This window comes from Lissotriton vulgaris, chromosome 5, assembly GCF_964263255.1.
Source record: "Lissotriton vulgaris chromosome 5, aLisVul1.2, whole genome shotgun sequence".
In the NCBI taxonomy this organism is placed as follows: Eukaryota; Metazoa; Chordata; class Amphibia; order Caudata; family Salamandridae; genus Lissotriton; species Lissotriton vulgaris.
The window spans coordinates 1,501,942,817-1,502,014,905 of NC_141693.1; the positions used below are offsets into that span (position 1 = coordinate 1,501,942,817).

Below are 72,089 nucleotides of genomic sequence, written 5' to 3' on the forward strand. Positions count from 1 at the left end.
GAGTGCAGTTGGAGTTGAACCAACCTCCCTTCTTTCTGTTATTTTTGCACTGTCGCGTAAGAGAATTACTAATTTCATTAGAGATGGTCAAGAAGGAGGCAAGGAGAATTTCAGTGGTAGAATCTTCCCCCAAACAAATTGCTAGGTCAGACGTGCATTTACTAATTACTGCATTAAGTGTTTTTGTTTGGTCGACCATAGCCCATCTTAACGAGTAGCCATTCAAACTACCCATAAAAAAATGCACTTTATGCTGTAAAGTGCTCCTAACCACACAGGGGTGGTCAAATAGCAAAGAATGACTATGCAAACATTTTGTGCATCTGTGTTTATACTTGGACCTTCGCGAGAGGCTGCGAAAGTAGTCTCTACAGAGAAGAGCAGATTATCCAGAACAATTACTAAACACAAAGAAAGGCAGCGCGCTCACTCGCCCTTCAGTCACTGTACAGTCATTGTACTTGCATTAAATAAAATAAATCTTCAGTCACACTTTAAGTTTGGGCTCAGATCGCTTTAACCACCTGCTGGCAAGCCTTACTGCTTCCAAAAACGAGGGCTTTGGGCCAGCCTCTCGCTCATGATTGGATTGCTTTGCGATCTCCCTTCCCTGTTCCCAATTCAAGTGCTTTCCTCCCTATCCATGTGTTTGCTCCGCTGGAAGCATTTCCATCGGTGTTCTGGCTAGTTGGCAGGCAGCCTTCCACTGCGGAATTTGCTTTGCATTCAGCAAACTTTTCTTATTCTGCAAAATCAGCATAAGCCATGATTCACTTTGCCACCAACCTATGATACAGCACTGCCAATAGATAATCAAATGTCTAGGTGCCAGGCGGCCAAACAAAACCTTTTTAAAGTCAAAGTAAACCAAAACTTGCAAAGTCATCCAAATTCAAGAGGGAAGAATCACGAACCTACATAGAAGCACTGTGTGAGACCTTTTAATCACAGATAAGCAAAACTAGTAGAGTCTGTAAACTAGTTACCACCAGCAGTCCTGCTTGATGAGAGCAAGTAAATTATGGCAGACTAAAACAAGGCTCTGAAAACCTGATCTGCGAGTCCGCCTGCATAACAAAAACGAAACAAAATAAATGAAATGAACGTAACACCAGGATAGCACTGCGGTGCACCGCAGGTGAGAATCATGGTTCAAACCCACAACGGAAGTAAAACCGCACTCCCTTGCAAAAACTGAGGGCAGGATAGAAGAATTACTAGACAGATGAAAATCCGCACACTACAGGAACACGAATCTGCTGTCAATTTGAGCACTAGTGAAGATTAACGCGTGACGTTTTCAAGCATAGGAAAGTTTATATGACCCGCAGATGACAGCGGCGCATGATGGCTTCTGGGAAACAAAACCAGAGACGGGAGATCAAAGAGATCGGCACAAAAGAAGGCAATCAGATCGCCTCAGTGCATGACAAATCAGAAATGTGCCCAAGGTCCGACAACCCAAACCACTCCCTCACGAGGGGCGTGGGCGATGAACTGCACAGGCCAAGAGGCTTCAAAGAGCCCATCACTGGGAATGTTTGGGTGAATTGCCCTTTCCGTTTAGCCAGAGATACGATATTTAGCAGGGGGTGCAAACCCAACATATGCAGGCTGCAAGTAATTTGTAAGTGCTTGCCACAAGGACTGAAAGGTGGCTAAAAAGATCAGACTATTAGAATAGAAAAATAAAAGGCGGTGGTAGGTTTTAGCACACTCTTAAATATACCTTCAATTTCATTCTGTATTAGCAACTAAAAATTAACTTCCTGGAGGAAATGCAGCCTTCGGTCGAGCCCTGCTCTTCCCAGCGCCTAATGTCCAGAAATCAACAATCCCCTTTACAGCCTTCCTTGAAGTGAGCAGCCGGGGATTCCCAGCACAGTTAGAAGATTTTGTATTCCACACTCTGACAAGGGGTTTCCAAAAAAGTGATTTTAAGACCGTCTAGGGGTGCGCATGGTCCAGGATGTTTTTAAGTTGCAGAGAAATGCTAGAGAGGGCTTGAGTCACAAGTTCACATCAGAAAAAATAAGTTTGCCCTTTAAGGTAGGCGGGGAATGAATGCCCAGCCAACCTCGAAAGGACATAACAAGCTCTTGGCATTGCTGAGGGGAGGGGGGGTGGGGGGGGGAGAAGAAATGCACGGCCTGGGCCGTCAAAGTGAAGTGAATAATTAGGGGAGGAGAAATTCCTACATGAGGCCGAGCGCACGCTGGGGAAGCTTCAGATGCCAGTGGGAGGGAGGCTGGGAGGGAGGCTGATTGCTTTGATGTGGACATACAGATGGTGCCTGTGGGGGAAAAGCGTGAGCTTGTTCACGTGAACTGTTGAAAATCCTTGAAAATCCACCTCGTTGGTTTGACAATTATTTTGCCCACTAAAATTCGATCCTATCCATTCCTTGCGGAATGGTATAGGCTCGACCTAAAAACCTCAGTTGATGGACAGAATGCAGAACAATGTCATACATTCATCCCAGTACAGAGAAGCCCACAATTCTGAATGTACCACACAGTCAAAAGCGGCCAAGAGGTCAACGAAGGCCAGGAACAAACTCCCCTTTTTGGCCCTCGTATATTTCCCGACCAGCAATGAAAGGTTTAAACCTTGCTCCACTGTACCTAGGCCGGCACGAAAACCGTATTGTAGGTCCGATACGATGGAGTTATCATTAGCCCAATCTAAAAGACGGTCAAGAATTATCCGCCCAGCTATTTTCGTAAATGAGTTCAACAAGAAGAGGGGTCTATAGCAGCCCGGGTCGTGTCTATCCCCCTTTTTAAAGATGGGCACGATTACTGACTTCACCCAGGAGGGCAAAAAATCTGCGAGGCAACTAGCATTAAGCACTTGGACTTTCATTAGAGATGGTCAAGAAGGAGGCAATAGCCCATCTTAACGAGTAGCCATTCAAACTACCCATAAAAAAATGTTCACATCCTCCTGCTTTTTCGTGGTTACTCCATGGAAGGGGCACCTTAGACATCAAAAGGGTAATACAAAGCGGAAAATGGTCGCTTAATGCTACATCTGAAACCTTGAAAGAATACATTTTGTCACCATGATTATTGGTTACGAAAGCATAATCAATAGGAGGAACATCCCCACCCACTAAATTTCAGGCGTAAAAGGGAGGGTAACACACAAACTTCATTTGTGAAACCCAAGTCAAACTTGCTAATTAGTTCATTTAGCTGTTCACCCAAAAGGGTGTGAATAAAATGAGATTGAGGCAATACCTACTCCCATACTATTCCATATCTGTTATCATCTGATACACTGCATAAATTACAATTAAAATCTCCAACCATCATATCTTGCCTAGCACCTTTAGCCTGTAAAGATAGTGCTTTGGACAATTTATTAAGGACATTTGACACTTCAGCCGAAGCAATGTTATTATGTAAGTTCACAAGAACAATTGAGATATCAAGTTCTAATTCCAATTTCAAAAGCTGGAAATGGGTATTTTTAATGGGCTCAGTGACCCTTGTTAGGTTAAGTTTATTTGACAAGTAAACACTCAACCCTCCCTTGGCTTTACCATGCATAACTTCAACAGCTGAGGTATGGAAAGTCTTGTACCCATTAAGGTGGACCAGATCCGTGCTCCAGGTTTCCTGGAGGCAGATCAAATCTTGTGAATAAATAAAGTCCTGCCAAACTGGGTTGTCAATTTTAGACCTAATTCCAGCAACATTCTGAGAAGTAATGTTACATAAAGAGGGTACGACGGAGGTGAGGCACATAGGGAGGGGAACTAACACCTTCTATTAATGGTCCCGTCCCATTTGGGAGTACTAACTCACTACCAGATTCCAAAACCTCCCAACCCACATTATTATCCTTGTACCCCAAACTGCTAACATTTTCCGACCGCTTATTCCCTATTTGCTTGTGATTCGGGACGGGCATTGAGTATGCTACTCTGCTAGAAGTGTTTGCAAGGCTGTCTAATTGCAGTCAATCATTGTTCTCCAAGCCACTCAGAATCTCAAAGGGGTTTGAAGTCGGAATACAGTATCTTCCTTGGTTAGTACCCAGTTTATTCATTGTCTGACAGTGGGAACCTGGAAACCTTCCATGCTGCATGGGAAAATAGAAGAAACCGAGGAGAAGAATGTTAATACCCCGAGTATTAAGAGCCCCCGTAGATCCTCTCTCAATTATGTTATGCACCAATAGCGGTGACCGGAATGTTAAAATTACGCAGTCGCCGCTCAGAAATTTACCAGATGAGCCTATCCATCTAACCCTTCTGACCATCTTAAATTCAGAAAACAGGGATGGGTTATCAAAACCATAACTCGTGGATAGAAAGTGTAGGGATTTATTCTTCAGTGTTGACCAATGTTCAAAAGTATTAGGATGCAAGACTGGAACGTTAGCTAAAACAACCATATACAGTGTAGCTTCAGGGGGCAAGTTTAGAGTTGGTAAGGGTAGATTTGCACTATCCTCTAGGCAAGACCGATCTCTTCCTAGATCGTTTGTAGTATTGTTATTATCACTACCTCCCCGAGTTGGGCCTATAGGGACTGCTACTCCCCTAGTGTTATTACCCCCAATGCTTTTGGGTGCCATTCTGATCTAGACTCCCCATTTTAATGCTGGACTTGCGTGACGGGCTTCCAGGATATGGTTTGCAAATTCTCACCTACATTAGCTACCTTTGGTTTTGATATAATCTTGGGAGGTTCTAGCTGTGAGCGGTGTAGATTGTTAGCCATTTTATCCTCTATGCTAGTTACCCGGGCGTCAATAGTAGTAACTTTTACATAGATAGGCTCAAGGAGAGTTGTTAGCAAAGTCTCCATTCTACCCCAAAAATTCTCGTCAGCTTCTAGCCTGCCTGTGATGTTTATAGCAGGCACATTATCTGTCAAACCATATCCACCATTTCCTTTTAGTCCAACTGAGTTTGCATTGACTTTACGTTGTTTAGAAGGACCCTTCCCTTTATCATTTTTTACCGGTAATTCGTTTTGGGCTTCCTTGAGGGGAAGAACCTGAAACCTGCATATTAGATATGTTTTCACTGAGAGTAATTGAAATTGAAATTGAGTGGTATTTATATAGTGCATGGCTACCCGGAGGCATCCCAGCGCTAAGGTAGACAGAGGTGGATGACCAGAGCGCGTTAAGTGAACAGCAGTGTCTTTAGGGATCTGCCGAAGGAGAGATGGTTGGGTTCGGCACGGAGGTAGGGCGGGAGGGAGTTCCAGAGTTTGGCAGTGTGCTGGGATAATTGATGACCTCCACTTCTGTTTTTTTTAATTTTAGGAATGGATGCCAGGTTAAGAAATTTGGATCAGAGGGCCCTGTTGTGCTGATAGCGCTGGATGACGTTCTTGAGGATGGAGTGGCCTAAGTTGTGGTATGATTTATGAGCGATACAAAGTGATTTGAATTTGATTCTTTCGTCAACGGGAAGCCAATGGAGGGATTTCAGCGCTGGTCTGGCAGATTGCATTTTGGGTATGTTAAGCAGCAATCTAGCATCCCCATTCTGGACGGTCTGAAGCCTGGAGACAGTAGCCATCGGGGCTCCCAGATAAAGCGCGTTCGTGTAGTCCAGTCTGGACAAAACAAGGGCCTGCAAGAGATTTGAAGGAGACCGTAGCAGGTAGCGGCAGTCTTCCGAGCCTGAGACTTGAAGGATAGGTCCTGGTCCAGCCAAATGCCCAGACTCTTTACCTGGGTTTTGGGGATGGGGGCCAGGCCCAGGACAGTGGGCCAGATTTCTCTCATGTCAAGTGGGGAACGATTTCCCAGGACCATAATTTCGCTCTTGTCCCCATTTAATTTCAGGAAGGAGTCCTTCATCCAGGAGGCTATCTCTTGAAGACAGAAATTTAGGCCTGGGGGGATACTGTCCTTTTTGTTGAATCCAATCACCAGCTGAGTGTCCTCAGCATAGGTGATAATGTTGACTCCGAAGGAGAGAACTGCTTCGGCCAGGGTGTGGGTATATACATTGAAAAGAGTAGGACTTAGGGAGGAGTCCTGAGGTACTCCGCAGTGGAGGTTTTTTTTTGGAGGATACTTCATTGTGGAACACTTGAAATTATCGTTTGTCAAGAAACAACTGGAGCTAAGCCGGTGCGGTACCGGGGATGCCTATGTTGCTCAGCCTCTGGATTAGAATGTGGTGATTGACGGTATCGAAAGCCGCGCTGAGATCGAGAGGCAGGACTACCGCTGTGCCACCCGAGTCAATTATCTTTCTGGTTTCCTCTACTACCGAGATCAGGGCTGTTTCTGTTCCCTGACGTGGGTGGAAACCCGTCTGTGTGTGGTGGATAAGCTAATACGTTTCTGACACATGATCATGCTGCTTTGACTTGTATTAAGAGAAAATGTATATATACTGTGGGTGCAGGAAACACCAGAATGCCTTACACCCCAAAATGTTACCTCAACAGAATACCCACTAGTTGATGAAATTGTGTTAAACCTTAATTTCTCAACGCAATGTGTCACAGAGGAAAGGCACCATCAACACATCATAATAAAGTTAATTCAGCGAAAGGGCCATCATCATAACTGAGTTCTCGATCACTTGAAATATATTTAAAAGTTTTATTTTAAAAATTCACAAACGGTACACAATCATAGAGCCATTGTTGTGAACACTTCCAGGTACTAGGGCATACAGATGAGTGCAAAATCGAAATAATTATAAGTCCCAAATGACCAGCAAATGGATTGGTTGAACAGGCGTTATGTCTAGCAGCATTCAGGAAAGGTCCGCCTCACCACCACAATCAAGAGTTTATATAGGAAATCTTCTCATAGAACAGAATAAAAAGTGTTCATTCATCATGGTGTGAGCAAACATATCAAAACTTCAGCAAATCAGAGCACAGTGTTATGAAACATTGAATTGCTTTAGCACCTAAATACTATCCCACTTTATGAATATTGATTCTGCCCACTCTAGGCTAATGCCATCCGGAGATAGTAGGGCAAACTAGATAGATACATGAACAACAGCAGACTATTGTGAATGAATAACTAGTGAGCTAACAGAAGATCCTTGGATACAGTAGTAGAATCCTGCTAGAAAGATGTCATTGTGACCAGCAAGAACTACACAAAAGGAAATAAACAAACAAGAGTCTGCTTGACTGTGTGCTGCTGAAATAATAGACAGTGAAATGTGCAAGTGAAAGACATCCATTTGCAAAAACATGGTTATCATGCCCAAATTGAGGCCTAGTTATTAAGGGTCAGGAAAAACACTTTTACGTATTATATATAATGTTTTTCAAAGGTATTAGCACAATACAAGTCTATTTCTGTAAAATCAAGAACAATTCCACATTTTGCATATAGTTTATAATGCACAAAATATAAATACACAAAATCTTTACCAACACTGGGTCGATTTTATATTAATTTTAGCTCTTACCTCCAAATGACTGTTTTGAAATGGCAATTGTATTTGATACCATTTCTTTGCTCCCTGCTATCTTGCATTAAACTCTAGTTGGACTTTACACTTCCAGATGTGTTGTGTTTTATTAGAACAGTGGATCAGTAAATCCACCCTTTTCTTAGAGCATGCACTGATGTTGATGTTTGCACCTCCAGAGATACTGGCAAATATGTATATTTCCCCACTGATATGATCTGATCACTTTTTCATTACCTTTAACCTTCTCATGAACATCCCTGGGCCAATACCCCCTCTAGAAATGTTTTAAAATATAACTGGCCTAAGACCTCCATTGGTGCAACCATAGTTGGCTGCTGGAATTCCTATTCTGACACAGTTTTAAGATTTTGATAATATACCAACTGGATCAATGACACCTTACACAAACTTGAACCCGTCAATCCTATGTGGATTACTTGTAGAGCCAAAAAGTGCCCTTGGTTTTAGCCTGCATTAGCGGCTCTTAGAGCTCAGGGCTGAGCAGCCATGGGTGGATGACAACTTAATTACTCTTCATTCACCATTACACTTAGAAGATCCTCATAAAGTCTTCTACTCAACATCTGTACTGGAGGCTGAAAATATCCAAAAAGATATCTTTTGTACTGTAAAAGAACTTTCTAATCCTTGCTGTAAGGACAGTTTAGTCCTCTTTCTCAATCCTGAATTATTTTTCATGTATGAAGACTTCGCTACTGAAGACTTCCCTACCACCCAGCTCTAAAATGTTTTCTGATCTGGTTATCTTGTCTTCCTCTTACTCACTGTCACTCGAAAGGGGACAGTGTTGCAGATTTAAAATCTGGCTCCAGTTTAGATTTGTGCTCTATTCTTGCCCCGTGCTCCTTAGATAAGGGTATTGATCTCCAGCTTGGTATATCATGTCAGCTCATTCTTCAAATGTAAGCCTCTCCTCAGTTGAAGATAATTTGTGATTGTTGTTCCTGTTTTAAATAAGCCTGGCCTTCGATCACTTGTATCAGTCAGATTACAGACCCACCTCCAGTCATTTCCTCCTATGGCAGTGTAACACGTCCCTGGACAAATCAGGTCCTTCATAGAGGAGCAAAATATCCCCAACAATGCCCAAGTAAGTTTTGAACATAAAAGTGAACAATACTAAGTTGAAATATACATTTGTGTTTATATTGTTGAAAACACTATAGTCCGGCTATGATGGGTTTTCCTGAATTTGTTAATTTACAGTGACCCCTGACGAAGGGCTGATGTCACAGCCCGAAATGCATTGGGTTTGTAATAAAGAAATGCTACTTCGAACTACTTGTTGCATTTGGATCGTTTTTTCGAAGAAGTCCGATGGGCACAAGCAAATATGAGAAGCTTCCAAAAATGCATTTTGTTGAGCATGTGGACATGAAAATGAGAGGAAGAATATTTTGAATATTAAATTGGATTAATTGAAAAGGTGACTAGTTGGTTGGATCTAGGATCCAGTAATGCAGTGCGTCTGGGAGTGGAGCGTGGATTCTGCGCTCCCCACTACAAGTACGTTTTCCGCCATATTGTAAATCAGTCCTATAAATATCTTTGATGGCTTATGAGTGGTCATAGATGGAGGCATTGTTAGTGCCCTCATCCTTGTAGGTCTGTCAGCAGCATTTACATTGTCAACCTCAGAATTCGCTTGTAGGTTACAATGGGACATTGCGATAGACCACACACAAAGTGAAGCAAAGGACTGGCCTGCAAGAATAAATGTTGTGTAGGAAATGCACCTTTGGTTCAACATTTCACAGAAAAACATCACCTAGTGATGGATTTTAAATGAACAATAATTGATGAAGTAACTGTCATGGTTGCGGATAAGGTTAAAGAGTAATACAGAGATACAGAGGCTGGCTCACAGGCAGTGATAAAATGAAATTGAATCTTACTGCAAATTCCTTAACACACTTCTGTTGCCGGAATTTGTTTTCAGTGATGCCTCAATCAAGATGGCAGCCACTGTAGACAAGAATGTCATAAAGTGAAACTAAGATGAAATATCAAAAGACTTGGAAGTCTCATCTCATGAGATTTTGTGGTGGTTACCATCTTGAATCCCAAGAATAAGAGGAGGCAGCATAGTGAATCAAAGAACTTCTCAAACTTGCTGCTAGAGTATTGAAAATCCTGGAGTTTTTTGGAGCCATGCTTTGTTTTTCCTGTTGGCTTGGATGTCTGCATCTCTTGCTATTGCTAATGGTCTTGAGAGTCTGGTAGGAGGGTGTACTATCACCCATGACTGTCATTTCCTGAACTTTCATATTATCTTGTAAGGAGTTGCTTTTACACAAGCAACTCCTTGCAAAACATTGCCCCATGGAATGAACATTACTGAACTAGGAATCATTTTATAAGCCAAAGGTTAAAATTCCTATATATTTGTAAACTTTACTGGCTTGAGAGTGCTGTTCTCTTGTATGATTCTGCAACATTTCATTTGCTTTTTCTGGAGACTGTTAGAAGTAAGGTGAATTCTTTAACACATAAGGCCTCATAACTGTGAAACCGTCACCGATAGGCTGACCGTGGTGGTCTCACCACCACCTTAAGGCCATTTTCTGCCCGCCAAAATACAATGGCAGGCGGGCGGTTCTGTGGCGGTCGGGTCCCGCCAGTGCGCCGGATGCCTTCCTATCCCTAAAATGGTGGCAGTGCCTACCGCGACTGCCGTGGGGATTTGGATGACCCCTCCCTGCCAACCTTTCCATGGCGGTTTTAAATACACTCTTCCTTTCAATTAATTGAGAAATGCACCCATTATTAGTTGATTCTTTTGTTAAGGAAAACCTTTTGCCACTTACTCGAAATGACATCTTAATCTTCTTTGTGATTAGCATTTGTCTTCTTTAGCTCCATTAGTAACAACGTACTTTTCTTTGCGACAATTATAGGAGTATGCTTTGGTACTAACCACTGTAAATACACTGAGGCAGATTTACGTTGCCTGACGCATCTCTGCAAATCGGCAGAGATGCGCCAGGAAAGATACGGCACGCAAGTTCATCCTTGCGCCACCCATGATGCGCCGCATTTACAATGCGGCGCACCATGGCGCAGGAATGAACAGATGCGTGTCGCATCTTGGGCGTAAAGTTGGCGCAGTGCTGAAGTTGTGTTGCGTGCGGCACGCAACTCCAGCACTTTTCTAACTTGCCCTATCTTTAACGTGGTGCGTCAAGCCTTACGCCTGCTCCAAGCAGGCGCAGGGTTTTTACGCATCAACGTTGGGAAAGTGACTCAGTGAAATCTTGTGGATTTCACTGGGTCACTTTTCAGGGGCGTTCCTGCGACGGAACGCCCCCCCCCCCCTGCACAGGAACGCCTACATGAAACCTGACGCAGGTTTCATGTGGCGCAGGGCCTTACACCGTGACGCATCTCCATAGACGCTTCACGTTGTAAATGCCTCGTAGGGATGCGCCACGTTTACGCTGCCTTGCGTGACGCAACAGCAGCGTAAACATGGCACAAGGGGCTTGTAAATCTACCCCACTATATATAGGCTCTCTATTTAGCAGTATGCAGTTCCACATGTATGTAGGTCACTTAGTCCATTGACCTGCATTGTAATTTCTTTTATGTTTGCACATTTCAGTAGATTGTGGTATTTCTTGTTTGACTTGATTATTATTCATGATGACATTCTATGCAGCATTGGTCCTTTCACGACTTTCTAGAGCTGGGATGATACCAATAGATAACTATGCTATTGCATGCACTCCTCGTTACATGCCAGTCCATTGTTTCTATCTTATCTCCTGCACAATGACAAACCTTCAAAACAAACGTGCAATAGCTCTTCTTTTGCTTTGGATGCTGACATCTTAGCCTCTCGTCTGTAGCCACCTCAAACCACTCCTGCGTTTGCTTCACAGTGTTATTGATTAATGCATATTGTAAATTATATAACGTCCAACCACCCTTGTTAATGGTTACTTCCCTTTGGGTAACTGCAATCCCAAGAGAGGTTGGTGTTGAAATCCTCCTAAGTCTAAGTGTACCCACATTGAATTTCAGGCATGGAAATGGCGTAGAAGCATTTGCCTCACCGAGCTCCATGGTAGGACCTTTCTCATGCACTCATTGCCATTTCACATGCACCAATATGCCCACCTCGCACATGCCACACAGGCCTTGCCCCATCTGTTATGATTGTTCCTCAACACCAGATTTGTCAGAAAGCAAGCCACCGAGATCTGGGACACCATCAATACTCACTCCCTGGACATTCTCATACTGACAGAGACCAGGCTAAAGCTCACATCGCCACCCACCATCGTCACAGCCATAGCCAGGAAGAGGACTTGCCATCATCCACAAGGATTCCATCTCCTTCACCGCCTCCACCAATGAGCACACAACCTTCATGGAACATATGCACTTTCCACTACAGACTGGCAACCACACCACCATCAAAGGCATTCTAGTTTACCGACCCCTGGACTACGCGCCATCTTTAGCAATCTCCTCAAAGAATGTATCATCCCCGCTGCCATCAGCTTGAACAACTTCATCTTACTAGGTGACCTCACCTTCCATTGACTGAAAAGATCCCAACTCCAATGCCCTACTTAAGAGCCGTGCGATCCTGGGACTCACAAAAATCATCCAAAGCCCTACCCACAATGCAGGTCACACCCTCGCCCTCATCTTCACAGCCAGCAACAAGGTCAAGTTCAGCCACCTCGATTCACTCACTTGGACAGAGCATTCCTTATATCCACTTCTTCATCAACGCACCCCATCCCCCAAACTAATAACAACCTCAGGAGTACCTGGAACAAGATAAAGAACACAGACTGGACCAACACCCTAAATGTCCACCAACCAAACCTCATCAGTGACTTGCATGACGACATCAAAGCCTCAACAACTGGATCACTTCTGGTGCAGACACCCTAGCCCCCCTGAAAAACATCAGACACTCAAGAACCCACACACAAGCCAGCTGGTACACATAAGACCTTAAAAAAGCCAAACGCCACAGCAAACTGCTAGAGAAAAAATGGAGAGCCAGTCGAGACACCACCACAAGAAGCAGTTACTAGTCCACGCTCAGGAAATATCACACCCAACTTAACGAGACAAGAAAAGAATCCCTAGCTCTCAGACTAGAAAACAGCTCCATCATCTGCAAAGAGCTCTGTCAACATTGTCAAAGACTTCTCCAACTCCTCAGGTGTCACCAGCTCCACCACCCCTTCGCAAGATCTCTCTGACTACCTCTCTAATTTCTTTTGCAACAAAATCCTCAAGATCTACAGCAACTTTGACCCCAATGTAAGACACAACAACTCATCAACCACCTGCCCACCACCACAACATGGAACCACCAGATGACAAACTGGAAAACCCTCACCTCAGAAGACACAGCTGAAATCATGAGAACAATCCACTCCAGGCCCCCACAACTCTTGCCCCCACAATATCTACTACCAAGTAGAAACTCTGATAGTTCCCACCTCACTACCATCATCAACACCTCCATGCAGAAACCACAGCACTCCAGACACAAAAGAGCTCAGCAACTCCAGACCCATCTCACTCCAGCCCTTCCCATCCAAAGTCATGGAGAAAGCTATCCACAAACAACTCTCTAACAACTTAGAACAACACCACCTATTAGACAAGTCATAGTCCGGATTCTGTCGCAACCAGAGCATGGAAACCGATATCATTGCAATAACTGACGACATCCGGATCATTGTGGACAAAGGGGATCCACAGCACTCATAGTACTAGAGCTCTCCACAACCTTCAACACCGTCTTGTAAGTTATTTTTTTCTGTTAGCTGAGTGACATTCAGATCTTTTTTTGAGCACATTTAATGGTTCAGTGCTGCTTGGCTGCCTCGGTTCTTACGCTTGTCTTCAACACTGAATGGACATGCGCAGCTTCCAGTTTGCATTATTATGAGTAGGAGAGATCTCTAATCTTCACACACACCACACAACAACTCTCAACAAACATTTACAATGCAATGGTCTTGGCATCATTAAAGGTAGAGCAATTAGCATTGCTCATGACATTTCTTTTTTTTTTTTAAATCATCAATAAATGGCATTGTCATTTACAATGCCAATAGCTACACCCTACACAGAGCCACCCTCACACAGACAGAGCCACCCACACATAGAGCCACCTACAAAAAAAAATGGCATTGTCGTTTACATTGCCAATAGCACAATCAGGGGGGCAGAGGCAAGAAAAATGGCACAATCAGTGCCGAAAGCGGGTCTGACACCCCAGACTGAGGGTGCTGGGGCAGTCAGTGGGGTGAAGGTAGGGTACGGGGTAGTGGCAGCCGGGGTTGATGAAAGAGGAAGGGCTAGGCAGTGACGGGGGTGTGTGATAGCAGGCGATGGCTTTGAGTGTTATGGGTGAAAGTTAAAGGCAGAGAATACTGACAGAAGATAAGAGGTTAGAGTGACAAAACAGAGGGAAAAGGCTAACAGATGCTGCTAGAAACGCCCTCAGTAGAATCCTCCTGTGCGCTTACGAGGCAATTGAGTCACAAAAGTAGCTCAAGCAGTGGACACAGCTGAGAAATCTCCGATGCCCACTGTGGCGACTCCCTCCCTGGGCGGATTGCTCTGCCGACTCAAGTGAGGACGCAGCCCGCGGCAGGCGGCGCCCATGCCAAAGGGTAACAGAGCAAAGTTGGAGGGACGCCCGTGCTATGAAGGGCAGGCGACTCCGAGTCACCACGTACACAGGTAACCAACCCTGGGCGATTTCGTTTTTTAAATCAAACCCTTTAGTTTGCAATGTAATCCAAACGTCATGCGGGCACGGAATTGAGACTACATTTAATAGAATGCATGAGCTAATAAAAACAAGTGCTCTGTGGTGGAGCACTGCGTTCTTGCTGAGATGTTGGGATTCGAGTCTCGGCGTCGGCTCAAATATCCTGTGATTCTAGACAAATCATGTAATCTAGCCGTGCCTACCCAAAAAATGAATGTGCCCTTGTGTAAAGTAATTGGTGCTCAGGTAATGCTCTCCAATACCTTCGGGTCAAGTCCGTGCTACCTAAAAACTGCCAAAACCAGCCCTACAACCATCTGCCATGGACCGGCGTGTTCTGCGCATGCCCCGGCCCTTTGTAGGAAGAGGGCCAATTAGATGAACAGCCTAGAGAGAAAGAATGACCAATCGGGAAAAGTATGGCGGGCGTTAAGTAACCCGGCACGATCCATCTTCAGGGGCTTCACTTCTCAAGGGCGGAGCGGGGGACGGCGGTGACCTGCGGCGAGCAGCACGCCCTGCACTTGCCATGTACAGAATGACGCCCAGGCAGCTCCTCTCTGCCCCCTGGCGCCCGGCGTCATTTTAGATTGGGCAAACTGCTCCCCAGGCGCCATCTAACGATTCCAGCAACAGTCACTTTGTGCTGCCATTCTGTTGCTCGCACCAAAAACAAATGGCGGCCGCAAGCTTATGAAATTTTCGGAATCGGGGGCGTGTTTTGGCGTTGTGAGTGACGGATGACGTCACAGGTGGAAAGAACGCCAAAAACACGCCCCCGAATCTGAAAGAGACGGGGCTTGATTGGAGTGATGCCCCTCTCCTCCAATGGATGGCCTCTGTTTAGGAAGCCAGCCAATGGAGGAGAGATAGAGGACAGAGGCGGGTTCAAGCCCCGTCTAAAAGACATTAAATCTCCTACCAAAGACTGCGCAAGCGCAGCCTTTAAGTCCTCGACCTAAAAAGGACTCACGTTTCATCAAGCATGCACTCTGAAAGGGCACCCACGAACTCAATGTCGAATAGTGTGCTGAATGGACTCGTCATCTGTAATATAATGCTTAATGCTGCTTGGTTGACACAGTCTACCATTATTGAACATATGGCATCACTCATCGTACTACACATAGAGTGAAGATGACGTAATTTATTGCTCTGGTGGCACTTTTATAATGAAGAGCTCTTAATGCCATGGTACTGACATTCTTTCTGTACATCACCATGGATATTGTGCAGGTGTTGATATTGTAGTCCTGAAGAGTGAACAGCAATTTTCATGCTCTGTTACTTTATAATGTGGAAATCTTGAAAATATGCGGTTGCATAGAGATCACCTTGTGAATGGTGACTGTATAGTTGACCTCAAAAGAAAAAAACCATGCTTCAAGCACACGTGAGGTGGCATGATTGTTCCTCTACACCAGATCTGTCAGAAAGCAAGCCACCGAGATCTGGGACACCATCAATACTCACTCCCTGGACATTCTCATACTGACAGAGACCAGGCTAAAGCTCACATCACCACCCACCATCGTCACAGCCATAGCCAGGAAGAGGATTTGCCATCATACACAAGGATTCCATAACCTTCACCACCTCCACCGATGAGCACACAACCTTCATGGAACATATGCACTTTCCACTACAGACTGGCAACCACACCACCATCAAAGGCATTCTAGTTTACCGACCCCTGGACTACGCGTCATCTTTAGCAATCTCCTCAAAGAATGTATCATCCCCGCTGCCATCAGCTTGAACGACTTCATCTTACTAGGTGACCTCACCTTCCATTGACTGAAAAGATCCCAACTCCAATGCCCTACTTAAGAGCCATGCGATCCTGGGACTCACAAAAATCATCCAAAGCCCTACCCACAATGCAGGTCACACCCTCGCCCTCATCTTCACAGCCAGCAACAAGGTCAAGTTCAGCCACCTCGATTCACTCACTTGGACAGAGCATTCCTTATATCCACTTCTTCATCAACACACCCCATCCCCCACAGCCAAAACTAATAACAACCTCAGGAGTAGCTGGAACAAGATAAAGAACACAGACTGGACCAACACCCTAAATGTCCACCAACCAAACCTCATCAGTGACTTGCATGACGACATCAAAGCCTCAACAACCGGATCACTACTGGTGCAGACACCCTAGCCCCCCTGAAAAACATCAGACACTCAAGAACCCACACACAAGCCAGCTGGTACACATAAGACCTTAAAAAAGCCAAACGCCACAGCAAACTGCTAGAGAAAAAATGGAGAGCCAGTCGAGACACCACCACAAGAAGCAGTTACTAGTCCACGCTCAGGAAATATCACACCCAACTTAACGAGACAAGAAAAGAATCCCTAGCTCTCAGACTAGAAAACAGCTCCATCATCTGCAAAGAGCTCTGTCAACATTGTCAAAGACTTCTCCAACTCCTCAGGTGTCACCAGCTCCACCACCCCTTCGCAAGATCTCTCTGACTACCTCTCTAATTTCTTTTGCAACAAAATCCTCAAGATCTACAGCAACTTTGACCCCAATGTAAGACACAACAACTCATCAACCACCTGCCCACCACCACAACATGGAACCACCAGATGACAAACTGGAAAACCCTCACCTCAGAAGACACAGCTGAAATCATGAGAACAATCCACTCCAGGCCCCCACAACTCTTGCCCCACAATATCTACTACCAAGTAGAAACTCTGATAGTTCCGACCTCACTACCATCATCAACACCTCCATGCAGAAACCACAGCACTCCAGACACAAAAGAGCTCAGCAACTCCAGACCCATCTCACTCCAGCCCTTCCCATCCAAAGTCATGGAGAAAGCTATCCACAAACAACTCTCTAACAACTTAGAACAACACCACCTATTAGACAAGTCATAGTCCGGATTCTGTCGCAACCAGAGCATGGAAACCGATATCATTGCAATAACTGACGACATCCGGATCATTGTGGACAACGGGGATCCACAGCACTCATAGTACTAGAGCTCTCCACAACCTTCAACACCGTCTTGTAAGTTATTTTTTTCTGTTAGCTGAGTGACATTCAGATCTTTTTTTGAGCACATTTAATGGTTCAGTGCTGCTTGGCTGCCTCGGTTCTTACGCTTGTCTTCAACACTGAATGGACATGCGCAGCTTCCAGTTTGCATTATTATGAGTAGGAGAGATCTCTAATCTTCACACACCCCACACAACAACTCTCAACAAACATTTACAATGCAATGGTCTTGGCATCATTAAAGGTAGAGCAATTAGCATTGCTCATGACATTTCTTTTTTTTTTTTAAATCATCAATAAATGGCATTGTCATTTACAATGCCAATAGCTACACCCTACACAGAGCCACCCTCACACAGACAGAGCCACCCACACATAGAGCCACCTACGAAAAAAAAAATGGCATTGTCGTTTACATTGCCAATAGCACAATCAGGGGGGCAGAGGCAAGAAAAATGGCACAATCAGTGGAGCAGAGGCAAGAAAAATTAGTGCAATCAGGGGGCAGAAGGCAAGAAAAACTAGCGCAATCAGGGGGAAGAAGGCAAGAAAAACAAGTGTAATCGGGGCAGAAGGCAAGAAAACGAGCACAATCAAGGGGGCAGAGGCAAGAAAAATGGCACAATTAGGGGAGCAGAGGCAAGAAAAAACGAGTGCAATCAGGGGGCAGAAGGCAAGAAAACGAGCGCAATCAGGGGGGCAGAGGCAAGAAAAAAATTAGCGCAATCAGGATAACATCTGAGGGTAATTAGACCTTGGATCAGTGAGAGGCAACTCACATTCAAGCATGCGTACTCCCTAAGATGATCATTATACCAAAGAGCAGTCCCTGCAGCATTCAGCCCCTCATCCTCCTTAGTATCTCAGGGTTATTGCACCACATGGTAGTAAGAGCAATAATAAACTATTTATCCTACCTGACATGGTATCTTGTTTCACCACAGAGCTGCGACAGCCGCCAGTCACTCTACCAAAGATCGCCTGGGGCTTTTCGAGGTGCTGATTAACTTGGTAAAGGCATTTTGAATCCTATGCCCACTGACTACCATAACAGGCCACTCAAACCATACCCAAGGTTAAAACAGGGCTGCGGGGTGCGAGGGTTAGGGGCTCTGCTCGGAGGGAGGGGCGCCTTGGTCCTTTGGCAGTACGCCTCGCACCAGCCTGCAGTGACCGGAGTACACGTCTCATGCGGGATTCGTGAGACTCGGTATGGGCCTCAACGCACAGCGCACCCAAGTGCAAGAGAGTGCTCTCGAGCCCCCAGAGATGGGGGGGGGGATATTGGCCTACGAGTGAATAAAGTAGAGGGTGATTAGCAGGGAGAAGTGAAGGTGGCGGCAGTGGGAGTGACGAAAGCGGGTCTGACACCCCAGACTGAGGGTGCTGGGGCAGTCAGTGGGGTGAAGGTAGGGTACGGGGTAGTGGCAGCCGGGGTTGATGAAAGAGGAAGGGCTAGGCAGTGACGGGGGTGTGTGATAGCAGGCGATGGCTTTGAGTGTTATGGGTGAAAGTTAAAGGCAGAGAATACTGACAGAAGATAAGAGGTTAGAGTGACAAAACAGAGGGAAAAGGCTAACAGATGCTGCTAGAAACGCCCTCAGTAGAATCCTCCTGTGCGCTTACTAGGCAATTGAGTCACAAAAGTAGCTTAAGCAGTGGACACAGCTGAGAAATCTCCGATGCCCACTGTGGCGACTCCCTCCCTGGGCGGATTGCTCTGCCGACTCAAGTGAGGACGCAGCCCGCGGCAGGCGGCGCCCATGCCAAAGGGTAACGGAGCAAAGTTGGAGGGACGCCCGTGCTTTGAAGGGCAGGCGACTCCGAGTCACCACGTACACAGGTAACCAACCCTGGGCGATTTCGTTTTTTAAATCAAACCCTTTAGTTTGCAATGTAATCCAAACGTCATGCGGGCACGGAATTGAGACTACATTTAATAGAATGCATGAGCTAATAAAAACAAGTGCTCTGTGGTGGAGCACTGCGTTCTTGCTGAGATGTTGGGATGCGAGTCTCGGCGTCGGCTCAAATATCCTGTGATTCTAGACAAATCACGTAATCTAGCCGTGCCTACCCAAAAAATGAATGTGCCCTTGTGTAAAGTAATTGGTGCTCAGGTAATGCTCTCCAATACCTTCGGGTCAAGTCCGCGCTACCTAAAAACCGCCAAAACCAGCCCTACAACCATCTGCCATGGACCGGCGTGTTCTGCGCATGCCCCGGCCCTTTGTAGGAAGAGGGCCAATTAGATGAACAGCCTAGAGAGAAAGAATGACCAATCGGGAAAAGTATGGCGGGCGTTAAGTAACCCGGCGCGATCCATCTTCAGGGGCTTCACTTCTCAAGGGCGGAGCGGGGGACGGCGGTGACCTGCGGCGAGCAGCACGCCCTGCACTTGCCATGAACAGAATGACGCCCAGGCAGCTCCTCTCTGCCCCCTGGCGCCCGGCGTCATTTTAGATTGGGCAAACTGCTCCCCAGGCGCCATCTAACGATTCCAGCTACAGTCACTTTGTGCTGCCATTCTGTTGCTCGCACCAAAAAAAAATGGCGGCCGCAAGCTTATGAAATTTTCGGAATCGGGGCGTGTTTTGGCGTTGTGAGTGACGGATGACGTCACAGGTGGAAAGAACGCCAAAAACACGCCCCCGAATCTGAAAGAGACGGGGCTTGATTGGAGTGATGCCCCTCTCCTCCAATGGATGGCCTCTGTTTAGGAAGCCAGCCAATGGAGGAGAGATAGAGGACAGAGGCGGGTTCAAGCCCCGTCTAAAAGACATTAAATCTCCTACCAAAGACTGCGCAAGCGCAGCCTTTAAGTCCTCGACCTAAAAAGGACTCACGTTTCATCAAGCATGCACTCTGAAAGGGCACCCACGAACTCAATGTCGAATAGTGTGCTGAATGGACTCGTCGTCTGTAATATAATGCTTAATGCTGCTTGGTTGACACAGTCTACCATTATTGAACATATGGCATCACTCATCGTACTACACATAGAGTGAAGATGACGTAATTCATTGCTCTGGTGGCACTTTTATAATGAAGAGCTCTTAATGCCATGGTACTGACATTCTTTCCGTACATCACCATGGATATTGTGCAGGTGTTGATATTGTAGTCCTGAAGAGTGAACAGCAATTTTCATGCTCTGTTACTTTATAATGTGGAAATCTTTGAAAGTATGAGGTTGCATAGAGATCACCTTGTGAATGGTGACTGTATAGTCGACCTCAAATGAAAAAACCATGCTTCAAGCACACGAGATGTGGTGGTGGTGTTTATATTTCAATTCCCCAGTTTATAATTTCACAAACAAGCATAGCATTTGAAACGTTGTTGATAGTTTTGTAATCTTGGATCCCTAAGTGTAAGTCCTTGAGGATATTAATTTTCAGCTGAATGGGTAAGGTCCAAGGATATAGCTCTAAATCCAGAAGCAAAGGCAGTGTGAACGCTGGATGGACCACATAAATCTTCGTTTCCTGCTGCACAGAACGTTCAAAGCAAGAGAAGGGCAGGAGTCAGATGACACACATTGTCTATTGTTATCTTGGAGAGAAAGACCTGAAAAGAAAATAATCCACATATCCCATGTCCCCAAGAGAAAACAAACAAAAAATACTAAAGCAAATAGTTTGGCTGGACATTGATTTATTCGTTCAGTTGTGAATCAAGCCATTCTTTATTTCACAAAGCTCCAACAGGGCTTCTCATGTGGTTATTTCATGGAAAGTCACAGCAATTGCAGCTTGTCTTAAACACTAATCCTGCAGCACATGACATAGGATATGTTATGTTGTTAGCACACTGGTAAAACTTATTGGCGTTGGTTGGGTTGACGTAGAAACCATTTGCCTTGCCAGCACAGAAATTCAGGTCAACATCTGCGCTCTGCGTTGTGGTTGTGATTGGTGGAGAAGGGGTTATCGGTGGTGGAGTTGTTATCGGTGGTGGTGGTGTCGGACCACATGATGGGCAGCTGCTTTCAGAACCTAAAAAGAAATAGCCATAGATGTGCAATTTAAAAAACGTTGTGTACCAGTACCACCAGTTGTCTGATGACTGCTAAAAATGAGACCACTGAAGAATAAAACCAGCCTTTTCTAAAGAAGTCAAATGATCATGAAATATGAATTATGCCTAATGACAGTATTTTTAGGCCACCTTTATATATGAGATTGATGCTTGCTGGTCGTGTACACAATGTCCAAAGCATGAAATACTGCAGAACAGATTGTAATATCCATGCAGTTCCTGGGATATAGTACAGGAATATTGAGTGTTAAATACCATGCTATCATAGCGAATATATTGACAAAATATTAACAAGGTAAGTATGTAGTGGTAAGTACTGATTTATTAGATAGATGTGGAGTTAAGAATCTTAGATTTAAATCTTAGATTTATACTCACCTATATATACTGAAGTCCACAATATTTTGGTAGCCTATATTTTTGTTTCCAATATTTTGAAGCACCATATTACTGTAGTTGATATTGTCTGACATAAAACTGCTCCAAATATTAGCTTGTGTTAAGGTCTATTACAGCTCACTCTAACTCATCCTTAGATTATACCCCTTCCACCTCTCACGAAGGCTTTCAAAGTCTATAACAACTGTCTCCAAACAAAACTGATGAAAAAAAGAGTGTACTATTTTAAAGTAAATTAACTCTATCTATTTTTTATTTTTAAGTCCTATTTTTCCAAACCCTATGGAATGGCACATTTCAAAGAACTTTGTCATAAAACATAAATGTTTTGTCAAAAATGTGATACTTTTTCATTTAATTTTGTTAAACTCCATGATTTTGCTCATAAGCACTTTTACTTATCAAATTTGGAGTTCAAGGCAGCAATTCAAACTCCATGTTCTATCTGTGAACCGAACAATTAAACAAGAAGTCTATGAACCTTCATAATTATTCCTTATCGTCAAAGTCCAATAAAAAATAGGAAAACTTGGAGGGATTTATGAGAGGCGGTAGTGGCAAATGGTGACATTTGAAAGTGGCCGGATATGTAGTAGCCGACGTGAGCAAGCTTAAAAGACAAACATTTTGGTCCAGCGTGGGTCCTCCTCCCGAGAAAAAAATTGAAAAAAGATTGGCAAATGGTGCATTTTAAAGCAAACAAATTTAGTGATGAAGAAAGGCTTAAAAAGCAGTGGGAACATATAGCCTTGAAATATTAAACACATTAAAAACTGTCCCTTATCCTACTGCATTAATAGGTTCAACAGTTACTGTAATCTGTAAATTGTACAGCACAACAACTCCAGCCCTTAAAAGTGTGTGCTTGTCCACTGTCTTGCACTGCATGGGGCATCAACTTTGGATGAAAAAGCTCTAACCAAGCTCCGGGAAGCATGCACAGCTGCTGGCTGCAATCAATCATATAGAAAGATGTGCAGACAGGTCTTTAAGTGGGATGAAAAAAGGGGCTCTCTAAAAGGGAACATGTAAATTAAATTTCCATGATTGATTCCCATAGTGTACCACCCAACCGGTATGTTGGTATCTCTCTGAGATGTAATGCATCCAGAGATATAACACAATAACTGACATACACCTAAAACACGTCAGTACGATTGGCTTAGTCAATGGTTGTTAGCTATTTAAGATATGTGAGTAACAACAATGATTTGTTATAAATAATTAACATTGGAAATGTTTCAATTCTGAAATTGTGAGTATGTGAGTTAAATTGCATTGAGGCCTGTGAAAGGAGTTTTGGCCTTCAGTTATGTGCACTTTATGTTAGAGATGTATGCTCTGTTTCTCTACACATCTCATCCATCTGCAAATCTTCAACCACCTCTCTTTCCTCTTCTGCGCCCTCTTTTTACTTTTCCCTGAAAGCCCTTCCATGCATCTCCTTCACTTCACCACATAAACTGTACTCACTCACAATTAAGCAATTTATTTCCTTTTGGGTTGCCCCGTAAATATTTTGACAGCTGTGTAACCCCTTCACACACATTTCCACAGAATTTCAATTGCAACTGGAATACATGACCATTGCTCAATGTGCTTTCGGACATGCCACTTTGCTTTGGCTTTCACCTCAGAGCTCTCAGTCGAAGCCCCTTATAAACACCTGGCACAGTTCAGAAAGTTGGTTTACTGCCTGACTTCAGACTCCTGCTTCAGAGCGAGGTGGGACAGGCAGCCTGGGACAGATAGCCCAGACTTAAATACATCAATCTGTTTAGAGATATCATTGTATCTCTAAACAAATCGATCTATTTAATATGTTGCAGGAAATTGTAGGAATGTCAGTGGGGCTCAGCCATGAGGCAATTACAATAGGTGCTTTTGGGCTTAGACTCAATTGTTGATAAATACGAGCAAGACTTAAAGCATATCTACCTGCCAGGAGATTCTTTAGCATGGTGATGAGAGGGTACTTCCCTTGACCACAGAAAGATCCACCAAAATCGTCCAGGTCAATAGCCCAAACCATGGCACCTCCAAAGTTATTCTCCTTCAAGAACTTAACCTAAGGAAAAAAGATATGAGAAAGCAGCTAGAATCTTTCCTGATGAAAAAATCATTAGTTCAAAAAGTTCTAAAGTGGGAACCACCAGAGAAATATGTTTAAGTATACAGGTTAATGTTAATATTAAACCAATTCACTAATTGTTACTATTCAGAGAAAATCTTCTCAGTCAAAGATGATCAACAATTTGTTCTCCCAATCTCTGATGTGGTGACCCCCAAAGGACATGCTGGTCAAACACAATTCCGCTTTGCAGGGGCACCTGTGAAGGAAATTAGGGGATAGTCTTTTTTCAAAAAAGTATATAGCAAATTCAGTATTCTTTATTTCGAACAGGAGAGCTTGTAAAAGATAAAATGTGAATCTGCAGAATCATGTTATAAAATATTAAAGGTGGGGGCGGAGCTAGTCGGCGTAGATGGTGGACGCGTGAGCCTTCGGTTTCTCGCCTAAGCCCCTGTAAAATCCTGCTAACTCATCCTGCACAGTGTCCAGACTTCTGCATTTAGCTCTATTCCTCCACCTGAGACCCCTGTTCACTAACGGTAGGGTCGGTGGCCCCGGGAAGCTACGATCTCCGGGCGGAGAGCAGTGACGCCTCGGCGGTCGCGGACTGGGCCTGAAGCCGCGGACTATCCTGGAGAGCGGGCCGAGCGACGTCACCCGACGTTCGGCTGCAGCAAACCCTCGTGACCGGAGTCTCGGTCCAGCGGGAGAGACCCGATACTTGAGCGGACCGGCGCTGGTACACCCTCTTCTCCTTGGCCGCTGCCCCCCATCATGGACCCTCGTCCCTGCAAGGAGTGGCTCCTCGGCAGTGCAGTAGCTGTTTTGGATGTCGCCGAACGGCGGCCAGAGTGAGTACGCAGCCGGACCAGCGTACTCCGACGGACCTGCGGGCCTCCCCCCCCCCCCCCCCCTTCGTGCTGTGTGTTAAGGGACGGCGCGGATGCAGCGGCGACGGCGAGTGTAAGAAGAGTTCCCGCTGGAGCTGTGTGAAAACGGAGTGATTCTCCTCCAGGCGCCATTTTGGGACCCTCGTGATGGTGAACCGGGCCTAGCGGTCCTTGCGACTGGCGGTAGCAGTGCGCCTCCTCTGAGTTCATCGGCCACTGCCTCTGCCCCCTGGAGAGGAGCGAGGAGCCCCCTGCTCCCCTGTCTGTCCCCCAACCAGGACTGCCATGGGGAAGAACGACTCTACGCAGGCTAAACTCTCCTTTGACCGGCGGCGGCCTAAGGGGACGGAGACGCCGGCAACCGAGGCGTCCCCAAAGGGTGCCACAGCGACTGGCCCGGCGGGCACAGAACTGCGAGACATGCTTATGTCCATGGAGAAAGGGATACAGGACAGTATTGCGTCTGTTGGCACCAAAATTGACGCCTTGTCATATCGTATGGACCGCATGGCGGAGCGCGTCGACAAACACGCTGAGCGCCTGGACATGGCGGAACGGCGGCTCACTGAGGCGGAGGAGGCACAATCTGAATGGGACAAAGATAGGAAGCAATTCGGCAGGCTCCTCCAGGTCATACAGGACAAGTCGGAAGACTTAGAGGCGAGGTCGCGCAGATCTAACATCCGCATCACGGGTGTGGCGGAAACCACCCAAACCGGCAAATGGAACTCTTTGTCGAGAAACTTTTGAAAGTTTTGTTGGGAGAGGAGGCCTTTTCGCCCATGTTCATTGTCGAAAGGGCGCACCGCCCTCTGGGTCCTCAGCCGAAGCCAGGCGCGCCTCCTCGCCCTATCATAGCGAAGCTTCTCAACTACCGAGACAGGGACACGGCGCTGCGCTAAGCATGAGCGAATTTTGCGGATCTCGCGTTCGCGAATTTTGCGGATTTGCGGATTCGCAATCCGCAAAATCCGCGAATTCCCGCGAATTTGCGGATTTTTTTTTTTTTGTGTTCGCCCGTGTTTCTGCCAGTTCGCGAGGGTTTTGTACACTTTCGCAAATTGCGAACTTACCTGTCGGGTCGCAAGTTTCGCAAACTTGTTGTTTCTACGTGTCCAGCCTGTTTGGGACACTCTTCTTCATCACTGCCACTCTCTGTCACCACTGCCACTCTCTGACTACTCATGCCACCCTCTGGCCCACCCATGCCACCCTCTGTTTCATCACCACACCCTCTGGTTGTCCAGTGTACATTATTTTCGGCAAAGCAAAGCACACCTTCCCTGCCTCAAGTGACCTGAATTAATTTGGGGCTGATTCATGTGTCACAGAATATTTTTTTAGCTGGCACCTGCTTCCTTAGTGCGCCCTGATTAGTGATCTTTTGCACTTGCTAAGTGCTTTCATTGTTGCAAAATTAGTTACAACACCTGCCCTGCCCCAACTGACAATAATGAATTAGGGGCTGATTAATGGATTTTAACTTCCAGCCTGGCTCCTGCTTGTCTCCCTTAGCTGTAATTCAGGACCTTTGTGGCATATGTGTAACTATTCTGAGGTTCAGAGCAGGGTCACATAATAGTTTCAACTGGCAACTGAACTCTGGAGGGGCCCCTCAGGAAGCACTCCAGGAAATGGCTACTAATGATGAGCCTGAACTTTTGAACCTGGTAAGTAGTTACTTTCAGTTTTGCTAAGATCGTATTTCTGCAATTTTGCACTTATTCGCGGGGCGCGAACTCACGCGAACAGTGCGAGCAGTGCGAGCAAAATCCGCTGCTCGCGGATTTGCGGATTTTGCGGGAAATTCGCAAATCTCGCGGATTGCGGATTTCCCGAAAATCCGCAAAATCCGCGAGCGGAACGGATTTTCCGCCCACGCCTACGCTGCGCCTGCCGAGAGACAAAGGCAAGCTGCAACACGAGGGCATGGACATCTCCCTCTACCCGGATTTCACTGCCAAGGTCCAGGAGGAAAGGAGACAATTCGCACCGTACAAGAAGCAGCTGCGTGCCCTTGGCCTAGATTACGCTATGTTATATCCTGCCAAGCTCCGAATTAACAAACAGGGGCATTCTCACTTCTTTACAGACCCCAGAGACCTCCAGAAGTCCCTGAAAGAATGTACTAGAGAACGCAAGGAAGCCCAGAAGCACCACGATGATGATTCCGGCTCCGCTTCTCACATGGATGAGCAGGACTGATTGGGAGTCCGTAGGGTACTCTATCTTACTTCCTACGGAGTGGGGTTGCCCCTCACTCGGAGATGCTGGGGCCCCCCAAGGGGGCGGTAAGTGACGGATTGAATGATATTGGCAGTCCCAATGGTGTGGTACGATGGTCGAGTTCTACGGACACTCGGCTGGGTGCCGCCTGACAGTTTTGTTTCTTGTGGATGGGCACTGCCGGGGGGAGGGGGGCACAACCTAATGCTGAGCCGGTACTAGCTGGCGGTATGCTTTGAGGGGGTAGGTGGGGTGGAGGGGCATTTCGGTTTGATTTGCTAACGACACTGAGTTACCCGCTGGGGCAGGCCTGTGGGACGAACTTGATTTGTGTAGCTGAGCTGTAGGAGGTACTGCTCCTGACAGGCGTTCTCTGCCCCGGCGCTTTTGGCTGTTTGGCTTCACTGCGAGCCAGTTTCAAGACTACCTTGATTTTGTTAAATTTGGGTTGATGGGGGGTGGTATTGGGGCCTGTCTGACCTGGTTGGGGGTGGTCGGCTGTGGGTGGGTAGGGAGGTGGGAGACCAAATTGGGGGGGGGCAGCTGAGGGATGTTCTTGTTTCCTTGTTTGCGGGGGGTTGCATGCTACATCAAGTGAGATGCTGCTTGAGGTTGTGCTTGGATCGAAATGCTCTTTTGTAGACGCGGCGACTGGCTGCCTGTGCATTTTAATGACTTGGAACCGATATAATGTGTTGCCGGTAGTTGTACCCAGCTCTGGAACTCGAGCTGCCGATATTGCGGACTGCTCCCTAGATAACCCGTTGCTGATATGTCTAATAATGCTGTGAGTAACACTACACATACCCCTCATACTCTGAAGATGATGTCTTGGAATGTGCGGGCCTGAACGACTACCGTAAACTGCGGAAGGTCCTTAGCTACTTACATAGACATCATGTCGATCTGGCCCTTCTGCAGGAAACGCACTTGCCCATTAACAGCAGGATGTTGCAGGCTCGTGGGCTTGTGGGTAACGCAGTGGCAGCAGGATTTACGACACACTCCCGGGGGAGCCCAACCTCACAACTAAAATTGGTCCCTGTGGTAGCAGACGCTGAGGGTCGGTTTGTTCTCGCTAGGTGTGTGGGTAAGGGGATTGACCTGCTGATTGTCAACGTTTATGGCCCTAACTACGATAACCCAGACTTCTATGCCACTCTATCGGCACACTGTAGGTCACACGCCAACACCGGGGTACTGTGGGGAGGTGATTTTAACTTTGTTTTTGACCCTGTCCTGGACCGCTCCGCCGGCCCCGCAGGCCGGTAGCCTCGGCCGCTTATATGAAAGCAGAACTGATTAACCTAGATTTGGTCGCTGTGTGGAGAAGTAAGCATCCCACGAAAGGTGGTTTCACACACTATTCCGCATACCACAATATCCATACCAGAATCGACTATTGGCTGGCATCACAATCTGTAATGAGTAGTATTCGCGTCTGTGAGGTGCTCCCACGCACCCTCTCGGATCACTCTCCCATTCTGCTGCATGTGGCCACCGCTAGGAGGGGTATCCCCCCCCTTTACCTGGAGGTTCCCTCCCTACTCCCTGCTGGACGACGCATTTCGGGGCGAATTGGCTGAAGACATTGACATTGACCAATTTAGGCACGGTAGACAACTTTTCCACACTGTGGGAGGCGTTCAAGGCCTACATAAGAGGCATGGCCATGTCCAAACACTCAAGTGTACTGCGGACTATCAGACGGGAACTTGCGACGCTGGAGTCTCAACTGGCAGATCTGGAGGACCGGCAGCTGCATGACCCGGGGCCTGACATTCCCTCTCGACTTAATCCCTTGCTGTCTGAGTATCAGAAACTGGCTGACAGGGAGATCCTTCACATGGGGAAATGCGCGACGGCTTGAGCCTACGGGGAGGGGGAAAGACCGGGTGCCCTTCTGGCCCGATTGGTATGTGGCTCTAGGCGACCACTCGTGGTCGATGAGCTGCACACGCCGGAGGGTGAAGTGGTCACAGACGAGGAGCAGATCCTCCATACTTTCCGGCGTTACTACGCCGAGCTCTATAAGTCAAGATCGCTATGCGTTGAAGACGAAATGGATGATTACCTCGACCACATTGCCATGCCCTATCTGGCGAACTCGGACAGGGAATTTCTGATGTCCCCCATACAGGAGGACGAGATACTGGAAGCCCTCGCCGGCATGCGATCGGGCAGTGCACCGGGCTCCGATGGTCTGACTGTGAGCTTTTACAAAGCCTTTAAGGACAAACTGGTTCCGCATCTGATCTCCCTCTTCGATGTTATATGCGAGGACGGGGTGATGCCCCTCACTATGAGGGAGGCTTTGCTGGTCACCATTTTGAAACCAGGGAAGTCCCCGGAATCCTGCAGCTCATACAGGCCCCTCAGTCTACTGAACGTTGACGCCAAAATCTACGCCAAGGTGTTGGCCAATCGGCTGGCCCTCTTGGTTCCCGAACTCGTCGCGCCTGAGCAGTCCGGCTTTGTCCCCAACAGAAACCTAACGTACAATATTCGTACTGTGCTGGGGACGATGCAACATGTCCGCCAAGAAAATACTGCGCTAACGGTTTTCCTCGACATGGAAAAAGCCTTTGACTCGGTGGAGTGGCCTTTTATGATCAGGGTGCTCAGGAAACTCGGTCTGGGTGAACCGTTCCTGCAGATGATTGGGGCCCTGTACCACCAGCCGTCGGCTAGGCTGAAATTGGGAGACAGAGTGTCGGAACCGTTCCACATCAGCAGGGGCACCAGGCAGGGTTGCCCCCTCTCACCCCTACTGTATGCGCTGGTAGCGGAGCCTCTAGTCTGCGCTATAAGGGAGTACCACAGCCTAGAGGGGATCAGCTTTCCCACCTATAAAATAGGCATCTCTACGTATGCTGACGATACCTTGCTGTATATCCGTAATCCGGAGTCGAACTTGTCCGCTGTCCTCAGAGAGGTCGTCCGTTTTGGCTCACTTTCTGGGCTACAAGTGAATTGGGATAAATCTATTGCCTTCCCACTCACGCCAGTGACGCAACCTTTCGACATGGAATATCCCCTGAAGTGGTCCACAGATTCGGTCAGGTATCTAGGTATACAATTACACACAGACTCGGAAATTTTGGTCAGGGAAAATTATGGTGTGGCTTTCAATAAGCTTGTTGATGATGTTGAAACTTGGTGTAAACTCCCGCTATCTCTCTTAGGTAGGATAGCCATTATGAAAATGATTGTGCTACCGAGGTTTCTGTTCCTATTTACGAACATCCTGGTGGTTCTGTTGAGGGCCTTCTTTAAACAGCTCACACAAGTGCTAGTCAGATTGGCATGGGGAGGCAGGCAACCCAGGGTACAATGGGCGACGTTGATCCTCCCCTGTGAGATGGGGGTTCTGGGGGCTCCCGATATGGAACGATACTACCGAATAGCACAGGCATCGCACTTACACTCATTGATTCACGGGGACGCACGCACGCCACATGTGATCCTAGAGCGGCTGTTTGCGGACCCGCTCCCCCTGCCGGCCACGATTTGCCTCCCAGTGGATCGCTCTGTCGGTCAATTGGACTCCCTTAAATCGACTAACCACGCCTGGCACGCGCTGGCTCGCGCACGTGGCTGTACTATTTTGTATTCCCCCCTAATGCAAATTGACTGGGCGCTCTGGCTGGACCCCCTTGGGGAGAAGGGTGTCACTGAGGCGCTTCGCTCCCTGGGGATTGTGAGGATGGAAGACCTGTTTGCAGAGGGTATCCTGAAGACATGGGATCAGCTCCCCCCCACCCCATCGGGTTCCTCGCTCCTACACAGGTTTCAGTTCCAAAGACTCCGCTCGGTGTTTCGGGAGGCATTGGGCAAAAGCAAATGGAGGAACCAGTGGAGGTCCCTGAATTAACTTATGTCATTAAAAACAAGTCGTCTGCCAAATTAATTTCGCACATCAACAAGTTGGGGGCGGCACATCAGCAGCTGCTCCATTCTAAGGCCAGGGAGGCCTGGCAGGGTGATATACAGTCGCCCATTGACGACAGCATGTGGAGATACTGCTGCTCCAGTACGCGTAGAATCTCCCTCAATGGCAGGCACAGGTTAGTGCATTTTAAGTTCCTCCAGCGGGTTTACTACACCCCCGAAAGGCTCCACCGATATGGCCTGCGGCAATCGGCGGAGTGCGAACGCTGCCATACGTCAGTAGCTGACTTTATCCACATGGCATGGCACTGCCCGGGTATACAGGCTTTATGGGTGGAAGTTTTCTCTGAGCTTGACCAGATCCTAGGTGTGGAACTGCCTCGCAGTCCGGAATTAGCCCTTCTGGGTTACTCTAAGCCGCTCCCTCCCTCTCAGCGTCGTTTAGTTGACATGGCACTGCTGTTAGCCAGGAGGTTGGTGGCGAGATGTTGGATGAGGGGGCCTCTCCCCACCAAGAAAAGATGGACGGGGGATTTACTACACTGCAGTACTCAAACTGAACTATATAGTGAGCTACTGCCTCCCAGGAGTAGACCAAAAAACTTTTGGGGTCTTTACCAAGAATTCCTACAGAAAGGGGATGAGGAGTGTTCGGATACCTCGGAAGTGGTGGACCTCCCAGATCACACGATGGATTAGGTGCTGAGACAACCACAGAGCTTATCTTGAGGGGGTGGCCGGGTGGGGGTGGAGGGGTTGGACAGGGACAGCACGTAACACCTTGTGCCTCTGGGGTTGGGAATAGACAGTCATCGGGGGCGGGTAGGCTTCCCAGGGTTGGGGGCTACGTATAGCAACTTCTAGGCACACTAATGTACTCCAACTGAACTGGCACACATGGGTATTCTCGTAAGCATACTCGTGGGTGGGTGGGGGGCGTTGGGTTGGTTTTACAGTTCTTGATCTTTCCTTGTTCCCAAAGACCTTAGACACAAGTGCTCTGCAGATGGTTACATGTTGTCATGGCGCACCTCACACTGCTTTCGGGCTGTTACTACTATCTGTTTCCCAAGGCTGATAAATGACCATCTCGCCGCCGGGCCCCCGGGATGCCGGCTGAATGGCTGTGTATTTCATTATGTTGTTCAGTGTTGGCGGTGCGCAGGTACCACAAATATGTGCATATATGTGAATGTATGGCAAGCTTGGATTCTTGATAATAAAGGTCTTTTAAATAAAAATAAAAAAATATTAAAGGTGAAATGGGCACTGTATGACCCTGATCTGCGGTACTTGGAGAAAGATCTTTCTACTATAAATTACAGACACAGCAGTCTTTAGGGCCACTGACACTCAGAGAAAATAAATTTGCATCCAATTTCTAGGAGATCAAATTTCTTCATGCCCAGATCTAAAGACAGCTCCCTTTAGGACACAAATCTGGAATTAATGAAATGCTCAGTGTGTGTCCATGGATCCTAGGACTGTCCTTTGGTAGCTTCCAAGGTTTACTGTTGAACTCTTTGGCTAGGAAGACATAATTCAATATATGTTGTCAACGATTGCAGTTAGAGTCGTCTGAATAGACTGCAAGAGACCTTGCCTCGGATGACAAGTTTTTTTAATAATGTTTTGAATGGAAAGTTAATCATTAAAGATATGCAAGGAAACACTCACTTTGCACTTGTAGCTCCGCTCATCCTCATATCCGACCCATTCATTCCCTTTGCACGCGTATGAGATCTTCTGCTCTTCACTGCATCGCTTTGTAGCGGAGGGTAGGAATGTGCAAATCTGCAGAGAAAGTATTGTTACTGGTAATATCCGCCCAGTGCCCTTACATTGTGTATTCCGAAAAATAACAGTTAAAGTAATGGTTACAGGTTGCTACTTGTCTATATAGATTGTAAATCTCTTGGGAAATGACGTTTTTGGTGCACATAAGTGGAACTTACAGGCATAAAGAAGTCCCAGAAATCCGCTGTTATTGATTTGAAGGCTAAAGACCCCTGATTATTTCGACTACCTGATCAAACTTCGAATGTGGACAATCTCTTAGTGTGGTATATTTCTCAGAGTTGTAATTGAATGTGATGGAGCAGAACAGTGGGCATTCAAGAGAGAGGAATGGCCATGCAGATTGTGATGAACAAGCACACATTTGTAAACTTTACCCAAGCATTTTTGCAAATCATTTCCTACCCTGTGAACCTAGGTAAATGTGTAAATGCAAATACCCATTGAGTGTTTGAAAAGAAATTGTACATTTACATTTTTCATAGATGTTATGGGGGAGGATTCTTCTTGGGGATAGTGTTGTTTCATATTCCCAAAGTGTTCTTCTGTGGAATGTCTTTGAAGAAGCCACTGAAGCAAGCATGGTGGACAGGGAGTTTGCCTTGACATTTACAATACGTGCCCCCCCCCCCCCCCTACATTGCACCTTTGTTGTGCGGCACATTCTCACAGAGACCTGTATGGTGTATTGTTTCCACATTATAACGGAACCACTGATATGCCGGCACATGACCATGAGAACTATGGCAAAACGTACCTCATAATGGGCCCAGAAGCCAGCTTCACGGGTGTAGGTTCCAGCAGACCCAGCCCCACCAGCCGGGGCACCAATTCTGCAATCAGCCGGATTAGGCAGGCGGAATGTTCGCCCATAGGTTGGGAACCCCATGATCAGTTTCTCGGCGGGAACACCGTTATCTCTCCAGTATTTCATTGCGTACTCCTGCCAATGCAAAAAGGAAACGATCTTACCCTTTATGACTATTAAGCTTCAGGAGGTATATTAGCCAAGGAGAAGCATGTAGAGGTTTTCTTACGCAGTTGAAGTAAACAAAGTCCCATTTGTCTTCTGGCCCTGCATGGAGAGGGCTGTTGTGTCCTGTGAAGGTGTCCCAGCCTCCATGGAAGTCGTAGGTCATCACACTGATGAAATCGAGGACTCTGTAAGAGAATGAGCTTATTTAAAATCAGATCATACTTTTGAGGTGCAGCACCCTAGTACCTTTCTGACACAGGCACACACTTAATGTTGTTGGTGTACTATGGGAGTGAGTCGTTCAAAGACAGAGACCTTGAAAGACCTCTGCAGAAGGAAACACAACCTTCTGCCCCAGGTGTCTACCCAACAGGCATTGGAAGGCTCAAATTAAGTAGCATTCACACCATACACTGTCCCTTAGGTTCTCTGGCTCAGGTCTGAACTGCCCAGGCTGGTGGCTGCCTGCATGCATCAGTTTTAAGGAGGCACAATTCCAGCCCCCTGACCTGGAGACAAATAATTGTCAGCTGCCTCTAGGCGAACAGGTCGACTGCTCATATCACTAGCCAGTCTTTGTACAGCACCTTGTACAGGGAGTGCCCTGCATTTAAACACTCTCATATTTGGCACATTGGGAAACTGTGGTACATGGAGACAGAGTTTTTTGTTTGAGTTCACATTATTAGATCTAGAGGACAGGAAATGATGTCAGTTCTGGTTCCATGGCTACCAACTCAACCAGTAGCCCTGATCTTCTCTGATCAGTTACACAATGTAGCCCACAAATGGAGTCACCACTCTGCGCTTTAAATAATGGGTGTTCAGATTTCTTAGCTCAAGCACACTCTTTGTATTAACCTCCAATGAACTAACATTTAAGTCAGGCCTGCTGAGAGTCTGTTATGTGACCTAAAAGTTACCACGGACCTAGAGCTGGGCGCTCAACCTACTGAGCTGTATTACTGGCTGTCATACTTTTGGTTGACCACATGTGAAGCTGGGATGGAGGGTATTTACCCAGAGATGTTTCAACAGAAGGAGATTGCACGTTTAGGTGCATGTAGGGCCCCCTCACCTTTCCACAAGAATCCTCAGATGCTGGACCCTGCAACCCTCTGGAAGGACAGGGCGGGTGGGCTGAGACAGAAGGGAAGCTTGCAACTGTTGGAGCCACACCCCTGGGACACAGGTTTCCCATCTGGGCTCAAAGTCACCCAAATTGCTCATATGCACCTACTTTGTCGGAAACGGGGAGTGCCTCGCCCGAGCCAATGAATGAGCACGGTGAGAGCCATCTTACTATCCCACCATCGCAGTGACTCTGAAACTCTCCAACCCGGGTACGTCACTCCCACAACCAGAACACATTAGCCCAGGTCTTGGGTCTGATGCTTCTGTGTGATCTGCACACACACAAGACTGGGGTTGGTTTTTGTGAGTATGGTGTGTAGACATTTTAACTAAGAAACACTCCCGGGTGTTGGCAACAAACTGTTGGGCCTGGCTAGATCGAGAGCCCCGAGGCTCTTCATCACTGAAGAACCCTCATAAGCAGGGTCGGATTGGCAAGGCGGGCATTCGGGAAACGGCCGAAGGGCCGTTGTCTCAGTGCCCTCTGTGGGCCGGTTTTTTTCTCCCCTTTTTCAGTTCACAGAGAGTGCTCTCTGCTATCTGCTCTCTGTGAACTTGGGAAGGGGAGAAAAAAAAACGGCCCACAGAGCGCACGGAAACAGAGACAGAAATGAAAGCGCTTCACTGTGTGCCATGCAGTGATTATTAGCTGTGGCCTCACTTCACCCCCTGCCCCTGAAAAGCAATCACGCCAAGGGTGGGCTGGAGAGCGGTGATTGTCTGCGAAAATCGGCCTCCCTGGGGGCCAGGTGTTGCTCAGGCCTTGAGCCATTTCCACCTCGGCCCCCCTGGGGCCCACGCAGCCGAGAAACGGTGTTAATCTTAACACCTCGCCCACAGCCCCTCAGATTCAGGGCACAGTGGGCGAGGAAGAATGGGTCTGGCTGTGGGGGCTAGGTGATGTTTTGAACTCCCACCATCTTCACCTCAGCCTTCCCCTGTCTACCATTGTGCTCCCCTGCCAAGACATTGCCCTGGGGCCTGGAGGGCTGGGGAGGGCTGATTAATTTACTAATTGCAGGGGCCATACTGCTGTTCATGTGCTCTTGAGCTAAGTAGGTTAGTAATAGCAGGGGCTTCCCTTCTTTTCAGGTGCTCCTGCACTGAAGTTCTTGAATAATTTTGTGACAGAAAGGGGCCTTGCTGTTTTTTTAGTTGCTCAGCATGTAGGCCATTGTCACCTTGGGCCTGTGTCCTGCGCAAGAACAGTATCCTCCCACTTTCATTCCTTATCTTTGCATAGGCATATGTGGCCTAACGCCAGAGTTGCAGAGATGGGGATTCAAGTTTGAATCCCAGGGTCTGCTCAACAGCCTGTGATTCTGGGCAGATCACTTCCTCGCCCAGGCCCTTAAATAAAAAATCAGATCATGTGTACTGTAATTGGTACTCATGAATAGAACTCAAATAGCCTTTGTCTTGGGCTGAATTTACACTACATAAAACTGTCAAATGGTAAGAAAATTATAAAAAATAACCATTTGTTCATGCTTTATGATTCTGCAAAGGGACCATGATAATTAAAGAGGACACTTTATAAAAACATGTCCATATTTTTAACACAGCTTTTCCGATACAAAATTTCCATTTCATGTGCCAGTTAACAATTTAACTCTATTTTAAAGGCCTAATCCAAAATGCAGACAAGGGGCATATTTCTCTATATGCCAAAAATATCATTTAGTAAGTTTTGGTTAGTTTTTTTTTGTAGTTTGTAGGTCATTCTGACAGTAAACACCCATTATCCCGAATCTTTCTTGCCGCATACCATCACTCCGCATACTTTTATTACGAATCTACTAGGACTCCGCAATGCCGTTATAACGCATGGCATTACATTTTATATGCTTTTACCACGCATACATTTACAACGAAACTCGTAAATGCATGAATGATAAAAGCATGTCTTTTTGTATATGTTAGGATAAGGTAAGTATGGGTATATAGGGTATATGTTTTGGGGTTCTGAGGTATATGTTTTAGGGTGATTGGGTATTTTAAGGGTTCAGGGATAGTTTTGGGGTACTGGGGTATTTTTAGGTTCCAGGACTAGGTTTTGGTTTTGGGGTACAGGGGTATTTTTAGGGTGAAGGGATAGGTTTGGGTTTTGGGGTACAGGGGTATTTTTAGGGTTCAGGGATAGGTTTGGGTTTTGGGGTACAGGGGTATTTTTAGGGTTCAGGGATAGGTTTGGGTTTTGGGGTACAGGGTATTTGTAGGGTTCAGGGATAGGTTTGGGGTTTGGGGTAAAGGGGTATTTTTAGGGTTCAGGGATAGGCTTGGGTTTTAGGGTGCAGGGTGTATTTTTAGGGTTAGGATGGGTTATGATTATAGGGTGCAGGGGTATTTAAAGGGACCATGGTGGGATTAGTTTTTAGGGTATTGCACAACTTTTTCTGGTTGGTTGTGTTTTGTTATCATGCATGTGGGCCCCAGAACGTGCTTCAGAGTTGGTGCTACATAATGTGTCTTACACATGGAGGACATGCGAAAAATTGTGAGGGATTGTTACACGGTTGGAATATTTAAAACCAATAGCACTAGTTGTTTGCAGGTCTCTTGTACCATGATTCAGAGAACAGAGTGTGTGTATTGCTTCTTCTATATAAGGAGGAAATTATTAGATTTCCTCCAATGGAATGGTGAAAATCCTCAGAACATCGCATTGGTTTTCATTGTTGCTGAAAGAATGGCATAAGTAAACATAACTAAAGCTACAATTGCAAACACAATGCCCGTATGGTTTATTGTGATATTGTGTGCTAGCTCACAAAACAACAACCAAATCACCCTTACCACTAAAAATGTGAGAAATAGGCAGGTTGCACACAGAATTCCACGTCAAATGTTGTTGCAATTTAATGTACACAATTTACCCAAGGAATGATTTTGCAGCTAAGCATGGGCGGAAAATCCGTTTCGCTCGCGGATTTTGCGGATTTTCGGTAAATTCGCAATCCGCGAGATTCGCGAATCTCCCGCAAAATCCGCAAATCCGCGAGCAGCGGATTTTGCTCGCACTGCTCGCACTGTTCGCGTGAGTTCGCGGCTTCCCAGTACAACTTCGCGCCCCGCGAATAAGTGCAAAATTGCAGAAATACGATCTTAGCAAAACTGAAACTACTTACCAGGTTCAAAAGTTCAGGCTCATCATTAGTAGCCATTTCCTGTAGTGCTTCCTGAGGGGCCCCTCCAGAGTTCAGTTGCCAGTTGCAACTATTATGTGACCCTGCTCTGAACCTCAGAATAGTTACACATATGCCACAAAGGTCCTGAATTACAGCTAAGGGAGACAAGCAGGAGCCAGGCTGGAGGTTCAAATCCATTAATCAGCCCCTAATTCATTATTGTCAGTTGGGGCAGGGCAGGTGTTGTAACTAATTTTGCAACAATGAAAGCACTTAGCAAGTGCAAAAGATCACTAATCAGGAAGCACTAAGGAAGCAGGTGCCAGCTAAAAAAATATTCTGTGACACATTAATCAGCCCCAAATTAATTCAGGTCACTTGAGGCAGGGAAGGTGTGCTTGCGTTGCCACAATAATGTACACTGACTGGACAACCAGAGGGTGCTGTGATGAAACAGAGGGTGGCATGGGTGGGCCAGAGGGTGGCATGAGTAGTCAGAGAGTGGCAGTGGTGACAGAGAGTGGCAGTGATGAAGAAGAGTGTCCCAAACAGGCTGGACACGTAGAAACAACAAGTTCGCGAAACTTGCGACCCGACAGGTAAGTTCGCAATTTGCGACATTGTACAAAACCCTCGCGAACTGGCAGAAACCCGCGCAAACACAAAAAAAAAAAATCCGCAAATTCGCGAGAATTCGCGGATTTTGCGGATTGCGAGTTCGCAAATCCGCAAAATTCGCGAACGCGGGATTCGCAAAATTCGCCCATGCTTATTTGCAGCATTATTCCAGATTGTATTACATTATGATATAGGCCTGAACATAGGTGCTCACAAACATTTTGCCAGGAGCAACAACATCTGGTCTGAGTTATGACCAAGAGCTATGTTGATACCAGATGAGTTGCAGTTGGGGGTAAGGTGAGTGTAAGGGAAGTGAGGCATATACATCTAGTTTCTGAATTGCACAATGTGATACCAACAACTTGGCATTAATACTGGTTTCGTATCTTAATCAGATCATGTGATCCTAGGCAATTGTTTTATTTCACTCCCCATGGCCCAGACTTTAAGGCAGCAACAGATATGAATAAAACTGTGTTTTTTGTATATAGACATCACCTGCTGACTGTGAAATAAATGTATGACTAGATTGTACAGATACATTTTTTCAGCATTCTTTACACCCCAGACTGCCTTTTCCTCGTTTGTGAATTCTTACTTTTGTTATTACATGTTCTATTACCAGAGATTCCAGTCTTACCCTTTCTCCTTGACTGTGTACTAGATTTCTGGTTTATGTGATGATTAGAGTCTAGGACATAGCTGGTTAGGAAAGAGTATCCAACGACATTGTGCAGGGCGTTAAGACTGCAAGTAAGTATTCAGTTATCTGAACTGCAGTGCTCCTAGTCTTTACCAATGTTACTTGCTCTGTAAGCTTTAAAAGGCTTAATTTACTAAATATTTGTCTACAAATTAGACCTCAAAGAGTAACCAAATGGTGTTTCATGAAAGGGCATGCCCCTCGAATGTGGGCCACGCCCCTTAAATATAGGCCACGCCCCTTAAATGTAGGTCACGCCCCCTTAATGTGGGCCACTTTTTCGTCAGTGCCCGGGCCAAATTGTGATCCCAATCCGACCCTGCTCATAAGGCACTACTTCCCAGGGCTCCAGGGCCAGGTCTTGGTACTTACTTCCCAACCTCAGCAATCTCATATCCGGCGTCGATGGTTCCTTTGCCGGCGGACACGGCTGCGGTGACCAGCAGCCGGGGGAGGTTCTTCTCGCGGCCCTCCTTTTCAAAAGCTGCCAGAAGTTCCTAGTCCGGCAGACACAAATGAACAAGGTCTGTTAAGTCACTATTTTTTACAGTAGCAATATCACCAGAAAGTAGATCTTTGCACTGATGAACTTGCAATTCTCTGAAAAATGGCATGTAAGTTCTGTATGTCTTTACCCGCAGAGAGAGGCGCAGGTGGTGGGAGCATTCCCTGGCCTGAGTGGGCACACGCATGCAAAGCACTGTTCCTAGGACAAGTGTAATTCCAGATGGTCACTTGTGAAAAGGGCTGGAATTTTAGCCAAAGAATTACAAGCAATTCAGAATCCACACGTGCCAGAGACGTTCCCACAGATTCTGGCTAGTAAAGAAGGATTACCTAATCAAGGGCTCTCACTCGGATTGGATAAAATTACAGGTGGCAGAGATGAGATACAACTATATATGTTATCTTGTGCAAGAACTGTGCTCGTTCTAACAAACGGATCTCAAACAAGGTGGGTCCATAAAGCCCTGGTTCTGGCCGAACCAGGACATCACTTTTGAAATCATTTCAAAAGAGGGATGGAGAAGTGGGTGCTGCGAAGGCAGGACCTTTTCCACAATCATCACGTTAACATTTACAGTGATAAATATTAACTAATGGACTGGGTGTGGACCTTTAAAAACCTTATCAATCAAAATAAAATGCGCACTAGCGTTCATACCTTTTCTATTTATTTATTTATTTTTAAGTGGTGGAGGGAAGCAACCCAGGAGGGAAGCAACACCAGGGCGCGTGTGAGTGTGTGGGGGTTGGAGGTAAAGCAACACGGGAGACGAAGGGCAGCAGCAACACTGGAGTGTGAATTGGGGGCTCAAACGGGCGAAAGACATCAATTTGAAGCTGCTTTGAAGAAAGCAATGAGCAAGAAGGCAACGAGGGGGAATCGGGGCTAAGCATATGGATGAGAGAGAGGGACACAGAGAGAGTGGAAGTATAGAGTCATGCGCCCGTGCACCAGGGGCAGGACACCCACAAGAAGAGAAGGACAGTTTGAACAGCAAATGACTATGACGCAATTCAATTAAAGTGGCACTAAAGCTAACCATTGTTAAACATTGGGCGTGCGCTAAGCTCACGCTAAAATAACAATAAGTCTCACGCTATCTAAGAGAAGACCTCATAGCTAAGCACATAAGCAAACACTGGCATTGCCAGTGCTCTCATGTGCCAAGGAGTGTAAACACAGGCATTCACAAAGAATGTTTAAATATGTTACATGCACAAATGTTCTTAATTACATTAATGCCAGTCCTAGTGGCTTGACAGTGCAGGGAAAAAGTAGCAAGTAAACAAAAAAAATCGGTATACAAGAAATAAATAATTGAATGTGTCAAACATAATGATGACTAAGTGTGGTTTCAGATGTAAAATGATCCCTCGTGTATTCAAGGGAAACACTTTGTGGCAGACAGCTACAACATGAGGTTACACGGCAATGTTCCGCTAGGTGGAGCCAAAGCCCACCATTTGTATATTTCAAAAGGCAAAAACATGCATCCATAACACAGCAACACCGCTTTCGAGCTAGAGTGCTAGACCAACCCGGGATAGCGGTTCAAGGCCTCCTTTAATTTCCACCCACTGTCCAAGCCCAAACTACCCGTGTCTCACGATGGGCCCCAGTGCCACTGCGTGCAGCGGTGTTTACTGGTGAATGCGTCTGCCGTTGTATCCCAATAGGCCTCATGCAAGGCGCTCAAGTGAACGACCGTGAAAAACTAAAGGAAGAATAGCATCTGTAAAAGTGCACACTCGCTCTCACCTCACACAAGATAGTGAATCGACGCTTGTCCTCTGGCGGGCTTCCTCTCGACCCCGGGTATTCGAAATCCAAATCTATTCCGTCGAAGTTGTACCTCCGCAGGTGCTCGATCACGGAGTCGATGAAGATTTTGCGGTTTCCAGCAGATGCGACCATTTCTGTAAACCTGCAACGATGAACGAAGGTTGGTGATCGTGGCGTTTGTAGATATGAAGTAGTGTGCAACTCTCACCATTCACGACGCCAGCACAATTTTACTTTTTCACACCCACATCGTTAGTAATACGATTTAAATCCGAACCTTCGCCACTTTTATTGATATACTCTTTCAGTATTGACTTTTCCTCTTCTTTCCCCTTTTATCAGTAACCCTCCTTACTTCTGCGTGCCGAAGTTCCATCCTCCCACGGCGAGCAGGGTGAGCATCTGGGGGTTTCTATGCGGTGGAATAAAAAGAAAACACAAATGCAGTTAGCTGTGGAGCGGGTGAGGGAGACTGACATCTGTCTGGTTAGATTATCTTAAGCACAGTTCTCTCTCCCACGGTCACAGGGAGGGTGCATCAGATTCTGGTCAGTGGTCATGCAAACCTAGCAAGCCAGGCCCGCCAAGTAAGTATCTCTCATCATGATCTACAGTGCCATTAGGAGTCACATGGACGAGTGCCTCGTTCCATGGATACTGGAGAATGGGCAGGACACAAGGCTTACCTGCTGCTCATTGGCAGATCCACAGACCCACACTTATTCCTTTCTAGCCTCTGTGGTCATCTGCTCCATGGTGACCCTCTGCACTGCACCTTCATCAGGTCAGCTTCTTGCATGTGCCTAAGGCACTTCTGTGGGAGTTTACTGCATTGACAGTTCACCAGATTTCGAAGCAGTGCAGAGTGAGGGGAACGTTGTGGTGCATCGCTAGTGAGTGCGCACTGCGTGTGAAGTTTGGATTCTCACTTGTAGCACCGAGCCACATTCTAATGCCATACTGGGAGAATAGGCCTAGGTTTGGAAGCCATTTCTGGAGAATTGTTTCCAGTTCTGCAGGTCACAGTGCCAGAGCAGTGTAGAAGAGAGCTGGCAAGATGGTGTGAGGTCTTTGGAAGAGAGAGGGAAGATGGCCCAATGAGTTTGTGGACATACCTGCCATTCAACGGGACTCCAATTACAAAAGGATAAATTGGCATGTTCATTAGTTAAAAGATTCAATTTTGGGCATGTTGTTTTCCCCAGACTGGTGCCTTGAACTTGCTTATTTCCTTTCTCCTTAATTCATTACCTTAAATCCCTGAAAAGTATCGACATACTCTTTACCACTTGATGGCACAGGTCTTCTAGACATTAGAGGTTACTTACGCTTTCTTGAGGTTATTGTACTCGACGTAGAGGACGTCGTCATTCCACTCGTAAGGGGCGATCTTATGGCCGCTCATGGTGGCGAAGGCGTAGACTCCATGGGTGCAGAGGTGGGGGTCGACGTTGTTTGGCTTGTACTTGGCGGGTTCTGGTCTGTACTGGGACCAGTTGGTGAAGTAACAGACCAGCTTGTAGGAAAAGCCTTAAAGACAGAGACCAGAGCTTAGAACCAGGCTGCATGGAAAAGCGGACGAGCCGGGCACTCTGATTTTGTAATGAGTTGATATGGAGACACACCAAGTCTCTTTGTTAGGGTGTGAGTTTTGACCTCTGGCCGTCTCATTCAGTGTTTGGTGAATCCCACTTTTACCCACTCTCTCAAACATTGTACAAGGCTAACAACTTGGGGCTCAGTCGCACTCCCTCTCAGCCTCACGCTCTCAGTCTCCCAATTAACTTGAATGTAGAGTCAAATTTGAAAATTATATATTTTTCTGTGAAAACATGTTTTGGCTTAAAAAACGCTGTGGATCTTGAGATATCTAGTTATGATAATCATACTGTTCCATTGAGAGATGTGTTGAACCCACATCTTTGTTCACCCTGCCATGGTTAGATTTGCCTTGGAAATGTGCATGTATGGCTGTGGTGCTTTACACATCCTATGCATTTGAACTTTCTAAAAGGTATTGCAGTGCCTCGTTATCACTTTACAGAGCCCACAAGAATGCTCAGAGTACATGTAAAATATGAAACGCAAAGTGCACCTCCTGCGCACAGAACACGAAGAAGGCCAGCTGAACTGGTGACTTATGCTGCCACTGGCTACTTGTATTGGACCATGTGTGGCGTGAGCTTGTATTTCTACCTTTCATGAAGTGTTGTGGTGGTTGGTGCGCTTGGTACAGCGTCAAGAGCCCCCTGCACGAGGCTGTGGTCTTTTAAGATGGCTGAACATTTCTTGCAGTTATAACTTAAGCTGTTGCAGTCGTGCTAGGAACACCTTTTCAAGGGAAGAGCACAAGAACAAAGGATTTGTCCTCCTGGAAATGAGGACCTCTTACCACCAACACACATCAGGACCTTTCCAGAAGACCTTTTACAGAGTGGTTGGTGATATGGAGCAGAATGGAGTAGTAATTTAATTGGGTGATATACTTAGAGGTGTCTGAAGATACTGAGTGTGAGAGAGAATGAACTGCGGAAGACAGTAGCCATAGATTCCCTACTTCCGTCTGTGTGAAGATGTCCATATTATCATACGTGCCAACATTTGGGAACAAGTAAGCAGGATATTTAGAAAAAAAAGGTAGGGAAATTAATTTCCTATCAACTTGTATTGGGCTGGAACTAGTTTAAAGCAGGAGAAAGCTACTATTACAGGACGTATATGTTTCTGAAACGATGAGTGTTGGTTTGCATGCTTTGTACAACTGTCTTGGTTGTATTTGGAGAGGAATTCCATGAGCTCGTATCAGAACTCGTTTATCTTTCTTTGTGTTATTAAGGGAGGGCGTGCACTTGTATGCAAACCTTACATGAAATGTAGTGTTGCAGCAGAGGTTGGTGGTAGGGGTCAGGAGATAGTGTCAATCACTTTTCAACTGGTGAGATTTTCTTGTTTTTTCTTTATCAATGGTTCATTATTTTGTAATCAATTAAAGAAGCTCAACCATTCTCTGAGTTCTACCTTAATCTGTTATAACCTGACACTTTAATGTTTTGCTGGACTGCATGGGTTCAAGCAAACAACTACCCTGTTGCCACAGCTACCCGTAGCATACGAGGCTGTTGGAGGACGTTTTCTAGAAGTCTTGGAATGTGAAGATACTTGCATGGCGTTTGTCCAAATAAAGGGGATGCCAGGAAAGCTACCCAACCAAAAGAGAGGTCATTGATTTTCTACTAATTGCTATTGCTTGGCTCCCATTCCAGGATGGCTTCTGAATTATTGGTTCAACTAATACAATAAAATATTCGAAAAGTTGTTGCATCGTTCGTTCTACCGGTCCAGGGAGATACATATCAATTCTGCTGTACTATTTTCGATAGATGCAGAAAACACATTACAGTTGCTGCTAGTCAGTAGAACTTTGTGTTTTGTGAGACATTGATGAAATCAAATAGGTTTATGTTCGGTGTATGTGCATTTGTTCTCTGTTTCTTACAGCTGTTTCTCGTGATGGCCCCATCATTTGTTAAGTTCATTAGAAGTTCCTTGTTTCTAATGGTGGGCATGTTAAACTGTACAAAAAATACTCAAACGTAAATATGCCCTAATAATGAATTGTCTTCAAAAGTTGTTGTTTTTGTTTTTCTTGGAAGCTCATTCTTAGCAGCACAAAATAGAAATTCCAGCCAGTCCAGAATTCAAAAGGTATGTGTTCTCTGGTACCCAGAATGGAAGTCTCCTAGTCACACTATATAACTCACTCATCTATGATTAAAATAAATATGTATCCATATATGGGTATTTGTAAAGCTCAACCCTAGCTAAAGAGCAAAATATCCCTGAGCCTGGGCAGTACAAATGACACGTCACACAATGCAGCAGACCATCAGTGTACTAGTACAGCCCCTACATCAGGGCGCTGCTTCTGGCAGCCATGCACTTCTCACACTGACAACAACCCAGGGATTGCCCAAACTTCATTTAAAGGCATAGGCGTTCCTCTTACCTAGCTGCGCCTGCAGCAATAAGGCCAACCCTACAAAAGAAAAGAAAAGCATTGAAAAGCATGTTAGGCTTCTTGTTATAGTCACGGAGGACACAGCGAAAGAATGGGGCCGAGAGCATTACAGGCAGAGACAACAAATGAAGAAATAATATCAACGTGAAATGAAAACTATGCGGCATAAAATTAGGATTCTTACAGCAACACGTAAAAACACAACATGGCACAAGCGAATCCCACACAACGTTATTCAACCCCTAGAAAGGTCTCAATAGTAGAGACCACATGTGCTTTCAAGAACATTCTTCATGATGCATACGTGACGTCATCTGGCAATACATAAGAGGGGGCTTTAGAGGGAGAAAAATCGAGGGAACTTAAGGTTCTCATCAGCTAGCAGTGAACTGGAAGTTTTAAGCAGGAGAAATGCACAATGGCTACATTTATGGTTAGAAACCTTGAGAATCTACTGCCCTCATCAGGGTTATAACATGTATGATCACATTACTGGGGGACTGTCAAAGAAATGGAAGTGCTTGTGATTATAAGTGCACCCCAATTCCAGATCCAACCCTCCCCCCACACTCCCACACCCCACACCTGGCGATGAAACCACATTTTCGGGAGGCTTTTTTTTAATGTTTCTAACGCAGTCCTTAGATGCTTTGCACCCACTGGTAGAAGGGGATTTTAATTTCTGGGCAGCGCGCTCATCACAGGCAGAAGCCAGATACCTCAAAGAAGACTGCAGCCACTCGTCTGGGTGAGCTCGTGCAACCTGAACAAGACTGCTGTAAACAAAGATATTTTATCCGTATTACGTGTCATTGAAACGTGCCTAAACGCACCAAAAAAATAATAATTTTAACCATCAAACAGAAATGACAATCAAACCCTGTTATCTTCTGTGCACATAAATCTTTTAGTGAATCCGGTGCTACACAGACCCCACCATAATCACAAATTCCTATCTCGTGCTTACTACTAAATGAACATGTTTTGGGTGGGTTTAGGCACGTTTCAGTGACACGTAATACGGGTAAAATATCTTTGTTTACAGCAGGCAAGGGGTTTTATGATTATGTTTACACGATTATTTATACAAATTCAGAATGGGATTGGCTAAGGGCAAACCATAGGGGATATGGCTTTGGAAAGTATGTTTTAACATTTAAAGGTATCTCCCATTGAACAGATTTGTTAGAGGTATTTTCATTCTTTCAGTTACCCCTGACGAAGGGCTGTATAGCCCGAAATGCATTGGGTTGCATAACACAAGGCTACTCTGCATGAATTGCCCATTCCGCACATGTCGCTGACAAGGCCCGGATAGGCATACAGACAGCATTTGAAAAAATGTGGATAACGCGGTCTTCTAAGTGAATGGAAACTAATGGATGAAATGTGAAAAATATGAACAAAGAATTTGGATTAAAAATTGGATTAAAGATTGGATTTAAACGTGAAATATATGATTTATTCATTGGGCGCTTGAACACCCTACCACTATGAGAAGGAACACACCCTGGACTGAACAATTACTGTGCCCAAGAAGATTCAGCCTGTTGGTGTGTTACCTGTTACATGGGCGGAAGATATTTTCGTGAATTTTACCTGGGTTTTTCTACCCTTTATTAATGTTGGTCCCCATCCGAGGTGAACCGATTCTCAGGTCTGGCATGAAGCTTTGTAAAGAGCCTTTATTAAGGCCTCAGGGGAGATGGAATCAGCCTTTCAGTGTCAAGGCATTAACACTGAGGATCTTGGATCAGATCATCCCTAGATATAATATAAGGCAATCCAAATCACGACGAGGACGTATGCAATGGCCCTTAAAGAATATAACAAACAGATTAGATCAGCTAAGAAAGCATTTCTCTCCCATCAAATGTTATATGTAGATCACCAGCCTAAATGCATATTCAGAATACTACATTCGCTTAATAATCCTAGTTCTTTATAAATTTGGATATCAACCACCGTGAAATGAGCTATAAATGTGCAGCCCTTTGTATAAGACTAAATCAGTAGGATCAGTATAGAATTTGGTGATGTACTGACAGGCTTAACTACTACCGAGTTTAGTCAAAGGGTTTTTGGCAGAACACTAAAATCAATACTCTTCTCTGATTTTGGTCAGCTACTGATAGAGAAAGCAAGAGAGCTTCTGCCAGGTTTCCCTTTCGAGCTGTGTGCTGCCAAGTTTTAACTTTTGGCTCCTGATACATTGTGACCAGCCTTGGTGAGACTGTGCAAGGCATCCCTGCTGGCAACTGTAGTTCTGCTCAGCTGGTTATTGGGTTTTTTCCTCCTATTTTGAAGAAAGCTACAGCAGATCTACCATTTTAGCTAATTTTCACCCTGTCTCGGTGTTACTGGCATCGGTAAAAATGCTGGAGAAATTTGGCATTGTCTGTCTTATGGAATTTCTAGCTTCTCAAGCGAGAACTGAGCCAGACACAATCAGGGTTCAGTGCAAGAATCAGAACAGGGTCAGTTTTGCTTAAGGTAATGGATAAATTAAGGTGGACTTTACATGCGGGGAGATGCGCTTCCCTTATCATCTTGGATCTATTAGCCACCTTCAACACAATCTCCCATGATATTCTCCTAAACAGAATGAGGGAGATTTTCGTCAGGAGCTTGACTCTTCAAAAGACAGCCTCTTATCTTAGCAGGGGCCTGCAGGAAGTAAAAATGGGTTCTTCACTGTCTGAAGAATTTCCTGTGAGATCTGGGGTACCACAGGGGTCGTGTAGGAGCCCCAGAATCTTTGGCTAAATTCATATGATCGAACAGGTACCATTTAATGACTTATGCAGAAGAACCCCACTTGATTATTCAAGTGCATAGTGAGTAATATCAGAATTACACACACCAACATTAAAAACACGTATGCTGGAGACAGGCAACTAGATGAGAATGATCTTAAGTCAGACATGTGGTGCCCCTTAGATCTTGGCACTACCCTGACCCCTTAAACAGAGGTCATGGATCAGCGGGTTCACCTGAATGATAGCATTTCCTTTCATAGACATATAAACCACGACCCTGATTTTACTGAGGCTGGACTATTTTAATTTCTTCTACATAGGTATCAATGAGCATGACGTTAAGAAGCTACAACTCATCCAGAACCGGGCTGTGCCAATGATTTTCAGGCTACATAAAGCAGAAAGAACAAATGATGGATGGAATGCTGAGCAATGTCAAACATTCACCCTCAGTACAGAGATCTGGGCCTAAATCCATCGTTTTTTTTGCATACCACGCCATTCCAGTTTAGACCCAGCCCATATGCAAATTAGTTTTGACCCTGCACCCCATGGGTACAGTCCAGCCCAAACTGCCAATGAGGGTGATTGTTTCTGGTCCAGGGAGGACCTGGCCTGGCATTCAGGCTGGACTTTTCCCTTGAGAAGCAGGGTCAAGACTGGCTTGCATATGACTGGGCCAAAACTGGGGTGGCATGGTGAACAAAAGAAGGATGGATTAAACCCAGATCTGTGACTGGGGGTGAGTGGTTGAATAGTGCAGCACTCTGTCCATCATCTTGTGATGTTTTCTATGTTCACCCTAAGTGGCCAAGGGTATGCCCAGTCGTGGGCCCATTGCTTGCTGTGCCACTGGACTCAAGATAGCCTGGCTGATATGGGGTGATACCCTGAAACCGGTCCGAGGATGCTTGTTTCCAGGCCAGGGAGGACCGGCCTTGCAGTTCGGGCTGGACTGTTCCCATGAGGAACAGGGTCAAGACTGATTTACAAACTGGGGTGGCATACAGAGCAAAAGAAGAGTGGATTAAACCCAGATCTGCGACTGGGGTTGAGTGTTTGAAAAGCTTCAGCACTCTGTCCATCATTTAGTGTTTGCTATGTTTGCCCTAAGTGGCCATGGGTATGCCCAGTTCTGGGTCTCTTGCTTGCTGTGCATCTGGATTCAAGCTAGCCTGGCTGATGAGAGGCAAAACCCTGAAACCAGTCCCAGGATGCTTGTGTACGGTCCAGGGACCTGGCCTGGCAGTTCGGGCTGGACCATTCCCATGAGGAACAGGGTCAAGACTGATTTGCATATGGCTGGGTCCAAACTGGGGTGGCATACAGAGCAAAAGAAGAGTGGATTAAACCCAGATCTGCGACTGGGGTTGAGTGTTTGAAAAGCTTCAGCACTCTGTCCATCATTTAGTGTTTGCTATGTTCGCCCTAAGTGGCCATGGGTATGCCCAGTTCTGGGTCTCTTGCTTGCTGTGCCTCTGGATTCAAGCTAGCCTGGCTGATGAGAGGCAAAACCCTGAAACCAGTCCCAGGATGCTTGTTTACGGTCCAGGGACCTGGCCTGGCAGTTCGGGCTGGACCATTCCCATCAGGAGCAAGGTCAAGATTGATTTGCTAATGGGTGGGTCCAAGCTGAGGTGGTATAATGAGCAAAAGAATGATGGATTAAACCCCGATCTGTGACTGGGGGTGAGTGGTTGAATAGTGCAGCACTTTGTCCATCATCTTGTTGTGTTTGCTACATTAAGCAGGACATGTTTCCTCCCAAGGGAGGGTGCTTCTTTGGCATCCAATAGAGAAAAGAATACAATTAAAAGTTTCATGCTTTCTACACCAAACAACACATATGCCTAGCCGCTGTATCTCCAGAAGCGAATGCAGGAATATCCAGTAGTTTCCAGCGTTTGTAATGAGTGGCGGGGCGGCAGGGGGAGGGGGCGGTGTTGGGGTGAGAGAGGGCATAGGAGTTGCGAAGGGAGGGGCAAAAAAAAAATGTTTTAAAAAGCATGCCTTCAGCCGGCTGCATCGCACTGCTCTGTTCCTGTTGTCCCAGAATGCCCTGCGGCCAATCTTGAAGCTGCTCTCACATGAGAGCAGATTCAGGATTGGCCTGAGCGCCCTCAATTAGCGCTTCAGGTCTATGCCTGCTCTCTCTAACCCCAGCAATGCAGCCAAATCATCATTGCACAGTGAAGGGAGTGCACTACCACTCCCCTCAGTGCTGGCACCTCCATGCCCGACCCCAAGACTCGTCAGGAAAGGAGAAATAAAACGAGTGTCGTTTTTTTTATGTCCTGCCGTTTTTGGGGGGGCGACACTCCTTTGCCATAGCAGAGGAGCCGCCGCTGGGTATATCGCCCCACTCTTTTTCTCCGGTCTCATTTGAGAATTCCTCAATTAGGATTGGCTCGATACAGAGGAAGAGGCTGTAGCTTATTAGCTGGAAAAGCCTGTAATGCCCTGACTCATATGCGGAAACAGATTAGGTCATATGTTCCCTTCAGGATAGCCCTAAAAACAGCCTTATTTTAGCCATCTGCTGGGGGTGAGTGTGGACAATTATCATAAGGTATCTAGAACCAGAACACCAGATCTGGGAAACAGTTTCGCTCTACAAGATATTGTAACATAATATTATACGTACCAGGTAAAGGTGTATTATATATCGGTTTGAATACACCTTTGTAGGTTATAAGGATATTGCCTACATACAGAACACCAGGATCTTTGACCTTCAAGAGACTTTTTTTCTATTTTACTAGTCCTCAATTAATTATCTGTCATATTTTGTGTATGGCTAGTGAGGACCAGGTGGGTTTTGACGCCCAAATAAATAAGCAAAGGGGACCAGTGGGCATAGCATGGGGAGAAGAGATGGGCTAGACATCACAAAGACCGCAAAGCCTTGTCCACAACAAGAGTTTTAAACCCTCTCTGAGAAGACCCAACTATTTTACACTGACTTTATTAGCTCTCTGGTCCTTCGCCCATCATTAGAGACAGAAAAATAGAAGAGGGCACCAATGGATAGAAGGCCTTGCCCTCATACTTCAACAGACATGGTAATACCTCCACACACTAGTGAGATTTAGATACCTTAAGTGTATAACTACACAAACAGAAGAGAGATATTACGGCAGGATCTAAATATTTAATGTGTATAACTGAGCAGGGAGAGATACAAGGTACACGAAAAGTATTTAAATACCTCAGGTGTATCAATACAGCAGTTAACTTGAAGCTAAGGGAAGATGTTTGTACCTCAAGTGCATCAGTACGACAGAGAGATGGGAGGTATTAGGGTACTATAACTCAGCAGGTGTATTAATACCTCTGAGGAGATATGAGGGAGCAATTAAGTATCGAAGGTGTATAGATACAGCAGATAGAGATGGGCGGTATAAGGGAGGGAGACGTTTAAAACCGCAGCAGTATAAATACAGCAGAGGAAATTAAAATGGATCAGGATGAATGCGAGGCTCTTCAGTGAAAGTGGGCAGTGCATGTACCGGCATCCCGCAGGAGCGGCTGCAGCAGCCTAAATACCAGATTGCACGAGGCCCAGGTCAGTCAGAAGTAGGTGGGTCCTCTCAGCAGGAGGGCAGAGGCCCCGCGGGGGTGAGCAGGGTCTGTCTGTAGTGTTGGCGCGGGGTCTGTGGGGCCGTCTGCAGTGTGGTCAGAGGCATGTCTTCTGGCCGAATGACCGAATGACTCACCTGCCCAGAGCAGTATCTTGTCCATGGCTGTGCTGTGGGTAGACTCCGCACTCTGCCCGGCGCCAGCTCGCCTTTTATAGGAAGGGGCCGCCTGTAATCAGCGTGGGGCCCGCACACCTGCTGTAAGGCCTTCCAGAGCTCGCACGCGCCTTCGATAACACAGAGAGGGGGGGATTACCTGACGTGTCTGGGCCCTGACCCTGGCCTCTAGGAATGCAGAGCCCACAGCAGTAAGGTGCAAGGCCGCCCCAGCAGGGGGTGGGGTGTTGGGGGGCGGGGGGGCTGTAATGTAAGGAAGACCGCGGGAGAACTGCTCCACGGCAGAGCTACTGTTTCTTGCAAACCAAGGCCTCCAGATAGCATCCACACATGGCCTATGGATGGTGGAAGGAGAACCCATTAACATCTATCCGGACTATACAGTGTTGGTTCAAAGACAGACGGAGTCCTTCTTGTGGGTCAAACAACATTCGAAAAGGCTAGATGTCCAATATGCCTTGCTGTTCCTGGCAAAACTGACGATCATTGACAAGGAGCACACACACTACTTTACCTCTGCAATGGAGGTCTGGGAATGGCTTGAACTAAAAGGATACCAAGTACCAACTGAGAGGGGTGAGGCCACTCAGTCCCAACCTCGGCAGGAACAGCGGCGGCACTGATGGAGGAGACCTACAACAGGCTCCATGGCCGGAGTCCGAGAACAGATGGCTATCATTAGCCGACATGGGGCCTTACTCCACAGGTGAAAGGTGGTCCCAAAACAGTGGCTCAGGAAGGAGACACTGCCCAAAGTTACACCTATGAAATTGGATGAGATAATTTGAAATTTGTATTTTTAAACACAGCCAAGGTGCTCTAGAGTAAACATTGGTCTATCTCGTGCCTGCCTGGGATGTCAGTAAACTGCTACAGGCCACATCTTGCCTGAAATAGTGAACCTGTATCTACAGATTCCTGATGTTTGTGTTTTATTCAGTGAGTGAAGAAAGTTCCCCTTGGGTACATTTCTTAACAGAGATCCTAGCTTGAAGAAACATTCACCCTGATGCATGCTTATTTTCACTCATCACTATCCACACATTTCAGGATTAAGACACATGTAATAGGGAAATCATTATGACACTTAATGTTTTTTAAAAAAAATTACATATATTTATTATTCACAATACAAAATGTATCAATAAAAACAAGGGAATAACCTGTCAATCAATGCAATTGGTATCACAAAAATTCATAAAAGCACAAAGCAATAAAATATTAATCACAGTATGCATGAAAGTATAAAAGGAGTGAAAAAACAAAAGCTAGACAAAACAACTCAGTCTTAACAGTTTACACATCTGTTATACTATCATATTAAGGGCAGGGAGTTAAGCAGTCTGTAATTAGCTTTTTTGCATCACTGCCCCATGGGTGGATTGTGTATAAAGATCTAGCGTCGATGCGTTTCGATGGAGAAAACCTTATAGATCCATCTTTTTCAAGACTCTGGTATAAACACTCTGTATCTTGTAAAACATTTTCATGCAAACACCTGCTATTAAAAAAAGGGAGACTCCCTTAGTTGTACTATTTCCTAATCTTTTACGTTGGAAGTAGTTTAGAAATCCAAATGTGGCAAAGGCCCCCAAACAGCTTTCTGCTACATATAGCAGGAGTCGCAGTATACACGGTATACTTCCATGTCGAGACTGGTTATATCTTGTAAATAAATCTTCCCTATAGTTTTGTCTTTAATAGGGAACTCGAAGCGTGGTAGAATGACCGCTTCATTCTATATATGATACTCTCTCAGTCTGTCTTATGTCACTTTAGGAGATATAGACATTCCCTCTTGGAGGTTGGTTTTGGCCGTGTGGGGGTCTTTGGTGAGGGAGAGGATCAGCTGGGTGTCCTCTGCATAGGAGATGATGTTGATGTTGTGCAGTCGGGCGATGCGGGCGAGCGGGGCCATGTAAACGTTGAACAGCGTGGGGCTGAGGGTGGAGCCCTGGGGTACGCCGCAGAGGATCTCTGTGGCTTTGGAGCGGAGGAAGGGAGGGAGGCGAACGCTCTGTGTTCTGCCGGATAGGAAGGAGGTGGTCCAGTCCAGGGCGTTTCCTTGTATTCCTGCGTCGTCGAGGCGTGTGTGTAGGGTGTGGTTGCAGACTGTGTCGAAGGCGGCCGACAGGTCCAGGAGGATGAGGGCCGCGTTTTCCCCGTAATCTAGAAGGGTTCTGATGTCGTCTGTGGCGGCTAGGAGGGATGTCTCGGTGCTGTGGTGGCGGCGAAATCTGGACTGGGATGAGTCTTGGATGTTGTTTCCTCGAGGAACCTGGTCAGTTGTATGTCAACGGCCTTCTCAATGATTTTCGCTGGAAAAGGGAGCAGGGAAATGGGACGGAAGTTCTTGAGGTCCTTGGGGACAGCCGTGGGTTTTTTCAGGAGGGCGTTGATTTCGGGTTGCTTCCAGTCCACCGGGAAGGTCGCCGTTTCGAGGGAGCAGTGGATGGCCTTCCGAATGTGGGGTGCGATGGTGGTGCTGGCCCTGTTGAAGACGTGATGTGGGCAGGGGTCTGTCGGGGAGCCGGAGTGCACGAGGTTCATGATCTTGATGGTGTCGCCGATGTCGATGTTTGCCCAGGCGGTCAGGCGGTTGGTGTGGGTGGCGGTTGTGTGGGTTTTGGTGATGGCTGGGGCGGGCGTGGTGATGAAGCTGTGGTGGATGTTTGCGATCTTTGGGTGAAAAAAAAGTGGCGAGCGAGTTGCACAGTTCTCGTGAGGGGGGATGTCGATTGTGCTGGAGGTGGGGTTGGAGGGTTCTTTCACGATGTTGAAGAGCTCTTTGCTATAGTGTGCATTGTGGTCTAGGCGGTCTTTGAAGGAGGCTCTCTTGGCGGCTCTGATGAAGTGGTGGTGGTTGCGGGTGGCATCCTTGTGCGTAGTGCTGCTTTCCAGGGTTCGTTCACGGATCCAGATCTTCTCTAGCTTCCGGCAGATTTTCTTGGATGTTTACAGGTCTTGGGAGATCCAGTTCGCTTTGTTCTTGGTGTGGCTGTTGGGGGGGTTCTTGATGGGGGCCAGGGCGTTGGCGTCGTCTTTGATCTGGTGTCTGAGGTTGTAGGCTGCGGCGTCTGGGTCAGTCGGTTCTGCTGGCGGGTGATGGGCGAGGGTGGCGTTTAGCTGATCGTCGGTGACTTTGCATACTGTGATTAATATTTTATTGCTTTGTGCTTTCATGAATTTTTGTGATACCAATTGCATTGATTGACGGGGTATTCCTGTGTTTTTATCGATACATTTTGTATTGTGAATAATAAATATATGTCATATATTTTTTGAAACATTAAGTGTCATAATGATTTCCCTATTACATGTGGCTTAATCCTGAAATGTGTGGATAGTGATGAGTGAAAATAAGAGTGCATCAGGGTGAATGTTTCTTCAAGCTAGGATCTCTGTTAAGAAATGTACTCAAGGGGAACTTTTTTTTTTTTTTTTTTAAGAGATAAGGCAGTTTCAATTAAAAACCAATACATATCCAGAAAAATATAAATACAACATTCATAATATGCCATAAATTAATTGACATTATTCAAAGATAATACCATAAATATTGAGAAATATAAATATAGAAATTCATAGTATGCTATAAAATTAATCAGAGCTGTGCAAAAGTTAATAACATACAATCATGGTTCGTAAATACTTCATCCAAGCATGGCTCATGAATCTAAATTCCTCCAGTTCTTCACTGGTGCCCAAATATTCCTACCAAACTCCTGCTTCTTTCTTCCCTTAAATTCATATAGGCAAGCTTCCAGATTATGAATACCCAACAACCACATCTGAAACCTGGGGGCATTAGAATCTTTCCACCCAGCAGATATCAGCATTCGAAATACTGCAACAGCAATAAATAACAATGCTTGTGTGTGTCTTCCAACCTTAAGTTTGGCGTCCGACCCTAAAAGAACCAAGGTGGGGGATAGGTTGATGTTATTGCCTAGCAGCCCCCTCAAAAACATTGTTATCTCACTACGGATTAGGGCCAGACTGGGAGAATCATAAACATATGCACCAAATCTGCTGGACCTGTGTTACATCTTGGGCACTTACCATCTTCCCTTAACCCCCACCCATACAGTTTCGCGGGTGTATAATAAAGGTTAAACACTGTCTTGTAGTGTTGGGCCCTCAAGTTTGAAGCTCGAAATACTTTATTACTTAAGACTAAAGCAAGGTCTATATTTACAGCGGACAAACACTTGGAGGGCTTCTTACCTGCGGGCAGACGCTGCAACACTTGCTCCTGGGTCCCTGACGCTGTAGTCTCGCCGCCGCCGCATTCCACCTCGCGGCTTGAGACTACAGCTCCCAGGGTGCTTTGCGGCCACTTCCTGCTTCCGGCCACAGCGCGCCCGGAGGCGCTACTTTAACAGGACGCTCCCTCGGTGGAGCGGGGGCGGACAAACACTTGGAGGGCTTCTTACCTGCGGGCAGACGCTGCAACACTTGCTCCTGGGTCCCTGACGCTGTAGTCTCGCCGCCGCCGCATTCCACCTCGCGGCTTGAGACTACAGCTCCCAGGGTGCTTTGCGGCCACTTCCTGCTTCCGGCCACAGCGCGCCCGGAGGCACTACTTTAACAGGACGCTCCCTCCGCGTCGCGGGACGCGCGCGGGCGGGCGCCGGGCTAAGCCCGGGCAAAGGGCGGGCCCTCTGTGGCCCTCAGAGGCACGAGGAGGACGGGACGGGCGACGTTTCCTGGCTCCACAGCAATAGAAGGTATAGTTATATATACCATTTACAAGACTATGCACGGACATTACTGGCTTCCACAACATAGACACTATTTTGAATATACTTTATTATTAGTGACACACAAGGGGGCGTACCAAAATCCCGTATTACTGCCAGAGAATGGAAAATCTTCTTCAGAGCTATGCATCACCTACCACTATCTGTGAAATAGATATTGATGACCGTCGCCAATTGTTATCTCCGCCTCACACCCCCGTTAGTTTGCCAAACTTGTCCTACTGGGAGGAACTAAATGCTCTGTGCGGGACTAAGTTCATTCCAATAACATCCCCGTCCCCCGTAAAAGGCCTTATTACTAACACTCCCTCTGACAGAACTTGTGAACCTTCCCTACCACCCAATGAGGATAACATCCAGGCCACTGTGCTGTTGCCGGGCCAAAGTGTGAAAAGGAAACATGACGGGACAAATGATTACGATCTCCAACCTAAAATACAAAAACTTTGCATCGATCCCCCAACGCCTGCCATAAACTCCATCACATCCAGGGGGGTCGCTGAACGCTTGGATGATAAAGTATCTTTGCCTCAATTGCAATTACTGCCTCAGCTTGAACAGTTGTTAAACTCTGTAATAGGACCCCTGCTAGAACGAATTACCTCTTTAGGGGATAGGTTGACAAGTATAGAGATTGCTATTAAAGCTAACTCCTCACCCGTTACAAAGATGGCAACACCCAATTGTTCCATTCCACCAACTGTACCTGAAGGTCCTATGTTGACGGACACTACAAAAACTGTTTCCGCTGAAAGACAACTTCCTAACATGCTACCTCCAACCGATACTAGATCTGCCCATAAACCTTTGTATAACATAAGAAAAAATTCCACGACTACAAAACAGCCTCCTAAGAGTCAACAACCACCACTGGTCACTAAAATTGTCCCTAAACCCTTATTAACAAACTACTCCGCTGCTAGAGCAGAGCCAAACAGAGCAGCACGTATAGACCTACCTCCGGAAGCCGCCCCCTTTGTGCTAGTTCTCTCAGGAGTACCAGCTCCCTCATGTAGGAATCCCGAGAGTTACCAGGACCTACTACACAAGGTCACCTTCTGGTTAGCTAAAAATAGACCCCTGCCACCCAATAAGGATGGAGGTATCCTGAGTGTCAGAAGGGTGGGCTGGTTAGGGTCACTACCTAAGGACATTCCAGGGGACCTAATCCTTGTTAAATTTAGGAATAGGAATATTGTCCCCTATTTACGATCCTCCCAGCCCCACGAAGGTGACGGCCCCATCTCCATTTGGGATTTGTATGATTTTTATCCGTGTACCCCCCACTTCCCCCTTCCAAGATCTACAGCAGATTTGCTAGAAAGGGGTGGTATTAGCTTACCAGCCCTCCATAGATTTGATTTATTTTATAAATACTGTAATGTCTGAGTAGTGAAGTTTACATTTCAATCCAGTCAGCAATACATTTTTTATGTGGTATGTTCCTAAATGAGGAAAAGGCTCCTATAGGTTGGGCATACGATTCTTTTTAACTTGCATTAAGAGCCAATAGCTGAGTGACAATCATGTTAACATATTTTTTTCTGGGTAGCATTCCTGAATTGACTCTTTTTATCTGTATTAACACGGGCATAAACGTCTTTCTTTGTCATTTAATTGTTTTTTAATCAAGATTATTGAAAATTCTAACTGTTTGTATAAATTTGTATATATTAGTCATGTGTTTTGTGTATGTATTTTATATGCTTGTCTTTTATGAAGGAAAACTTCGAAATAAAGACGTTAAAAACTGAACTGAACTGAACTATATTTACATCCGGGTCCCCCAACTTAAGCGACCACGCCACCTCAGTTTTATCCAGATCATCTAGGAGCCCGGACACCAGAAAGTTATAAGCAGTACCAATCTTCCTTCCTCCTCTTTTTAAATAATCAATCAGTTGACTATCTGGTGTCAGCACAAATTTTGGTCTGATTGCAGATATAGTTTGAACAACTTGCCAATATAACAACCAGTGATTTCCGGGGATCCCATACCTCCACTGTAGTTCATTGAAGCTGAATATATTCTCGCCCAACATGATATCACCCACTCATCTTATCCCCTGTTCCCTCCATATAGCACAATTAACGTTCTGGCCTAGGTGAGCAAATAAGCTCGATTTCCACAGGCTAGTGTTAGCATTTATTTTAGGGATTCCCAAGGTTTTGCAAGTGGTTTTCCACGTCCACCAAACCCCTTCAATAATCTTATATCTTGTCCTACTATAGTATCTCCGATCCACCTCACACTGCAATAATCCATATGCCTTTCTACCCAGCAGTAACTCAAATATGGAAGGGGGATCTTGATTCTCATTAGATCCTACTGCTGGCAGGGGTTCGGATTGAATCAATATATTCATTTGTGTAAGAGGCATGCCAGATGGTAAAGTTTTAGGTTCGGCAACGACAGAACGCCCCTATCCCCTGGTAGTGATAGATAATTAATAGAGCGTCTAATTTTACCGTACTGCCACACAAACCTAGCAAATGTGGATTCAATTTTCCTGATCATTGTTTCCCCTAGAAATAGGGTTATAGCCCTGAAAAGATATAATATTTTGGGGAACATGGTCATTTTTAGGGCGTTCACCCTACCTATCAGGGATAGATGCAGCACATCAATTCTTCTTAACTCAGTTTCGATTCAGCCCAACAGTGGAAGATAGTTCTCTTCAACCATCTTCTCGACGGATGAATTAATTTTGACCCCGAGATAGACAGCAGACTCTACGGGGAACTTTCTTCACTCACTTTGTAACGGCCCTATTCCCTTTGGTTTTAAGGGTCCCCTCTCTTTTTCCTAATGTGTTTTATTCAGCCAATATACAAGGGCGACGGACATACAGTGAAATGGGTTGGCGGCCAGTTCAAGGACCGCAGCAAGGTAAAGTAGGGGGGGGGTTAGTTGGGATAATGTTCATTGTTTAATGGTTTGCTGCGATGTGGGTTCCCCACCCTTTCGGAGGGTTATTTACACCATGACGGGACAACAGGACACAGGGATGCCATACAATCACATGTAAAATGAAACATCATATGGTTAATCTGCTGAGCTGGAAGGTGAATGGCCTAGGGAACAAGATAAACTGACGATTAGTGGTGAAAGATCTGGCCAGATATATCTCAAATGTGGTCTTCTTGCAGGAGACACATATGTAGGGCTATAGGGGGACACTACTGGTCGGGAGAAATACACTATTCTTAGCCAGGCAGGCGAGGAGGGTAGCAATCTTAATTAAGAGGTATGTGGCCTTTCATATGAAAAAGACGTGGATGGATGAGCTAGGGCACTGTACGAGTCTGGCCAATGGGAAGGAAAACAACTTGCTTTAGTCAACGTTTATGTCCTTCTGGGACTCCAAGTAGATTCACTGATGTATTTAGGTGAATTATTCACCGAGCTACCTTCTACAGTAGGAACCATTGTGGGATCACACTGTTTCACCTCCCAGCGGGCCGCCCCTGAGCATTGTGGTCAATGCAGTTCACCAAGGGTTAGAGCTTGCAGGATTGTCTCGAGCAATTATAAAGTTGTACTGGCCATCTCTACACACGTGTTTCTGGATCATTATCCGTCATCAGTAGAGATTAGGCATCAAATATTTGGGGTTGCTGAGCAGGCTGCCACAGTATTCTCAGGTCTCAGTACCTCTCAAGGTGCGCAGGTGCCTCTCCATGAGCTCGTAAGCTCAACTGGCTGGAGGGAGCCTTTTAAACAGGAAACCAATGTGGGATGATACTGCTTCACCTCCCAGCGGGTCGCCCCTGAGCATTGTGGTCAATGCAGTTCACCAAGCGTGTGTGCTTGCAGGATTATCTCGAGTAATTACAAAGTTGCACTGGCCATCTCTATACACGTGTTTCTGGATCATTATCCATTGTCAGTAGAAATTAGGTTTCAAATATTTGGGGTTGCTGAGCAGGCTGCCACAGTATTCTCAGGTCTCAGTACCTCTCCAGGCCCGCAGGTGCCTCTCCACGAGCTCATCAGCTCAACCGGCTCAAGGGAGCCTTTTAAACAGGAAACCAATGTGGGATCACACTGCTTCACCTCCCAGCGGGTCGCCCCGGATCATTGTGGTCAATGCAGTTCACCAAGCGTGTGTGCTTGCAGGATTGTCTTGAGTAATTACAAAGTTGTAATGGCCATCTCTATACTCGTGTTTCTGGATCATTATCCGTCGTCAGTAGAGATTAGGCATCAAATATTTGGGGTTGTTGAGCAGGCTGCCAAAGTATTCTCAGGTCACTGTACCTCTCAAGGCGCGCAGGTGCCTCTCCATGAGCTTGTCAGCTCAACCGGCTCATGGGAGCCTTTGAAACAGGAAACAAATGTGGGATCACACTGCTTCACCTCCCAGCGGGTCGCCCCTGAGCATTATGGTCAATGCAGTTCACCAAGCTTGTGTGCTTGCAGGATTGTCTCGAGTAATTAAAAAGTTGTACTGGCCATCTCTATGCACATGTTTCTGGATCATCTATTGTCAGTACCATAATGCTAGGGGTGAACCTTGCTGGGAAGTGAAACGGTGTGCTCCAACCCCTGTTCCTGTTTAATAGTACTCCTGTGAGTCATTGAGCTGACGAGCTGGTGGATGAAGCACCCGCATGCCTGTGAGAGGTACCTGACCTAAGAAAGATGTTGACAGCCTACTCAGCAAACCCCAAATTTGAAAGACTGTAATCTCTACTGATGACGGTTAAAGAACCAGAAACACGTGTCTAGAGATCAGCACTGTCTGCACCAACTGTGGTGAAACACTCGAACACTCTTGAAGCAAGCAAGTATCTGAAACTGCATTTACCATAATGCCAGGGGCGAACCTTGCTGGGAGGTGAAGCGGTGTGCTCCCACCCCTGTTCCTGTTTAATAGTACTCCTGTGAGTCATTGAGCTGACGAGCTCGTGGATGAAGCACCCGCATGCCTGTGAGAGGTACCTAACCTGAGAAAGATGTTTGCAGCCTACTCAGCAAACCCCAAATTTGAAAGACTGTAATCTCTACTGATGATGGTTAAAAAAGCAGAAACACATGTCTAGAGATCAGCACTGTCTGCGCCAACTGTGGTGAAACACTCGAACACTCTTGAAGCAAGCAAGTATCTGAAACTGCATTTACCATAATGCCAGGGGCGAACCTTGCTGGGAGGTGAAGCGGTGTGCTCCCATCCCTGTTCCTACCGTCTACAGTAGTTGGGGGTGATTTTAACATGGTCATGGATGACCATCTGAACAGAGCTCAGCATAGACAGGCACACTGGGCCGGCATCAGGAAACTGGACCACTACATCCAGGGTACGGCGTATATCTGGGGGGCACTCGATGGGGCCCATAGGTGTTACATTTAATATTCAGGGGCACATCATACATACTCCCACACAGACTTTTTCAATTCAATGACACCATCCATAGAGTCATAGAAGCTGATTTTAAAGTGAGAGGGATCTCCAACCACTCTCTGCATGCTGTGACGATGGACTCGCCCCATAGGCAGGATCAGAGTGACCTGATTGCAGGCAGCCACAACCCACTATTTGATGAAAATGTAAAGTCAGTACGGGATGCTCCCACAGTATGAGAGGTATATATGGCCACTGTGCGTGGGGTGATCATTGCCGGGGAAGAGGGAGTCAGACGTAAATGGAAAGAACGCTGCATAGAAACAAAGAGAGGTCTACGACACTTGAAGAATGAACACATATCATGTCCCTCGACTGAGGTAAAGGCACACCTTTTTAGCAAGAAGGAGGAATATCGCACGGTAACAACAGATGTGGTCAAAATAGAATATATAATGCAGACAAAGTGCCTTTGCGAAGTGGGGACAAGACGGGAAAGATGTTGACATAACTCATTCTGCGGGACCAGGGCATTCACCATATAAAGGGAATCCTGGGCCCAGAAGGAAGTCTAGCACCTGGATCTGAGGCTATTACTGAGACAATGGCAGCTTATTTGAGAGACTTCTATGGAAGTAAGATATGATCAGAAGTGAAGGACATGCGTAGCTTTGTGCAGGACTACCCCTGTCGGAAGCTTGATTGTCAGAAAGCACATGCCCTGGAAGAGGACATGACTGTGGGAGAAGTGCAAAAAGCACTCACCAAACTATGGTCTAATTTATAATTTAGTGATTCCACACCTACATGGGAAGTATATGAAGGCGTATGAAAGAGGTGCGCTCCCCTGAAATGATAATCTGGCGACTAACGTTTTAATCTTGAAACCTGAGAACTTATTGGAATGGAGGGACTAATATTATCTGATATCGTTGATCAACTTGGATACTAAATTAGTCTCCAGGGTACTAGCGAATCATCTGTGGAAAGTGATCCTGGACATGGTACATCCAGACCAGATAGGCTTTAGGCCTCATAGATCGACTAGGTTCGATCTCCATCACCTTCACTGCAACATTGCCATGGCCATGGATGTAGAGCTTCCGCTAGTGGTGGCTTCACTGGTCATGATTAAAGCATTTGACTCAGTAGAATGGCCCTTCCTCTATGCCATTTTAGAAAATATGTGCATTGGCCCAAATTTAGATGCTGGATTGGACTACTCTATGTTGCACCAAGGGCCTGTGTTAAAGTTAATAAAGTTCCCTATAGACTGGGGAACCAAACAAGGCTGCTCCTTGTTGCCTACATTATTTGCCTTGGCAATAGAGGGACTGGCAGAATGGATCCAGGTGGATGCACAAGTTTAGGGCTGGCGTAGGTGGAAACCTGGGATGAAAACATATTGCTGTATAATGACAATGTCCTTCTGTACTTGGTGGAACAAGAGCAGTTGCTGGGATAGGTGGGGGAAATTTTCAGGATATATGGTGAATACTCAGGACTAGGTATCAACTGGGAGAAATCACTTCTATTCTCCCTTGGTTTGTGGGAAGTTCTAGAAGCTCTCCCTAAGCCTCTTAGGGTGGCATGTGATCACTTCCAGTACCTGGGTCTCTGGATCTCCCCAAAAAGGCTGACTCACTATTCAGGCCTCACTCTTACATAGAATGGAAGTGAACACCACACATTAGAGGGCACTCTAATGCTGTGTAGGGTGGTGCTGTTTAAGATGATTACCCTCCCTAAACTCACTTATGTCCTACAGAACAGCCCCAATCAGATACCGGAGACCTTCTTCTGTAAAATTAGCAGCTGTGTGAGGACACTCCTGTGGCTAGAGGGACCGCAGTTAGTTGTGCTCTGCACCCTCCGACAGTCTACGTATGATGGTGGGATAGCTCTACCAGATGTCTGCAAAAATTTAGAAGCCGCTCAAATCCGCATTGTGAATGAGTGGGCATTTGAAACACAGGCGGACCCAACCTATCGATGCCCTGGGTGTTATGGGATATCTTCATGTCCTCTATGGTGGCAAAATCAGCCCGATGCCCCAGAAGTGACCAATACAGCATTTAGGATGTGGAAAATGAAGGAAATACTACGAATTGAGCTCGTCATGAGCACAGGAGCGCCGTGCCTCATGACGAGCTCAGCTCGTCATGAGCATGTGAGCGCTGTGCCCGCCCCCCTCCTCCCCAGCGGGAATATCCCCCGCAGCGAAGGGGTTCACACCCAAATATAGCAATAGGCAACAGAAAGGTAGCCCTTCCCGGTTTGTAAAGGGCCTTCCACAGTGCAACACGTCTCACTGCATTTTTTAGTAACTTTTGAACCGCTTGCGCTAGAAACTGTTTTTTTTGTTACAATCTGCAGATTATGCAGCAGATGAAATATTATGTGGCAAATGCAGCAGTTCTATAATTATGTGAAAATCACTGCAGTGGCACAATCGCACACTTTCCGTGGCCCTGCTTATAAGACCCTCATGAATAACACATATGGGGATTTGACACATCTGCTGGAGAAATGTCAGATGAAAGTGGGAAACTTGGTGGATGACTAGTGGCAGTAAGCGCTACAGTTTCCGAGAAAGGTGGCCATACAGACACGATTCCATTTAATTCCTTTAAAAATCGTCATAAAATATGCAACCCTAGTGCTCTCCTGCATAAGATCAGAATGGCAGAGAGCGATGAATGCCTGCATGCTTGTGGCCAGAGAGAGTCATTCCTGCATACACTATGGAAGTGCCCCAGGATCCGCATGTTTTAGGAGGGTATGAAAGTTCAATTGGAAACGGCGATTGGGGTGTGAATTGGATTTAAGGCTTCGTTGATTTTGGTGGTGTACAGGTCCTAGATATCAATTCTGATCATAAAATCCTGGGGAATTCAGGGGTTGTCCTAGCAAAATGAGAGATTGCATGGAAGTGGGGGAGTGCTGTGAGCCCACGATTACAAGATTGGCCTCGGGAGATGGATGTCTGTTGCGGCTGGGAAAACGTAGTCTACGAGGCCCTGGGTTGCCAAAGGAATTTTGAGAAGATACGGGGGCTGAACTCTAAGGGAATAGAAATGAGTAACCGTTGGATTGGGCGGTGGCCCTCTAGTGGACAGTGGTCAAGGGAAGGCAATACTGAGGTTGAAATTCCTGACTGTACAACTGAACTACCCCAACCTGTTGTCCTGAAGTTAGATATTATCATTTGTAGTACCAAGAGTAATTGCTTTTCCCTGTCATGGTGAGGGGAGAGGTCTGGTGGTGGGGGGGGGGGTGGGGGGGAAGGGGGAATAACTGAATATATTTGTGTGCTGTTCGATTATATGAAGTGCTCTCGGTTTTATGGTATTTTTTTTTTGAGCATGTTTGTCAGTATTTATCCATATCTATTTTATCTGTATTATCAATATTTATTTTGGGTGGTGTGGAAAAATATAGCTGAAACTAGTATATTTACTCGTTTATTTAGCTGATAATTGTTAGTTGAATGCCTGAAAGGATTCACTGATATGAACACCCACAGACGATAAATCAATAAAAGTATATGAATCCAGGGAAGTTTTAGTATCAACCTTGGGCATATATGCTTCTGTTTAAACTTCATTGCTAAAAACGCTTTCTTTTTCTGTGCAGATATTGGCATGGTAGTCATTTAGTATCATTTAAAAGCAACTGAATTTCCATTTTTATCCATATTTAAAATTAAATAGACAGGAAAATAAATGTTTTTCCTTTCTGTATTTAGCTGTAAAAACCAGTAAAAAGTGAAAACAAGGAGCCTTAATTTTTTGTTGCAATAAATATATTTGGAAAACAATACTATGAATATTGGGCCTAGAAAGTAAACAATTGGACCTGGGTGTAGCTGGGAGAGGGCAATCCTGCCAGGATGTTTGGGGATGGAGTTGCTCCCTGTACCTCTTACATTTCAAAGTTATTGCCTCCAGTGCACAGAAAGGAACTTGACACAAACCCTTTGTCATCCTAGACTTCTTGAAGCCTTGGCAGGAGAAGGAGAAATTTTCAGAACCAGATGTGGGGGTAGCCTGTAGGTTTCCCCAATATAGCCTGGCACCAGGTATACATATTGATCCCTCGGACCAACTATTTATTACACTCTTAGGCCTGTGGACAACCCACAAAAGGACTGCCTTGTACTTCACAGGAGTGCCCTGCTGCTTGAGCCTGCTTTGTACCTCAGAGGACTGCCATGCTGCTAAGAGAGGGCTGCCCTGCTGCTTGAAGCTAGCCTTGCAGCTTGATCCCAGGACAACCTGACTGTTTCCAAGAGATAGTTGGCAAGCCTCCTGTGTGAGCCTCAGGGACATAAACTCCAGAGACTTTAAACCCAGGACCAGGTCTCGTCCAGGAGCGCGCCCACCAAGTGGTACACAACTAGTCCTGGACCCTTGCAAGTTTTGCTAAAGGTACTCCTCCAGACAAACCTGAAACTTTCAACTTAGAAACATTTTCATCAAAAAGTAGGCTGAGAGCCAACACGATACTGGTACTTACCTGCACACTGATGCATTTGAGGCTCATCGCTGGTCGGCCTGACCGCTGTAGATTCCGTACATTGTTCTTCGCAGCAGCAAATCCTGATCAGCGGGACCTCCTGTAAAGGGTATCCGGCTTCAGGGAACCCATGTTGGCTACAGCCTGCAGCACCACCCCGCTGGACATTTTCCCCCTGCTAGAGATTTATTTTCAACTTCCAAAAAGTGGCAAAGTCCGAACATAGAACAGTTACTTCGTCCAGCGGCTCGCCAACATGCCTCCTCCTCAGACACCGATGGCGCCTTGCGCTGCTGAACTTTACCTTCTCAGGATCCTTTTTACAAAATTTCTTTTAAGTCCAAAGGTAAGCCGAGACTGGGCCCAACCCACTTTGTGTTTCCAAACTGCGATCCATTGCGGTTAGCCATACTTTTTGACTTTACCCTGGTCTAGCATGACTAGATGACCGTGGCTGGTGCTTTGATGGATGTTTTAGGTGCAGTTTTTCCACTCAAAACTTTACAAATTTATAACTCTGGTTCTACTAGTTGGATTTAATACATTTTGATGTCATTCATTTGTGAAATTCAAATATTTTTATATTTTGGTGTGGGATTTGTCGTGTTGTGTTTTCACTTTATTACTGTTTGTGTGTTGCATAAGTACTTAACACAGTGACTCCAAGCCAATCCTGGCTGCATTTGTGCCAAGTTACCAGAGTGTCAAGCATAGGTTAATTTGGTGACTTTTGTGGTTCACCCTAGCAAGGATTGTGGTAGTTGCTTGAGATGGGTCTTAACCCCCATCAATTAAAAACCCATTTCTCACACTCACCGAAAAGATTCAGTAGAAACTTCACCAAATACCTGAATAATATGAGAATCCAATTTCTCCACTAACGAAAATCTAATCCACATTCTCGCATCACACTGTACTTCACAAGCCCATTGAAAATTCACTAGCAAGTATTCCGTAAGCAGTCCAAAGAATCCCTTGCAGTGACAATAACAGTTGATTTTCTTGTTCATATTTAATTGTGTTTTTCTTAAAAACACACACGATACAGCCAGCACAGTTCATTCTGAAGAGAACTTCTTCGAAATTGCTCCAATAAAATCCACAATAATCAGTTTCTGTATGTCTCCAAGTACCGTGTAAATCAGCTTTTTCCATGTACCCATGAGCTAGAATGTGGCCAATGTGATCAGCACAGTGTTGTCCAAGTGGAGTCTCTCCCTTTTATAAGCCCATTGATTGGAAGGGCTCTGGAAATACAAAAGTGTTCTGCTGCACTTCCCTTTTACTGTGGATGGTTAAAGGACACTGGGAATCAGAGTCGTGACAAAGGTAAAGCTAAATGTGAGTAAATCTCCATGTGTAAGTTTACACTTACACATTTGAGTAACTTTACTACCTGGGCTATTTGAATGTACTAGTATAAAGTTACAAAAAAATTATACACTTACATGTCCCCATCCACCTAAAATAGAGGGAGGAGTCACTGAAAACATAAAAGTTACTGCTAGTAGTGGTTTTACGACGATAATTGATGTTTGCTATGAGGGCAAAGATCTCTGCAAGGTAAAGTGTAGGGAAAGTTCAAAAGTTGAATAAGCTTTTTCAACATTAGATACAATAGTTTTTAATTAAATATTATTGTTAATTATTTCTATATATTTTAAATACAGTCTAATATAAAAAAGTTACAGCAGTATTAACCTAATAGTAGTTTACAAATGTGATTATTTCAATACATTACATTTGAAATAAAGATTTTTCTGAACTTTAAAAAAAATCCTGCCTAAAGTAAAGAAATTAGAGATTTTTATTATGTATTTAAAGTTATTAAAAGTGACAACATTTAAAAAAACATTTATAAATACGTTTATTGTTAGAACATTTTCATAGCATTAAATAAAATGCGATTATATTTTTAAACAGTTTATATAATTCACATTGTTTTAACATTAGTTCATATAGGGTTCCTACCTTCATTATTTTAAATGGGAGGATATTGCAGTAACTTTGATGTTGCTTTGGGTGGTACTGAACTTACTCCAGCTCGGAGCTGGAACATGTTTGTGACTGTTTTGGGTCGTTTTGGGCTAGAGTAGCTATAGAAGTGCAGTTTGTGAATAGCAATGTTCTTATTAATTTGTACGTGGGTGACTATACCTCCCTAAACACCTTCCTCACCCTCTCTTAATGTCTCCGTACTCCTCCCTGGATTCCCCCCTCCCTTGTGTGGTAAGTATTCCCCATTTTCCAGTCACGTACTTCCACATTTATTACTAAAACATACACTTATTTGTGTGGAGACTCGGCAGTCAGGATGGAGATCTTTACACAGAAAAAAGTCGGAGAGGAGGAAACTCTACATGTAGCATAGCATTTTGTAGTACGTTAGAAGTACTATTGTAGTGCTACTAAATATACTACAGAATGCAGCTCGTGAATAAGCATGAGCGAATTTTGCGGATCTCGCGTTCGCGAATTTTGCGGATTTGCGGATTCGTAATCCGCAAAATCCGCGAATTCCCGCGAATTTGCGGATTTTTTTTTTTTTTGTGTTCGCCCGTGTTTCTGCCAGTTCGCGAGGGTTTTTACAATTTCGCAATTTGCGAACTTACCTGTCGGGTCGCAAGTTTTGCGAACTTGTTGTTTCTACGTGTCCAGCCTGTTTGGGACACTCTTCTCTGTCACCACTGCCACTCTCTGACTACTCATGCCACCCTCTGGCCCACCCATGCCACCCTCTGTTTCATCACCACACCCTCTGGTTGTCCAGTGTACATTATTTTCGGCAAAGCAAAGCACACCTTCCCTGCCTCAAGTGACCTGAATTAATTTGGGGCTGATTAATGTGTCACAGAATATTTTTTTAGCTGGCACCTGCTTCCTTAGTGCGCCCTGATTAGTGATCTTTTGCACTTGCTAAGTGCTTTCATTGTTGCAAAATTAGTTACAACACCTGCCCTGCCCCAACTGACAATAATGAATTAGGGGCTGATTAATGGATTTTAACTTCCAGCCTGGATCCTGCTTGTCTCCCTTAGCTGTAAATCAGGACCTTTGTGGCATATGTGTAACTATTCTGAGGTTCAGAGCAGGGTCACATAATAGTTTCAACTGGCAACTGAACTCTGGAGGGGCCCCTCAGGAAGCACTACAGGAAATGGCTACTAATGATGAGCCTGAACTTTTGAACCTGGTAAGTAGTTACTTTCAGTTTTGCTAAGATCGTATTTCTGCAATTTTGCACTTATTCGCGGGGCGCGAACTCACGCGAACAGTGCGAGCAGTGCGAGCAAAATCCGCTGCTCGCGGATTTGCGGATTTTGCGGGAGATTCGCGAATCTCGCGGATTGCGGATTTCCCGAAAATCCGCAAAATCCGCGAGCGGAACGGATTTTCCGCCCATGCCTACTCGTGAATAGGTCCTCTTGTGTTTTGGGGGTCATTATTCAATGAGGGACCCAAATTACTCAATGAACTTCCAGCAGATACGCAATCCACTCCACCTTCAATTAGAAACTGGTAATAAACATAGCAAAACCTCAAACAAATTTTTAAGTCAGTTTGCACACAGAAGTGATTCGCTATGTTCTCTCATTTACACACTTCATAATTATCTCAGAAAGATCCCATACACTTTCTGTGCTAGAAAAAGTTGTTCTGTCAGGCATCTATCTATCGAAAACTGGATACCCACTGGCATCAGATTCAGGAAGGAGTATCCTCTAGACTTATTGGTTCTCAAGAATAACACAACAAAAAGCCAAAGAAAAACATCATAGAGGTCTCCTTCCTCATTTACTTTGTGCTCTGAGAGGCCTATTTATGACTTGGTTTGTGTCGCTCTTGCACCATGCAGCGTGGTATAAGAGCAACACAAACCTTAAGTCAGATTTCTGAAGCCACCTAAGGCCACTTTGTGTGGCTCCATAAATCTGTAATAGGGCAACGCAACGCAAATCTCTGCATTGCCTAAGTCTGGCCTGGGAAGGCATTCCATGGGCACTGCGCAGGTGTTCCCATGCAATTCTCATCATTTTCGATGCATCCCTAGATTTACAAGAACTGATAAACCTGGGAATGCGCCATAAATATGCACCTTCCCAGGAGAGGCGTAACAAGATGTAATATCTTGATTTCTCCTCGTTACTTCCTTTTTCTTTGTGTCATAGAAAGAAGTAAATGCCATTCAGGATTGTTTTTGTGCAGGAAGGTGTACCTTCCAACACAAAAACAATCCTGCATGCAATGCAGGCACCCTTGTACTATGATGCAAGTGTGCCTGCATTGGGACTAGGCTACCGAAAGGCTGCCAGGGCAGAGAAAAAGGCAGGTGTGCACCGTAGTGCCTTAAACGTGGTGCATTCCTGCCCTTTCCCTGTCACACAGTGCAGCGCAGTAAGGTGACTTGCTATGCTGCACTCCATAATATTTTCATAAATTGCCCCCTAAGTGACTACCAAATCACTGACATAATATCGATAGACACAATATCGACCTACACAAATATCAACACAAAAATATCGGAAGCAATATTATCAACATCCTATACATAACTAAAAACATACAAAAATATCGGATATAAAATACCGACCTACATAAACATCGATCTCACTATTATCGACAACATACATATCGAAATATTTAAATATTGACTACTAAATAATATACACACTAAGTAAAAAATATCAAGAGTAACATTATCGACAACAATATCGTTAATTTAGAAATATTGAAAATAATTATTAATATACAATTACACTTTTGAACATTTAAAAATACAATTAGCACAAAAATACACATCTCTCATAACAAACTACAAATAAAATTACATTTCACAATTTAAACATATTAAATTCAATAGAAATTTAACTAAAACTATTTAAATAAATTATAAAAAATTATCTAACCAAAAAAATAATTAGCATTTGCCTTACATGTAAAATAAATACCCAAACATATTTTCAAAAATACTAAGTAACCAATAAAAACACTGCAAATATAAATTGACCAATAGCAAACTAATTGCTAACTCCAAACCACTATATAACCAATTAAACACTAAACACAAATCACCTGAAAAAAAATCGACAGGAGAAAATACTGTGGATTAATTTGACTAGACCTACAAGAACATTAAGATTCAACCTACAATTCAGAGGATTAAAAGTAAGTAACTAAAATAAACTAAATGAAGCTAACTGCTAAAATGTAAAATAAAAAAACATGATCCAATAACTAAAACATATCTGTTATTTTCTCCTACTACTACAGAATACTCTACAGACAAAGAACATAGAACAGAACTCAGAGAACCAAGATACAACTAACAAAGTAAGTATGTCCAAAGCTTTTTATAACAACATAAAATACGTTTAAACTAAAACGTATAGCATAAAATGTAGCTGCAACCTAAAACATTATACCAAAACAATTAACACAAATAAATGCATTATTTTTACAGATAAAGAAAATACAGAAAATAAAGGGAACCACTAAACATTGGATACATTCGACTACACCTACAAGAACATCAAAACCCAACCA

At 45.4% G+C, this 72,089-nt stretch overlaps 1 protein-coding gene across 1 annotated transcript; it reads right to left on the reverse strand.

The window, feature by feature from the left end:
- Nucleotides 1-20,857: 20,857 nt before the first annotated feature.
- Nucleotides 20,858-51,927, reverse strand: LOC147712858 (acidic mammalian chitinase-like). Its single transcript, XM_086923519.1, has 11 exons — nt 51,881-51,927; nt 45,394-45,423; nt 42,716-42,917; nt 41,743-41,799; nt 41,364-41,529; nt 39,470-39,594; nt 33,573-33,696; nt 33,293-33,478; nt 32,416-32,532; nt 23,596-23,725; nt 20,858-21,215 (listed from the first exon to the last, which is right to left on the reverse strand). Exons 1-11 carry the CDS (start codon nt 51,903-51,905, stop codon nt 20,947-20,949), a joined length of 1,431 nt encoding a protein of 476 aa, XP_086779645.1. The 5' UTR covers nt 51,906-51,927; the 3' UTR covers nt 20,858-20,946.
- Between the last annotated feature and the right edge of the window lie 20,162 nt (nt 51,928-72,089).

Excerpts from the sequence above, each read along its gene's own strand:
- LOC147712858 (XM_086923519.1), bottom strand. The coding sequence starts at position 51,905 with ATGGACAAGATACTGCTCTGGGCAG. Across the intron at positions 41,800-42,715 it reads TACAATAACCTCAAGAAAGC|AAACCCCCAGATGCTCACCC; the intron begins GTAAGTAACCTC and ends TCCACCGCATAG. Across the intron at positions 41,530-41,742 it reads TGGAACTTCGGCACGCAGAA|GTTTACAGAAATGGTCGCAT; the intron begins GTAAGGAGGGTT and ends TCATCGTTGCAG.